The following is a 72,089-nucleotide window of genomic DNA, read 5'->3' on the forward strand; positions in this document are numbered from 1 at the left end:
GAAGGAATGGCCACTGTACGTACCGGGGAAGGAACGGCCACCGTACGTCCTTCTGCTACTACCCTTAGAGACTGTGGAACTGCCACAACGGCCACCGTACTTGTGGGGGAAGGAGCAGCCACCATACGCCCTTCGTCTGCAGTCTCTAGGGTTCTCCCGGAGGGGAAGGTCCCTTGCGCGGCCGGCTCACTACCTCTCGGCTGAGTGGGACACCCTTTACTCTCTCCCTCCAGGTGTGGTTCCCCGGAGGTGCTGCCGTTCCAGGAGTGGTGGCGAGGTCCTGTTCCTGCCCTGCAGCCGGCCCCTGGATGATGCCGGTCCCTAACGGACGCCCGACAGAAGAGGTGCCGCAGTCTGTTCCTGACGGCGCCCAGCTCTGTAGGCAACCGCAGCACCCGGCCTCCCAGGGCCAGCCAGCAGACCCCAAAGCGGGAACGCTCAGGCCCCACTCCCTGTTGGCCCTCCGCCTGGAGTAAAAGGCGGCAGGCCTGCCTCCTGATGTTGTTTGGCCCCAGTCCCGAGGGCCACCTATCAGGTCGAGGCCCCCAGACGGAAGGGCTTCCCTGCACCTCAGCTACGAAACAGTAACGCCCCCGAGAGCTGTGTATTGTCTCCTGCGGGAGAGCTCTCACGAAGGGCCCCCTTACACGCCCGGGCTCCACCTCCGCTAACCCCAGGAACAAGTGGCCTAGTGACGACATCCCTCACCTCTCAAGTCGTGTCAGAAACTAAGTGAATGTGACAGTAGTGAAAGTGACAGTAAAACGGTAACAATATAAAGTGACGATCAGTACATATAAACACAAGGGCAGAAACCAAGGGTCAATGAACACGAATAGCGAGGCAAATGTGATATACCAAAGCACTGTGTCTATACCCAAGCCCTACGGAACCAGGGAAACATATCAGTGGCGCCCCGAGATAAACTAAGACCAGCCAGTAACGACAGAACCAGTCAATAGTGTCGCCGCGGCGAAGTGACATTCCCGTGTGCCGCGACTCGGGTACAGCCATTGTGCCCATGTAATATGTATAGTAATACCGACCAATCTGACCCTTCACTTCATCCACATATAGCATATCCTGTCGAGTATATTGAATGACAATTGTGCCTTAGCTCCAACACTTACACTGTGCCCTAGTGACTTGTAATATCTGTGTGTGTTGATATGGTTGTATTTTGCCCCCGACATCATTACTGTGCTTGTGGACACTTTATACTTGTAATAACAACTCTGTCACCCTGTCCATTCTGTATCCAGTGTATCTTTGATCTTGTATTGTAAGGAGTTCGAATTAAGACAATAGATGTATTAAGGTATACTGCCGAGTTTTTATGCCCTGTTCCTTTGTGAGTGCTTTACTTCCGGTCTAGAAAGAGGACCCCGCTCAGTCGCGGGCGTTTTTAGGACGAGAGGTCGGCCTAAAAACACCCAGCATAACAAAACTTATTATAACATATTATAAGTGCTGTGTAGAACTTCTGTTAAAACTGCCAGCAAGAAAGTTTAATACCTTCTTAAGTACCCTACTCATGGTGACTTGGACTAACATAATCATTCATTTAGTGTAGATTACTGATAAATCTAACTACAATGAAATTTTGACCCAGCATCAAGTACTGCTAGAATTGACCAAACCATGCCAGATTTTGACCTAATTAACATAGAATGGCAAGCGCTTGGCCTTACTCGACCAAACAAGGTTTTGATTTTAAGTTGTTGTTGTTGAGTAACCCTGATCTGTCTGGCCACGCAGACTCATCAACTGCAAGCAAACACCTGCCTCTACAAGGCCATCCCATACAGTGAAACGATGTTCCCTTGCGCAGACAATGCCACACCACAGCAAGGTGTTGGAAAGAGTGGGAGATTTGGCTCCTGGATGGATGCCACGTTTGTGTCTCTCAACCCAGTTAACAGGGGCACCATAGTAGGATCCACATCACTGCTATTTGGTTGTATGGTTACCAGCATTATTATGGGTGTCCTGGGTTATAGGAAACCAAAAGGCTTGTCATATAATATAAAGCCACCATAAGAGGAAGAAAGATTAATAAAAAGTGACAGAAAAGATGTGAGAAATGGGCGGATACAAAAAAGAATGACAAAAGTGAAGGAAGAAGTTGGCAGCACTACACGAAGTGAGTTGGTGATGGTCGCCACCACTTACCACCTTACCTTAAGTATTTACTGTAAGTACTGGTCAATAGACACCTATCTATCTGTTGCCAGACATCTTAATCCTGTAAGGGGTGGCCACAAACAGGTCACCTCCATGTCACGCGATCCCCCGCCATTTTACTGCCATGCTCTCAGCTCACCCCCTCCCCCCTCTATCATATACCTCTCCACCTCACTCACATACATTCTCATCAGTCTCTCACTCTCCATCCTTTCCACATGGCCAAACCACCTCAGTGTATTTCTCCAAATCATATTAACCCAATTGCTCTTCCACTTTTATATTTTGCATTTTTTCCATCCTCTTGCAACCATTCTACCCTCCTTGTATGGACTATACTTCTTCCTGTCCTTCCATCCTTCTACTCCTCCATTGCATTTGAACCTTGACTTTTACCACCACCATATGGTGGCCAGAAAGTCCACTCCCCCAACCTATACCTATTAAAAGGAAATGAGACCATATACCAAGGTGATGAATTTGAATCTCCCTCTGCTCAGTGGGAGAATATGTTGTCTGACATGTCAGGATGGTTGTACCATTCATGAACCAGGCACTGCCTGAAACTGTTGATGATGAAGCTGTTGAGTTCCTGTAGACAGTTTGCTTTAATCTTCAGTTCCTCCTGTAGGGAAGAATCTGATTCTTGGTCCTTGTGAACTCTGGATATCATATCCATATTGGTGACCTCAAGTACTGTTTGACCAAATTGGCCTGAATATTGACCTGCTGCCACTGTGACAATGGTTGATGACTTGCACTTGATCAGTATTCTGTGTGATTTTGTGTAGCTGGATAATGCCTACCCTTTGTCTTCTCAACAGGAGGGTGGGAAAGCCAAGTGCTAGTAGTGTGAAAGAGTAAGGTAAATGCGTGATTTCTGGGACCAACTTGGTTGCTTGACACTGAACACTATCAGTTGTGTCTTAGTCCTTTTTGGCTTTGGGAGACCAGATGACTGATGTGTATGCAAGATGTAGATGAACAAGGCTTTTTTATATGTGCAAAATATGCATTTGTTCATATACCTGAAGGTGTGCTTGACTGCACCTAGTGCCCTTTTGGCTTTATTGACTTGGTTGTAAGCAACGTTGGGTCTGGTTAGTACTTGGATGGGTGACCGCCTGGGAACACCAGATGCTGTTGGCATCCCTATGTGTCAAGTGGGGTTGGTGGAGGATTAGTGCCCCTCCCTGTAAAACAATTAACTCTAAGCCCTTGGCCACCCCGTTTGGGATACATGGCGTCTGGCAATGATGATGATGATGACTTGGTTGTTGACATGGTTAGAAAATCTCTTAGGTGGTGGTATTAATAGCATGAAGTATGCCATCAAGTTTCTTCACTGTTTTTATTTAAGGTATGGGTTGTTTTTCCAAGGTGCATGACTTTACACTTGTCTGGTTGTAATTTCAGTTGCATCTTGGTTGTTCATTCATGTAAGGAGTTTAAATCAGCGTGAAGGCATGTACTGTGATTCTTATTATCAGTCTAGTGTTGTTGGGTAAATTTTTGTATCATTGGCAGTGACACAGAATTGGATATCTTGTCTGGTACTGGAATATCACTGATAAAGATAGTGAAAAACAGGGGTCCAAGTAGCTACTTATCTTTGTACGACCCCTCTAGTTAATAGTAGCCATTCTGAAGCATTTTGCTTTATATTACATGCTGGCATCACTGAGTCAGGAAGAAGTGGATTCATTCAAGAAAATTGTCCTTGAAGCCAAATGACTGTGTTTCGTAGAGGTCTCACATGTGGTGCAGTGTCTTAGGCTTTATCATCATATCAATATCATCCAGACCTCCTTTCCCACCCTAGGGCAGAGTGAGAAGTGGCGATGTCCAGACAGCCCAAATTTTCCCAGTCCAATGGGACACTCTTCCATTCACTCATCATTTAAGCCCCCGGAATCCTGGCTGTATCTGATATGCCAAAACTCTTTCACCACATTCTTTAGCTTCACATAAACGCATCCGATAGAGTCAATCCAAACGCTGTCACATTAAAAAGGGGTGCCAAATCCCTGATCATACACTTCTTCTCACAACATTCATCCAACCAGCTCAGTCTCTTGTCAGTCCCCTAGCCTTACTGACTTGCATACCTCTCTTCCTCACACACTCATGCACTATATCCCTTCACCTTCTCGTTGGTCAACCTCACCTCCTCCCTCCTTCACATTCACTCAGATATACCTTTTTCACCACACTATTCTCATCCATTCTCACCACATGACCATACCATCTCAGTACACTCTCTTCGATTCTGGTGTCCACAGACTTCCTTACTCCGCATCTTTCATGAATCACATTACAGGGTATTTCATATCCTATCCACTGTCTGTACTCCACATACATTCCTCAGCAGTTCCATCTCCACTGCTGTCACTCTTGACTTTTCAATTTTATGCCACACCATAGTCTCACACCCATAAGTTAAAGTTGGCACTAACGCTTCATCATGTAAACCTTGTGTAGCTGCAACACTCGAGCCTGTTTCTTATCGAGGCCTTCATAGCAACAGCTACTTTCCTTCCATGTATCACTTTACTTTCCACTTCTTTTGCACATTTTCCTCTCTTTTCTATCACTCTACCAAGGTATTTGAACTCTCACCAATTCCAATCTCTCTCTATTCACTGTAACATCATACTGGGAGTCATCTCTCTCGACGACCATCACTTTACTCTTTTCTGCATTTACTCTCAAGGCACGATGCTCACAGACATCAGCAAAACTCAGCACTAATCTACCAAGTTCTTGTCCGGTAATTGTAAGTAGCACTGCATTATGAGCATACAACAAATTTGAGATATTCCATCCATCGCCATTCATTACCAACGCCATCCCTCTCTCAGTTATTCGTGTGTTTACTTCTCTTATCACTCCATCCATATATATTGTATATTGAACAACCATGGGGACATCACACAGCCTTGTTGCATGCCCACACTGATCATCAACCATTCACTTAGATGCCCAATTACCCTAACACATGCCACACTACGATCATAAAAACTCTTGACGGCACCAAGCAGCTTACCATCTACACCGTACATATGCAAAACCTTCCACAAGCCTTCTCTGTCTACTTTGTCATATGCTTTTTCCAGATCTGTGAATGCCATGAACACCTTATTGTCCTTCTCACAGTCCTTTTCCATTATCCGTCTCACTGCAAATGTTTGATCCACACATTCTCTGCCACTCCTACAGCCACCCTGCTCATTTCTCACTAGGACTTCTGATATCTCTCCTACTTTCTCAATAATAGTTCTTCCATATACCCTCCCTACAACACTCAATAAATTTATGCCATGATGATTCTTGCAATCACTTCGCTCACCTTATTTTTGTGCAGAGGTATAATCACAGCCATTTTCCATTCTGTTTTCACAGGTTCACTCATCCATGCCTCCTTACATACCGTATCTCCAGCAAGCACTTCATTGCACTCTCTCCACTGCACTTAAACATCTCTGCATGCACTTCATCAACCCCAGCTGCTTTCCCATTTGTCAGTTGCTTCACAGTGTTCTTCACCTGTGCGAGTGTCACGTTTTCTGGCACTGCATTCCTTCTCTGTACACCCCCAAAACCAATCATGTTTACAGCGGCTCTTCTCTCTGCTCCCATTCAATAGGCTTTCAAAATATTCTTTCCATATGGTCCTTACTTCATCCTTCACACTTTCACATTTCTTTCTGCTGTCGCTTCTACATTTCCGCACCTCTTGTCAGGATAACTTTGTATTTTCAGAGTAATTTGCATTCATTTTCTTCCTAGATCATTATTTACCCTCTTCTTTTTCTTCTCCACTAGTCTCTTTACGTGCATCTTGCTTTCAGTCTATTCAGTTATTTCAGTTGAACCACTGTACTGTAACCACCCTAGCCACTTCCTATTTTCCTCCATTGCTCTCTTAACTTCCTCATCCCACCATGCTGTACCTTTCTTCTTTGGTGTTACTCTTGCCACACCACACACTGCTTTAGCATTCCTAACTAAGTCTCCCATATGCATTCCACAGGCTGTCCAGATCCATTTAATTCCAATTCACTGCTTCCAACTACTCCCCTACTTTGGTCCTGTATTCATCTGCCATTTCTTTGATCCTCAGCTTCTCGACTTTCAGTCTTTCTCCCTGACTGCTCATGTCTCTCCTGGTCCACCTCACTCCTCTCAGCTTGATCTTGCACACCACAATCATAAGTTCTGACAAACCTCCACATCGTCCTCTCACAGCCCTCGTATTAGCAACCATTCCCAACATCGACCTCTCTGCAAGCACGTAGTCAGTCAGGCTCCTTTCAACACCATCGCTGTTTCCTCTATACCATGTATATTTATGTGCATCTTTGTGTTTGAAATATGAGTTGCAAATGCACAACCTCCTTTCCTGAGACATATGCTTCAGTCGCTTCCCATTATAATTTTTTTCGGGTACTCCAATACAACCCATTATGTCATCCTCAGGAGCAGTGCCTACTCTTCCATTCGTATCGCCCATTATGATCACTTTATAGCTCCTAGGCATTTCTCCCACTGCTTCACCCAGCTCACCTCAAAACCAAAATATATGTCGACTGGAAAGTATGACTGAATGCCTTTGTCCATATGTCAAGTGCCTCTGATAGGTTTGTGATATTGTAGTTGATTTACCCTTGGCAAAACCATGCTGCTGCTTACAATGAAGTATGTTGTTTTTTTTATATGGAGCTAGTCATTTAATTTTCCTAAAATAGTCCTCTCAGACTGTAAATGACAGATGTTAGGGATATGGGACAATAGTTTGCAGGGTCAGATTTATCTCCTTTCTTAATGGGGGTGTGATGTTGGCCATTCTCCACTGTTCTGGTAATTTTTTATTACTGATACTAGGGGCACTCACCATCCTCTCATTCAGTGTAGTGCTGAACTCGGGTGCCTGCCCTTTCCTCTCCTTCCTTCCTCTTCTGTCTTTCTGGGGGACGCGGTAGCACAGCAGTAGCGTGCTGAGCTTGTGATTGGGAGGTCGCAAGTTCGAGTCTCGCCCGGGCTACCGTTGCCGGGAGGGGTAGTGCCCTCCTGTAACCCCAGCAGGGCTATATGGCCTTAGTTGCCTAGCTCAGGGAATTCATTTCTCCATTTTTTATTCTGTCTTTCTTTACTTCATTCTTTCCTCATCTTTCTGCCTACAGATGACTAAGCTCCCTCTTTTGTCTTTCCTTCATTCTTTCCCATTCCTTCTGCCTGTGTGTAACTACACTGAGTGACAAACCAAATGGTACAGGAATCCATTTACTTCACTGGATGGTAACCAAATAAGCAAATTATGGCGCCTGGTGGTTTAGTGGGTAATTGCGGTGCTCCAATCGGATTGAGCCGGTGAAGGTTTATATCCAAGAGATGGTTGGGGTTATTGTTCACATAATGCCACTTAGGGATGAGTGAGGCCGGTGAATATCATCTTAAATGTCAGGACCAATTGCCTAGCCCTGGGCTCCTACGCTCCTTGTGGGGCAACGTAGGATTGGATGATGGATGGATGGATACTAGACTTGAATATTGTTGATGGGCTGGCTCTTTCATTTACAAGTTTCTTTAGTATTTGCAGATGCATTTGGTCAGAGCCTGGAGATATGTTTGTCCTTAGTGCCTTAAGCATATCTCTAAATTCTTGTTATTCCTTCCAGTGAAAAAAGTTGATCCGTTACTAGTGTCTTCGGTAAAAACCTTAGAATACTGTTAGTGTCTTCCTTGGTAACTGTCATCTGGTTTAGTATTTCAGCCTTTTCCTTGTCCTTGCTTTACAATGTTCACTTAGGTCTTCCTCTGGCCATTTACATACATCCAGAAAGCCATGGTATTTGACCTGGATTCATTGGTCATATTTTTTTATGCTTTCCATGTTGAGTGAGTTGCAGAGTTTCTGGTTTCTTGTGGGTCATCGAATCTTATCCATCTTTAGTGTTCAGGTATCTGATCCACACGTGATGTTTGTTCCTTGTTGCATGTAATGCAGTTTTGTTCATCCACAATGGTTTCACTCTGTTTTTGCAAAGATCTAATGTTTTTGTTAGAACACATAATTCTGCTGCATTTGAGATATCAGTTAACTGATTGTATGCTTCCAGAGTATTCATTGCTTCAAACTTTTCACCCAGTCTTGTTTCATTTTGCATTTCTTATTGTTGTAGTGTGCCTTATCATATTTTTTTATCTTCTTGACTGCCATTGGTCGTTCAGTGCCAAAAATAAAGTTAAGTGCAAGACCAGTGGGGTCACTCGCACCAAGTGGGTCTTTGTAAGACTGCTGTTGTATCATTTAAGTTTCAGTAGTGAATATCAGATCCTCCACTATTAAGGACTGACTGAGTCTTTATCTTGAGGGCTGAGTGACATGCTGAAGCAGAAATGAGTCTCTGGTACACCCTGAAAACATATTTTCAGGGTTGGTATTTGCTGATGTGTCTTGTGTTTGTGGTGATGAGGCCCATCATATACAAGGATGGTTAACCCCTTAACCGCGGGGCGTCACTTTCGTGACGCTTGGGAGCAAGGGATCATACCGTGGGGTGTCGCTTTTGTGATTCTGTGTCCAACACTAGTCAGCACTCCTAATCTCATCTGTACTCCCATCCATTGTTGACAATTTAGCCATTTTTCCCCATTCTTGACTCCCCTCCCTACCCCCCCTCCATTGCCCTATCCTCTTGCCTGCCTGGCCGTGCTACGCTAAGTAAATCTTCCCTGGAATTTTTCACTGATTTCATCCATTGAAATAAGCCCTATGCCCTATTCTTATACCAAAAAATATATACAAGAAAGAAATAAGGTAAGTGAGAGTGCCATACACCTGGAATTGGCTAATTATCACCTGACAACACCTCACGTGCACTCGTTCGCTAATTTTCGCTGTTTATTTCCCCTTGAAATATGCTGTATAATCTATTTTCATAATAAATATACATATAAGGAGGGAAGGGAGAAGCCTAAGTGATATTTACATTCACCTAGAAGTACCTAATTTATAATGTATTGTCTAGATTTCCTGCCAATCATTTCACTGCTATATATTAGCTGCTGTCAAGAGGCTAACGTTGGCAGTAATGCATTGCCCTAGGTAGGCCACCACCCCGGCCCACCCTTATCAGTTTACTCTCATCTTCCAATGTGGAGGTACGTCTGTTTGCTCTTGCTAACTTCAGGGACTTTTCACCCCCATGCAAAGGGCCCTGTGACCTTTACCCCCTACTAAACCTCGTGTGGAAAGAGGTAAAGGGCTGACAATTGATAAAAGAGTGACTACGATCTTTCTATTGAGTATAACAGTGCAAGTGGAATTGTAATACAAATAATGTGTTAATAATGTGTAAACAGCAAGTGAAAGTAATGAACGTAAATATATGTGATCAGTGGAAAATAGTTTTATAAGTTACTTCAAGTGACAGTGCATAACACAGTGTAAATAAAATAGAAATATAAATAACGTAAATAAAATAGAGAACGTATAGAAATGTAAATGAGTAGTATTATAAGAATACGAGTATATACCCTACGAGTAATGAAAGTGAAAGTTTCACTCTAGTATGTCTGAATACTATGAGTTATGAGAGTGAAGGTGAAAGTGACATTCACTCTCAATGCTAGCATACAGGACGAGAAAGTGAATGCTACGTATTTTACTGAAAGAAATTGAATCCCTACAGTGACAATAAACTAATACAGTACTGCTGAAGGAAACTTATGGATAAAGACTGTAGATATATATAAGTGTTATATAGTAATAGAAATATAAAGTGTGAGGGGTTTTATGAATAATAAATGACAGAATACCAACGGCGAACTAGCGCAAGTGGGAAGGTCATACGCGCTCGTAATTTTCATTGCTTTCACAGTGGTTTTTATTTGGAGTATGGATCCCAAACTACTTGATAATCATAGGGTAGTGTTTATAATGTTAATATCTGGCTGTGGTAATCATATTACGGGTTGTCGGGAAGTGTAAAGTGGAGACTTCGTTACCCAACTTCAGAGGTCTCCACAAGTCCTGTGGTAATCGACGAAGGGTCAACAAACATCCCAGGAGAAAGCTGAAGGTATGTGCCATATGCATATGTAATTTTAATATTCTAGGACTAATAACTGATTTTTGGCAAATATTTTTTGAGAGTCTGTCGGAGCCCGAATAACCCCGCTGGAGACGCAAAACATTGGGAAACATGCCCGCGGTGTAAGGGTTAAGCAAATGAACTGTGTATATATTACACACATACACAAAGAAAATGACTCAGTCACAACTTCTACACCTTTGGCACTGCAAAAATAAGCAACTCTTGTACCGTATGTACTGTACATGCATGCAGTCAAACTTTTACCCCTCCTTCCATCAAAATCCATAATAATCTCACACATATGCTTAGGCTGCAGAGGACTCTAGCTAGTAGAATGCTAAACAACAGCTACACCTTTAGTACTAATAAAATAAGCAACTCCTGTACATGCATGCAGTCTAACCATTACCTCTCCTTCCATCACAAGCCATAATAGTCTCACACATATGCTTAGGCTGCAGAGGATTCATTAACTAGTAGAATGCTAACATCATTGTTAATATGGTAACCCTATTTTTCATCAGTGAATGAGATGGGTATTGCTAACACTTCTGTCAGAGAACCTCTGACAGTCAGCCACCCCTATGGCCTTGAGGTAGTGGGCCTGAAATGCAGGAATATTGGAACCATGTTTATTACTGGACAGAATGGTGTGACCCATAGATAGCTTGTATAGAAGTGCCTCTTGAAATGACCATCAAATTACAGTTATTCTTACATTTATAAAAATGGTAAGTCAGTCCCACATCACTCACTGTGGGACATAAGACTAAGTTGCCTAATCCAGAATTTCTAAAGGCAGGAGACTGACCTACACTCAAGTAGTATTTTAAATGACAGAGAAATCTCCAGTCACCAATGGATGTTTCTTTATCATGCTAAATGCTGGCAATGGCATAGGTCTGTCTTCTGCGCATGAATATCCTTATTAAATTGTATTATAGTACTTTGAACGCATTTCATGAAAGCCATACCTATATTACGCAACTGCTTTCATAACACCTAAATTATAAGTCATGCATCAAGTCAAGCTTAAACTAATTGGTTTAGTGGGCAATTAACACACTGCAATCTGATTGAGGCGGTCAGGATTATATTCAGGGGGTGGTTGGGGTTTATTGCTCATGTAAAGCCACTCAGGGATGAGTGAGGCTGGTCACTCTCATCTTAAATGTCAGGACCACCTTGCCTAGCCCGGGACTTCTATGCTTCTCGTGGGGCAGCACTGGATTAGATGATGATAGGAAAAAATAAATAATGAAAAACTGATATGGAGGGCCCAGAATGCTGTGTTAGTAAGAGGTGTACTGTACTTTTTTTTTTTTTTTTTCCCATTTATTTACAGCCACTTGTGAACCCTAGAGAATAATGTTTTCTAGTATTCTTAATATCTGGCATTATATTGTACCAACAGCTAATAATTTCAGCCTAGTATCCTTGATACCAGGTTTTTTACCTCTGCCAAGGAGGTTATATATTCACCTATGTTTGTTTGTCTGTCTGTCTGTTTGTTCAGACGATATCTCCAAAAGTTTTCAATGAAATTTTATGGAAGGGTGGGCCATAGGCCTTAGAAGAAGTGATTCAATTTTGGGCCAGATTCAGAGTATCCTGCACAATATCTCCAAAAGTTCTCAATGAATTTCAGTGAAATTTTGTGGAAGACTGGGCCATGGGTCAAGAAAGAATTGATTAAATTTTGGGTTGGATCCAGCTCCAGATCCCATCTCCACAGATCCAGCTCTGGATCCTTTTTAATGGCAATGGCATTGGCGGAGGTGTGCGCTTTCCAAGTGCTTTTTAGTACTGTACCTACAACTAATTATAATTTCAGTTGATTATGGCTGTACATAGCAATCCGTCATTACTGTAGTGCATGGTTGATGAGTTGTCACAACTCCTTCACTACAGTGCTGATTTTTGCATTATTGTATATTACTGCTACCTTCAGACAACTTTTTAAAACCAGAAAGAGTTAATGAAGGCTATATTGAACCCCTCCTGTTAAAAAAAAATCTTCCATAGTCCAAATAAAATTACCCAGGTTTGCAAGATTAATTTTAACAGATGTCAGTGTACTGAATAGGGTTAATACACGAGCTATAAATTATAAATAACTGGTAATTAAAATCTGGTTGCCACACAGTGAATAACAGGTCATTAATTGTCATTTTATTAGGCATAGCATATAATTTGCAAACACAATTTTAGTGTTCAACAACACAGCTGATTCCTCAAGAAGCTGTACAAAAAATAACACAATATTTCATAAGATCCTGGCAGTTTGCATATTGTCACCACTACAAATAATCATACAATCATTGAGCAAACCAAATAACTTTCATACGATATTTCAATAACTTAGATATGATGTAACTACATGTATATACATACAATCTGTTTTCCTGCTCATCACTCCCTCATTGTGATAACGTAAGTCAAGGTACAGTAATTTACAAGCTTTGAAATGCATGAAACTATGAAAGTAAACTGTACTGTACATTATGCTAATATTACTGCTCTCTGTTATCTCCTAATAGCCAAAGACAGGAGTCATACATCTCCCAGCACTGCTTATATACAGTTATGGTCAACAATCCCTCATGACTAAACCTGGCTAGAAAATTCACTACAGTACACCATCAGTGTTTCACACACACAGTTACTTCTCATTCACATCACTGCTGATTAACAAAATGAAATTTCACTCCAGTTGCTCAATATATCCATGTGGAAAAAAAAAAACTACTGAAGTCACTTCTCAGACAGATCAAGCCTGACAGTATACCATTCAAGAGTCTAGGATGACTGGGATGACTACCAACGCAGTGGTACTGATTTGATATTAGCTTTGACTGAACCTTTTTAACTCTGACATCCGGAACACCAGACAAAAGTCTGGCACTGTGTCCAAAACAAAAATATACAGTACTGGTAACTCATTCATTCTGCTTCACACAATCACATTTAACAGCTCAAATCTTTTCCTTTCTCTACATACTCTTGGGGGATGAAGATGGTCAATATTAATCTTGGTTAGCTTATTAGTACACTTATGTTATGGCTACCAGTGTGGAAGGATACTGGATGAGTCTGGGAAGTGGGTGTGATGGGAAGAGGTGGGGTGGAGTAGCTGAGTTATCGTGTTGGTGGAGGAGGCATGAGACCAGGGCTGGAGGGGGGACCAGACATGGCTGAACCAGGACCCAACACCAACTGAAAAAGGAAAATGAAAATGTTGATCATTTAAAACCTAATATTATTTTATCATCATCATCATCCAGACTTCCTTTCCCACCCAAGGGCAGGGTGAGGAGTAGCAATGTCCAGACAGCACAAATTTGCCCAATCCAAATAGGCCACACCTCCATTCACTCATCATTCAAGTCCCCCGAATCCTGGCTCTACCGGATATACCAAAACACATTCACCACATTCTGCAGCTTCACACAAACGTATCCAGTTAAGTCAATCCGGACGCAGCCATGCTCACAAGGGGTGCCAAAATCCCTGATCATGCATTTCTCCTCACAACATTCATCCAGCCAGCTCGATCTCTTGTCAGTTCCCTAGCCTCACCAACTTCCAAACCTCTCTTCCTCAAACACTCATCCATCATGTCTCTCCACCTTCTCCTTGGCCTACCTTGTCTCCTCCCTCCTTCAAATTCGCTCAGCTAAACCTTTTTCACCACTCTATTGATATCCATTCTTTCCACATGACCATACCATCTCATGACACTCTCTTCAATTCTGGTGTCCACTGACTTCCTCACTCCACACCTTTCACGAATCACACTATTTCATATCCTATCCACCCTCTGTACTCCACATCCATTCCTCAACAGTCCCATCTCCACTGCTCTTACTTTTAACTTTTCATTTTCATGCCACACCATAGTCTCACACCCATAAGTTAGAGTCGGCACTAACACTGCCTCACGTAAGCCTCATGCAGTTGCAACACTCAAGCCTCTGTTTCTTATCAAGGCCTTCATTGCACCAGGTACTTTTCTTCCTTATGTCACTACTTTCAACTTCTTTTGCACATTTTCCTCTCTTTTCTATCACTGTACCCAAGTAATTGAACTCTCTCACCAATTCCAGTCTTTCTCCATTCACTGGGAGTCACCTTCTCTCTCAATAACCATCACTTTACTCTTCTCTACATTTACTCTCAAGGCACGATGCTCACAGACATCGACAAAACTCTGCACCAGCCTACAAAGTTCCTGTCCAGTACTTGCAAGCAGTATTGCATCATCAGCATACAACAAATTTGAGATATTCCACCCATCACCATTCATTACCAACGACATCCCTCTCTCCATTACTCGTGTTTTCACTTCTCTCATCACCCCATCCATATATATATTGAACAACCATGGGGACATCACACAACCTTGTCGCATGCCCACACAGATTGTGAACCATTCACTTAGATGCCCATTAACCCTTACACATGCTTTGCTACCATCATAAAAACTCTTGACAGCACCTAGCAGCTTACCATCTACACCATACATGCGCAAAATTTTCCACAATCCCTCTCTGTCTAGTTTGTCATATGCTTTTTCCAGATCCATGAATGCCATAAACATCTTATGGTCCTTCTCATGAGCCTTCTCTGCTATCTGTCTCTGCAAATTCTTGATCCACACATCCTCTGCCACTTCTAAAGCCACCCTGTTCATCACTCACTGGGACTTCTGATATCTCTCTTATTTTCTCTATAATAATCCTTCCATATACCTCCCCTACCACACTCAATAAACATATGCCACAATAATTCTTGCACTCACTTCGCTCATCTTTATTTTTGTACAGGGGTACAATCACAGCCTTTTTCCACTCTGCAGGCACAGCTTCACTCATCCATGCCTTCTTACGTATCTCCAACAAGCACTTCATTCCACTCTCTCCACTGCACCTAAGTATCTCTGCATACACCTCATCAACCCCAGCTGCTTTCCCATTTTTCAGCCATTTCACAGCGCTCTTCACCAGTGTGAGCGTCACGTCTCCTGGCACTGCATTCCTTCTCTGCACACCCCCAAAACCAATCATGTTTACAGCTGCTCTGCTCTCTCTATTCCCACTCATCAGGCTTTCAAAATATTCTTCCCATTTGGTCCTTACTTCATCTCCATGGGTAAGTAACGTACCTCCTCCATCCTTCACACTATTACATTTCTTTCCGCTTTCACTTCTACATTTCCACAAGTCTTTCCAGAATAACCTCCTATTTTCAGAGTAGTTCGCATTCATTTTTCTTCCAGATCATCATTTACCTCCTTTTTCCTCTTCACTAGTCTCTTTACGCGCTTGTTGCTCTCGATATACTCAGTTCTTATTTCAACTGAACCCCTATCCTGTAACCACTTTAGCCACTTCTTCCACTTTTCCTCCACCGCTGTCTTAACGTCCTCATCCCACCATGCCGTACTCTTCTTTTTTGTTGATACTCTTGCCACATGACACACCTCTTTAGCATTCCTAACTAAGCAATCCCTATATGCATTCCACAGGCTGTCCAGATCCAATTCATTCCAGTTCACTGAATCTAACTCGTCCTCTACTTTGGTCCTGTAATCATCTGCCACTTCTTTGATCCTCATCTTCTCAACTTTCAGTCTTTCACCATGACTGCTCTTCTCTCTCTTGATCCACCTCACTCCTCTCAGCTTGAGAGATAGTGAGGATGGCTTACTCTCTCTCTTCTGTCTTTTTTTCCTTCATTCTTTCCTTTTCCTTCTGCCTATGGGTGACTACAGTGAGTGACAAGCCCGGGGTTAGACAAGTTGGTTCTGACATCGAAGATGAGAGTGACCAGCCTCACTCATCCCTGTGTGGCATTATGTGAGCAATAAATCCCAACCATCCCTTGTATATAAACCTACACAGGCTCAGTCTGATTGGAGAACCTTAATTACCCACTAAACCACCATTCGGTTCCCGCAACGCCCATCTCAACAGTTATTTCAAGAAACGAGGGATGAGGCTATGGCACACCTAATGTCTGACTTGGCTCATATCTCTGACTGGGGTAAAAATAATATGGTTGTCTTTAATGCATCTAAGACTCAGTTCTTACACCTATCAACCCGACAAAATCTTCCACAGGTATACCCACTAATGTTTAATAATATTCAGATTAATCCTGCATCATCCTTGAACATGCTTGGGGTTTCATTTACTCGGGACTTATCTTGGAAAGATCATATTACATCTCTTGTAAAATCTGCTTCCAAGAGATTGGGTGTGCTAAGCCGACTCCGCTCTTTCTTTACCCCTGCACAATTGTTGACTCTATACAGGGGTTTTATCCGCCCCTGTGTGGAGTACAACTCTCATGTGTGGGGAGGCTCCCCACATACAGCTCTTCTCAATAGGGTGGAGTCAAAGGCTTTTCGTCTCATTAACTCTCCTCCTCTAACTGACTCCCTTCAACCTCTGTCTCTTCGCCGCACTGTTGCATCTTTATCTCTTTTCTATCGCTACTTTAATGGTCACTGCTCCTCTGAACTGTCTGCTTGCATTCCTCCACCTCTACGACGGGCGCGTAGCACCCGTCTGGCAGCAAACTCTCATCCCTTTTCTGTCCAACTCTCTAATGCAAGAGTTAACCGTTACTCCCAGTCTTTCATTTATGCAACAGGTCAGCTCTGGAACTGTCTCCCTCTGTCTGTATTTCCTTCTGCCTATGATCTCCAGTCTTTCAAACGTAGTGTGTCCAGGCATCTCAAAATGATCGGATCTTGAATTTGGCTCTCTATTGTATTTTGTTTTTCTCTTGGAGGGAACTGTAATACTGCGGGCTCATGCCTTTGGTTCCTTCTTCCTCGCATTAAAAAAAAAAAAAAAAAAAGGCACCATAATTTGGTTATAAGGTTACCACCCAGCAGTACCGGTTTAAAAAGAAAATCAAAATATTGATCTCCACTATTACCTGAAATTATGTTTTCAATACCAATCCATCCATCCGTCATCCAATCCTATGTTAACCCATGAGGAGCAGAGGAGTCTGGGGTTAGGCAAGTTGGTTCTGACATTTAAGATGAGAGTGACCAGCCTCACTCATCCCTGAGTGGTATTATGTGAGCAATAAACCCCAACCACCCCTTGCATATAAACCTATGCAAGCTCAGTCTGATTGGAGCACCTTAATTACCCACTAAACCACCAGGCACCATAATTTGGTTATATGGTTACCACCCAGCATGGTAAATGGTTTCCTTGTGTACAGGAAACCATTTGGCTTGTCACTCGGTGTAGAATCACCCATAGGCAGATGGAAGGGGAAAGAATGAAGGAAAGAAAGAAAGAAGAAGGAGTACAAAGTCACCCATAGGCAGAAGGAAGTGGAAAGAATGAAGGAAAGAAAGACAGAAGAGGAAGGAAGGACGAGAAGAAAGGGCAGACACCCAAAGCAGCACTACATCAAGTGAGTGGATGGTGAGTGCCTCTACCTACCACCTAGCAATTGAAAACGGAAATGAAAGTGTAGATCTCTTATTCACACGGTACCTGCCACCAAGTTTGCAATTGCAGCTGAAAAATGAATGGAAAATGTAGATTTCTATTTACTGCCTGACACCATATTCTCAACACCCTCCTTCCAACCTAAAGATGAGGTAATAAAGGATCTAGCAATATGAAAAGGGAATGTACACAAGTGTAAGAAAAAATATAATCTTGATCAATCTATTCATCCAACTTACTCATTATCCTTCAAAATGCATCATTAAAGGTCCCTACAAGATGAAAGAAGACCTTTCAGCCTTATTCTGTTTGAAAGCATAAATCCTCATGTCAAGAGCAAAATGAAATATAAATCCGATATTCTACAAATGCTAAAATGACACGTGCAACAGGGTGGCTTTAAGAGTGATAGCAGCAGTGTCTATCAAATATTTGTATTGAGACAGATAGTGAGGAACGTTTACTCTCTCTTCTGTCTTTTTTTTCCTTCATTCTTTCCTTTTCCTTCTGCCTATGGGTGACTACACTGAGTGACAAGCCAAATGGTTTCCTGTACACCAGGAAACCATATACTATGTTGGATGGTAACCATATAACCAAATTATGGCAACTGGTGGTTTTGTGGGTAATTAAGGCACTCCAGTCGGATTGAGCCTGTGCAGGTTTCCATCCATATCCAAGGGGTGGTTGGGGTTTATTGCTTGCGTAATGCCACTCAGGGATGAGTGAGGCTAGTCACTCATCTTAAATGTCAGGACCAACTTGCCTAGCTCCTTCGCTCCTCATGGGGCAACACAGGATTAGATTTAGATTTAGATTCAGATTTAGATGATGACAACGACGATATATCTATGGCATCGATTCGTTTTCGTTTTTGAAGGCTCCAACATGCTTGCATGCGTCAGCCTTAGTCACCTAATGACGGCTCTCCATGCAGCTCAATCTATGGCAGCCTCCCTGTTCTGTCCCTTAACCTGAGGTCACACTTAATGACCTGGACCCATGTTTTTTTTGGTCTATCCCTGGCAACCCCACTGCTACTATTAATGCTTCTCACTTTCTTCACCCAATTATCATCCCCTATCCTCTCCATATGCCCAAACCACCTCAATCTACCTCTCCTTATCACAACACCAATACACTCCAGTCCCACCCTACTTCTCAACTCTTCCATCATTAACCTAGCCCCCCCTGGCCTTGCACGCAGGGACGCACCGCAGGTCTACCTAATCATTGTCATTTCTGTATGTTTGAGCCTGCAAATATCCTCTTCCTTTACTGCCCAGGTCTTACTACCATACAGTATCACACTCCTACCACATGCTGCATACAAAGATCCCTTAGCACATACGGAGAGCCCTCTCAATGTCAGGAGAGAGAGCAGCTCCCTGAGTTTCTTCCAATCACTTTTCACCCTAGCCACAGAGCTAGCTCCAGCCCCACTTCCAGCACATAACAAGTTTCCCAAATGGCAAAACTCTTCCACACACTCAAGAGTCTCACCGGCAAGTTCAATCCTTTCATGCCTGACAATTTCCACCTGCTCTCCTCGACACATCGCACACATAAAATCAGCATTATCTCGCAGGCTACCTCTAATACCACTACATCTCTTATGCACCCACTTATCACAATTACTTCCCATACCCTTGTGGCAAATTGCACATGGGCACTCTCCCTCTTCTTTGACAGTACCGCCACCAACCCTAGATATCATCGCTTTTGTTTTAACTGCATTTACTCTTAAGCCTTTGTGCCCCATGCCATCTCTCCACTTCCTAAATCTTTCCTCTGCCTCCCTTTCATTCTCTGCAAGCAACCTCAAATCATCAGCATACAACATCTCGCAGAGCAGTTCATTTATGGATTTGGAAATAGCATATGAGTGAATATGGAGTCTTGCATATTTAGGGTTGTTGTTGTGCTACCCTAGTCTATCTGATCAAGCAGACCCATACACTGCAGGCAAGCAACCTCCCCTGCACGTCCATCCCGTGCAGTGAACCAATGTTCCCATTCGACTGATTGTGCCTCACACAGCGTGGAGCTGGGATTAATCTGGAGGTTTGGTTCCTGGGTGGACACTGCAGTTGTGTCTCTCCACCCAGTTAACAGAGGCAACATGGGAGCTTCAACCCATTATTTGGCTACATGGTTACCACCTAGCACTGTAAATGATTTTCAGGGTTACAGGGAACCATTTGTCTTGTCTCTAAATGTAGAGCCACCTGAAGTGGAAAGAAGAGCAATAAACAGTGACACAAAGGATGGGAGAAATAGGAGGCGGGAGGACAGAAACAGAAAGAGAATGACAGACATGAAAGTGGAAATAAGCAGTACTACATTAAGTGGGTGGATGATGGGACCCCTGTCTACCAGCAGCATGTGTATAGTCTGGATGGTATGCTGCTGAATGAATCTGGAAAGGAACTAAGTCGAGTCAAAGTGTTGTATCTTACAAATAAACATTTTCATATGTAGGTATACTCCTTTTAATTTAACAGTTCACAGTAAAATGCAATCAAGATATGTACTCACTCTATTTCTGTCCTGTTTCATCATCTCCTCCACATTGAGTCGTTCCAGCTCAAACATGACCGGTGCAAAGAGAATGACTGAGGAACTGACTGCAATCCACACCACCTGCCTTGATAAGTCATATGCCCCTGGGGATGGAAAGGTGCTTGGTTATGAGTAAGGAAACAGAGCAGGAATAACCATAAAACTCACTCATGCATCCATTTACACTACTCTAAATCTCTTTCTCTAACCCATTTACACTTCTTTTAATGTCTCTCTCTAACCCACTTACACTTCCTTTACTATCAACCTCTCCCTCATGCATACCATTCTCTGCTTGAGCTCTTTTATTTTCATGTCCATAATTTTCTTGTACACTGCTATACATTTCTCTTTAGTTTAATTTACAATACATAATCTCTCTCTCTAACCCATTCACTCTTTTTTAGTATCATCCTCTCCCTCCTCCCCTTTCTCTCAACCATATCAATCTGTTTATGTTCTTTTACTTTCTCTTCCATAGTTTTCTTGTATGTTCACTGCTATACATTTCTCTTTAATTTACAATACACAATCTCTCTCTCTCTCTCTCCCCCACCCCCAACACTTGAACTTCCTGTTTTTTTAACCCTATTATTATGACAACTTTCATCAGACAATCATCAAATGTTTATATTCAGCCTAACTTCAGTTTTTTTCTCAACTCACCCTTGACCAGCTTAACAGTTGATGTGGCGGCATTAACTGTCGATGAGCGAAGGCGGTCAGGAAACATCTCTGTCAGACCCCAGAGTCGCTCCATTACACTTTCATCCAAGTCCTATCAGGGAGAGGGAGTTGTCTCTGGGACTGTGATCCATATACCAAAGTACAATAGCAAGCTACTATAAGGCTGGTAAGGTAAGAAAAGGAAAGCTCCAATGAAGAGGAAAGGCTTGAGAACTGAAAATTAACCTTGAGGGGTAACTAGCTGCACTGGAGCCAAACAAAAGCTCCAAAGCCTATACAGTCATCCCTTGGTTATCATGCATAATTGGTTGTGAACATGGTGCGTGATAACAAAAACTCATGATGAGGAAGACCCGGAACCCATGGGACTTATCCTAATTAGTCTCAGGCACCCAAGATGCAATCCCAATTTTCTTTTTTATGACAATTTAGACCCACATAGGTACGGTTAAATTAATAGGTGATGAAAAGGGCACAATAAGAGAGCATATTTAATCTGTTACTGGGTACACAAACCTCATCGAACCCTCAACCAACCATCTGCCTTGCCCTTGACTGAGGTAAATGTACAGTTTAGTTTAACCCGCCCCGTCCCGACCGATTTTCCACCACTGACTCCCCCCAGGCTCGACCAATTTTGGAAAAAAATTTGTTTTGGTTCAAACCTCCACTTTTGGTGAGAAACATTGAAATTCATAGAGAGATCACTCACCTGAGGTTTAAAATACTTGATACAGGTAGCAGTACCCCTTACCTTACTGGGTTTTCTATCAGGCTGGCTCCAAAGAAACTGAGTTCTATGGGGGGGTAACTATTCCAAACTACTCATAAACGGCATTTATTTATTTATTTGGTACGAATTTATATGTAGTACGGGAGTATATTGGTTTCCACACAGTAATATAAGCAATATGAGCATTATTTCACTCACCAAACACATCAACATACCTGACCTTTTTTGGCGACATTACCTGATCATCATTTCTGACTGTTTCTTCCTCTAAAGCTACATAAACTTTGTCCTCCACATTGTCATCAACTGGGGAATCACTCTGGCCCTGAATTTCGTACCGTGACACGACATGTCTCTACTGGCCAGGTCACTGGTAACAGGTGAATTGCCGAGACAATGGCGTGCAGGGGGGGGGGGTCATGCAGGGTAAGGCATTGTCCCTGCCTGGCATCTTGTAGAGGACGGTGTCCCATGTATATGTACCAAAAATCACGTGCGAAAATTGAAAATTGTGCAAATTAGGGACCTTGCAATGCATGCGCATTTATGTATGTCAACGGGACTGACAGTGACAAAACGTGTGGACATATATACTGTGTACATCAACGGGACGCGGCGGGTTAAGCAGCAGAGAAGACCTTGTCAGTTCACTTCTTGTTCTTACAGTTAGTTTTCAATATTTTCCTGATTACTCTTATGGTGTTAAATGATTGCTTCATGGTGGTTTTGTTTCCCTATTGTTTTTATCCATGTTTTGTTTTCCTGACGTGTGTTGCTGCTTAAGCGTAATGGCGGACACTTACTGAAAGCTACTCAACTGTACCGAAATTCATTTGGGATTCTATTTCAGCATGTTTGGTGAAGTTACTGTTGGAGAGATTAGGTTATGGTTACATAACGTTAGGTTTGGTGAAGTAAGGTTGAGCAAGGTAAGACAATTTAGGTTAAGCATGGTTAGGTTATGAACATGTTAAGTTAGATGTTAGTCTATCTATCTATAGCCAGAAGTCATAATCCCGTAAGGAGGGGCCGTTTGTCTCTGAGTTAGTGGTTTTATGAGGAAGGGCACTAACCCTCCGCCAACCCACTTGTTGTACCAACATGTGTACCCGGTGGTGGTGAACTGGATAAAGAAACTAGGAAACTAAAACTGTCAATTTAAGGTAAATGGCTATTGTAGTTTGAGCTGCTATCAAGGACAGGTTTATGGGCAGTCTGGTTAGCTAAATCCATGGGAGGTCTGGGGAGTTCAACCCTCTCAGTTAGGCTAGGCTCCCCTTCCCCCACAGCTGTGGTATGTGTTTTGCTTTACCATATTAGTTTTTTCATATCTAATTTTCTTCTTTTGGTGGGGTGGGGGGAGTAATCTTCAGGGAGACATGGAAGCACCTCTTAAAAAAAAAAAAAAAAAAAAAAAAAAAAAAAAAAAACTACCTTTGATCTGATCCAGTGACTCTGTAAAGGTGTACAGCAGTGTGTTTTTGAATATGATGAGGGTTCATCAACAAAACAAGGAAAACACACACTTGAATATGCACTCAGAAAAGTCAAAGAATCTCACGAAAGGATTTGGTAAAGAAAGCAAATTAATAACTTTTTTTTTTTTTTTCCCAGAAAGGATGTACTCTGATAAATTTTAATGAGTTTATTTTGTATTTGGCATCACTTCCCTAAAGGGGTAGTGATCAACCAAGAAAAAATTACTCAAATGTGATAAAAAAAAAAAAAAATCCCCCCCCCACTAAAAAGAACAATGTATGAAAAAAAAATACATATCTGGATAAATTTGTGTGCATGTACCAATGTGAGATGGCACGAAGTTCATGAATATATATATATATATATATATATATATATATAATACAGTAATCCCTCTAATATCCGGACGCCCAATAACCGAACATCCCCACTAACCGAACCTTATCGTCCTGGGATCAAACATTCCCAAAATGGTCCGAAAATCCAAAAAAATTGGAAAAAAAATCGATTTTTTGCCGTCCGTAATTTGAACTTGCCGCGCGCGCCGCGTGAGAGCATTGTTTTGGTTCGTCATTCCTCCGACGTCCGATAGAGCGCCGCTGCATCCTCCCCACTTCCCGCCTGTCTCTCACCGCGACAAGACCTACGCTCTTCGTCATGGCTGCCCACGTGCTCGCTTTTGTGGTGGTGCCGTACTTGCTGCAAGGCCTCCTGCTGCTCTCTGCCCTACTCTTAGTGTGTGTGATGATGGCCCCGCCTCCTGAGAAAAGGAAGAGAGTGGTGTTGACTCTGGAGAAGAAACGGGAGATATTGGAGAAGGTTGATGCGGGTTGGTCTTCCTCTCGCATTCTCCGCGAGTTCAACCTGGCCCGGTCGACTTTGTTTGATATCAAGCGTTCCCGAGACAAGCTCATGCAGTACACGGCTGACTTCTCGTCGAGAAGCAAACGCAACGTGGAGAGGAAGGTTATGTTTACTCCCAAGTATGCAGAGATCGACCGCTCCACGTTGATTTGGTATCGACAGCAACGTGCAGCTGGTGTGATGGTACGTGGAACGGAGCTGAAGGCTGCTGCTGAGAAGTTTGCAAGGCTTCACGACGCCCTAGACTTCAAGGCATCTGAGGGTTGGCTCTTCGCGTTCAAGTTGCGACATGGCCTTACTAACCGTAAAGCACATGGCGAAGCATTGGACGCTAACGAGGATGGAGTGGACGAGTTTCGGCACAAGGTGAAAGGCTTGATCGACAGGGAGGGCCTCACTCTTGGTCAAGTCTATAACGCTGACGAAACTGGCCTATTCTATCGCTCGGTGCCAACGAACACTCTCGCCGATGAGACGGAGAAGCGTGTACCTGGCCGCAAGCTTTCTAAGGAACGGATATCTGCTTTGTGTTGTGCCAATGCTAACGGCATGCACCGGCTTAAGCCCGTTATTGTTGGCCGTGCAAAGCAGCCTCGGTGCCTTCGTGGGGTGATGGATGTCCTTCCTGTCGTATGGTACCATTCTTTGAAAGCATGGTTCACAGCTGTGATTTTCAAAGACTGGTTTCACCATCACTTCGTCAAGGAGGTCATACATTACCAGACGAAGACACTGGGAATTCCTCGCGACCAGGTAAAGGCTCTCCTTCTCCTCGACAATGCACCTGCCCACCCGTGCGACAAGGACTTGGTTGCTGAGAATGGCCGTATTAGGTGCATGTTTCTGCCACCTAATACGACTGCTCTCATTCAACCAATGGACCAAGGAGTGATCGTGGCAACAAAGCGCCTGTACCGTCGGAAGTTCCTGGACGAGGTGATGGTGGTTCTCGAGGACGAGGACGAGCGCAGGGAAGGACGTGACACTCGAGGCAAGCGGACTTTGGAAAACCTTCGCCGCTACAACATCAAGTCTGCGCTGTACAACTGGGCTAGTGCATGGAAGGAAGTCCCTGTGAAAACTCTTGAAAATGGTTGGTCTCGTCTGCTTCTCGGAACAGATGTGGAGTACGATTTCCTAGGGTTTGACGTGGATGACTTCCATGCACGGCTACGTACGCACGGCGACGATGTTGATGTGGACGATGTTCGTGAGTGGTTGGACGACGACGAGGGCGATCCTGGGTATCAGACGTTGTCTGATATCGAGATCGCGTCTTCGGTTGCTGGTGTCAGTCCCGAACTTGAAGATTCCGACGACGAAGGCGATGATGATGCAGACTCCGCCCAGCAGGACACTACTCCAGCCATCCCCAAGCTGAGCGCACTCCGGGAACATCTAGAGTTCGTCCTAGACTACCTGGAACACCCGGACTGCGACAGGGAGATGGGGCCCTTGGGACTCGTGGAGGAAGTGCGTGCTTTCCGGCAGCGCATCATCAATCGCCAGAATCGTCGGTCCTTGCGTCAGTCAACGATTGACAGTTTTTTCAGGCCCGTGACCCCGCTGTGCCAAGCCCTGGTTCCACTCCGTTGCCTCCCCAAGACAGGCCCTCATGCTCCGAGCCACAGCCCAGCACATCAGCTACAGTGGAGTCACCGCTCGACGTGAGTTTGCGGCTGTCTTCAGAGTCTTCTGTAGTCGGTACGCCATCACCACTACCCACCGATGCACCCCTTGGACGCCTGCCAGTGATACTCTCGGGCTCTGACAGTGAATAAACAGCAAGAACTTCTCCACTAGACCACACGGGAATTTTGAGTGTTGTGCAGTGAAAAAAACGGTGTGTTGTGTTAAGGTTTTCAAGTTGGGAGAAAAGACTAAGTAGAAAAGAAATTTAACGTAACTAACCTTCTTTGTTTTGGCTTTGGAAACTTAAAAAAACTTGGGAAAAGTTAATGTGCAACACTTAAATTTAATGGAACATTATTTGGACTAAAGTGAACACTGTGAAAAGAACGGACTTCTGTGTGTTAGTGACTAAGTTCAGTGCAAGACTTCAGGAAGAGTGTAGTGCAAGTGCTTCAGGAAATCGTTCTTACTGTCAGAGTCCGAGAGGAGGCGGTTATTCATCGAGGTGGCCAGGGACTTGCTGTAAGTAGCCAAAATGTTTCATGTTGTACTATTTTCCATACTATATTTACCAGAATGTTTCATACTGTATTTTTTCCCATACTATACTTACCAGAAAGTGTCATACTGTACTTCTTTCCATACTAAACTTACCTCATGCATGTGCAGTAGGAATGTGTTTTTCAGAGTTCGGTTAGGTTCGGTTAGGTTAGGTTCGGTTAGAGTCCATAAGTACCAGAATGTTTATTAATGTATGAACATACTTCTAAACCCACATTTTATGTGTCTATTGCATTTATTTCAGTCATTTATGTGCCTTATTGGTGTGATTTGGGTGTTAAATAGGTGCTATGCATGTCCGGAGGGAGTTGTATAGGTGTTTCTCTGTGTTAGGGTCCGTAAGTACAAGTCCATAAGCTGGGGCCCAATATCCGGACAAAACCAATATCCGAACCTACCGATGGCTCTATTGATCCGGATATTGGAGTGATTACTGTATATATATATATATAATGTATATATATATATATATATAATATATATATATATATATATATATATATATATATATATATATACTGCATATATATAAATATATACCAGTATCTGTCTATCTATCTATATGTACATAGTTTAATTTTTGTAGAATGCAACATGCTTGCATGTGTCAGCCTTGGTCACCTAATGGCGGCTCTCCATGCTGCTCAATCTATGGCAGCCTCCCTGTTCAGTCCCTTAACCCTGAGGTCACAATTAATGACCTCATCCCACGTCTTTCTCGGTCTACCCCTCGCAACCCCACCTCCAATATTAACACTTCTCACCTTCTGCACTCAATTATCATCCCCCATCCTTTCCACATGCCCAAACCAACTCAGTCTACCTCTCCTCATCACAACACCAATACACTCCAGTCCCATCTCCCATGTCTTTTGCAGTCTACCCCTCTCAACCCCACCACCAATAATAACACTTCTCACCTTCTGCACCCAGTTATCATCCCCCATCCTCTCCACATGCCCAAACCATCTCAATCTACCTCTGCTCATCACAACACTAATACCGGTACACTCCAGTCCCATCCTACCTCTCAACTCTTCCATCATAAAACCAGCCCCCCCAGGCCTTGCACACAGGGACGCACTGCACATCCACCTAATCATTGTCATTTCTGTACATTTGAGCCTGTGAATATTCTCTTCCTTTACTGCCCAGGTCTCACAACCATACAGCATCACACTCCTAACACATGCTACATACAAAGACCCCTCAGCACGTAGGGAGAGTCCTCTTAATGTCAGGAGAGGCAACAGCTCCCTGAACTTCTTCAAACCACTTCTCACCCTAGCCACAGAACTAGCTCTAGCCCCCACTTCCAGCACATAACATGTTTCCCAAATAACAATACTCTTCCACACACTCAAGAGACTCACCAAGAAGTTCAATCCTTTCACGCCTGACAATCTCCACCTGCTCTCCCCGACACGCCGCACACATAAAATCAGCATTATCTCACAGGCTACCTCCAATACCACTACATCTCATGTGCACCCATTTATCACAAACACTGATCAAGATGGAATTACTTCCCACGCCCTTGTGGCAAATTGCACATGGCCACTCTCCCTCTTCTTTGACTGTACCACCACCAACCCTAGATATCATCTTTTTTTTATCTGCATTTACACTTAAAATTAAGCCCTTGTTCCCCTTACCATCTTTCCACTTCCTAAATCTTTCCTCCGCCTCCCTTTCATTCTCTGCAATCAACACCAAATCATCAGCATACATCTCCCATGGGAGTCCATTTCCGAAGTCAACTGAGAGGGCTTCAAGTACCGTGATAAAAACCCAAAAGGAACTCAAAACTGACCCATGATGCACACCAACATTCATGGAAAACTCATCACTCAAATCTCCATGCACTCTCACCTGGGTGCGAGCACTCACATACATGGCCATAACCACCCTAACCAGCCACTCCTCCAAGCCAAGCTCTCTCATTGCCCACTTCACCACCTCTCTAGGGACTCTGTCAAAGGCCTTTTCTAAATCAACAAAAACACAATACAAATCCCTCTTCTTCCCACTACATTTACATTTTTCCTGAAGCTGTCGAACAATGAATATGGCATCAGTGGTCCCCCTGCCTGGCAAAAACCCATACTGCATCTCATCAATATTCACTCTTTCTCTAATCATACCTTCTAGAACTCTCTCCATTACCTTCATTATCTGATCTAAAAGCTTTATACCTCTATAATTTCGTCTTTCCAGGGCATCGCCCTTCCCTTTGTACACATTTACAATTATACTTTCAACTAATCATCTGGGACAACGCACTCATATATAATCATATTTATCAGGTCAGTGACTAACCTCACTCCTATATCTCCTGAAGCCTTCAACATTTCGGCAGCCAACTCAGACACACCTCCTGCCTTCCCCACCTGCATCCTCCCTATTGCCTCATTCACAGTAGCAGCGTCAATCAAAAGGCCACGGACCAAACACTGGATCTTCTGGCTTCAAACCTTTCCTGTCCCAGTCAAACTCCTCATTCAACAACTGGCTATAATGCTCTCTCCATGCATCTTTAATATCCCCACTGTTCACCACTACCCTTCCTTCATCATTCTTCCCACACTGCTCACTTATAATATCCCGATTATCCCTCTTCATCTGATTTGCCACCTCTATCTATCCATCTATTGCCAGACGCCATAATCCCGTAAAGGGTGGCCATTTGACTTTGAGTTATTTGTTTTACAGGGAGGGGCACTAACCCTCCACCAACCCACTTGTTGACACATAGGGAGCACGTATGGTTTGGTTATATGGTTACCACCCAGCACTGTAAATGGATTTGTGGCTTACAGGAAACTATTTGGCTTGTCACTCAATGTAAAGCCACCTGTAAAGGAAAGGAAAGCAATAAAAACTGACAGGAAAGATGAGAGAAATAGGAAGAGAGGAGCGCAGGCACAGAAAAAGAATGGTAAAAGCTAAGGAAGAAGTAGGCAACACTACATCAAGTGAGTGGATGATGGTCACCACCACCTACCATTATTTGTCACCTTAAATATCATATTTTTCCTTTCCACATGATTTAGGTTATCAAGTAAAAGTCTCTGTGACTCAGAGTTTGCCCTGTATAAATATAAATAAATACCGGTATCTCTCTCTCTCTCTCTCTCTCTAAAATGGGTTGTAATTGAGTACCAGGAGAAAATGGTAATGGGAAGCAAATGAATGATATGTGTCAGGAAAGGAGATTGTGGATATGTAGCTCATACTTCAAACACAAAGATGCACATAAATATACATGGTATAGAGGGAACAGCAATCGTGTTGAAAGGAGCCTGACTGACTACATGCTCATAGAGAGGTCGATGCTGGGAATTGTTGCTGATACGAGGGCAGTGAGGGGATGATGTGGCAGTCTGTCAGATCATATGACTGTGATGTGCAAGAACAACCTGAGAGGAGTGAGGTGGACCAGAAGAGAGAGGAGCAGTCAGGGAGAAAGAGTGTAAGTCAAGAAGCTGAAGATCAAAGAAATGGCAAATGAATACAGGACCAAAGTAGGGGAAGAGTTGGAATCAGTGAATTGGAATGAAATGGATCTGGATCACCTGTGGAATGCATATAAGGATTGCTTAGTTAGGAATGCTAAAGCGGTGTGTGGTGTGGCAAGAGTAACAACAAAGAAGAATGGTGCAGCATGGTGGGATGAAGAGGTTAAGAGAGCAAAGGAGGAAAAGAAGAAGAAGTGGCTAGGGTGGTTACAGGACAGGGGTTCAATTGCAATAAGAACTGAATATACTGAGAGCAAGAAGCATGTAAACAGACTTGTGAAGAGGAAAATGATGTTCTAGGAAGAAAAATGAATGCAAATTGCTCTGAAAATAGGAAGTTATTCTGGAAAGAGATGCAGAAATGTAAAAGTGACAGCAGAAAGAAATGTGAAAGTGTGAAGGATGTAAGTGGTAGGTTATTAACCCACAGGGATGAAGTAAGGACCAAATGGAAAGAATATTTTGAAAGTCTGATCAATGGGAATGGAGAAAGCAAAGTAACTGTTGACCTGATTGGTCATGGGAGTGTGCAGAAAAGGAATGCAGTGCCAGGAAATGTGACACTCGCACAGGTGAAAAATGCTGCGAAATGACTGAAAAATGGGAAAGCAGCTGGAGTTGATGAGGTGTATGCAGAGATGAAGTATAGTGGAGAGAGCAGAATGAAGTGCTTGTTGGAGATATGTAAGAAGGCATGGATGAGTGAAACTGTGCCAGCAGAGTGGAATAAGGCTGTAATTGTACCTCTGTACAAAAAATATGGTAAGCGAAGCGAGTGCAAGAATGATCATGGCATAAGTTTACTGAGTGTTGTAGGGATGGTATATGGAAGAATTACTATAGAGAAAGTAAGAAAGATATCAGAAGTCCTAGTAAGTGATGAACAGGATGGCTTTTGGAGTGGCAGAGGATGTGAGGATCAAATATTTGCAGTGAAACGGAGGGTGGAGAAGGCTTGAGAAAAGGACTATAAGGTGTTTATGGCATTCATGGATCTGGAAAAAGTATACAACAAAGTGGACTGAGAAGGCTTGCGGAAAATTTTGCGCATATACGGTGTAGATGGTAAGCTGCTAGGTGCCGTCAAAAGATTTTATGAAGGTAGTGAGACATGTGTAAGGGTAAATGGGCATCAAATTGAATGGTTCACGATCAGTGTGTGCGTGCAACAAGGTTGTGTGATGCCCCCATGGGTATCCAGTATATATATACAGTAAGGTCCCGGGTTACGTCAGAGTTCCGTTCCTGAGACATGACGTAAGCCGATTTTGAACGTAACTCGAGTTTTATACAGTACGTCGTATGATTATGCTTACCGCAATGCATCTTACAGATTTTTCAACCATACATTGCATACTATACATGTAATAATCTTATAACAGGTATGTATAAGAAACATAGTCTTTTGAACTGATGATATTTATTGAATAAAATATAAGTTGTACTAGCTAAGAGTCTTCGTCACAGTACCGCACTCGCTGCGGTAACAGCACTTCTCATCGTCATGGCAGCAGAGTTACGCCACCACTGCCTCACCCACAACTGAGTCTGGCTGCCGCTCCCTCACTCTCCCGTCCTTACACACGTGCACACTGCCGACACACATTTTATTCCTATATTCAAGCACTTTTCATACTTCATCATACAATAAAGTTTACTGTAAATTACTGCCGTAAAATATGAAATAACATCATTACCAGCACGATAATGTAAGCATTTCTAACATCAAGTTTGATGGCTTTTTTTTTTTTTCTCACTCGGACAGCAAAATTATTTCAGTGATAAAATGACCGATTACTGTATGGTACTGTAATAAAAGATGCATACTATGTGTTACTACATACCTTCTGACATCAACTTGACTCGTTACTGGGGTTGCGATGTGGAAGGCACTGCATCAGGGGAGTCAGGGACCGGAGCAGGGGAGTCCAGGGCTGAAGCAGGGGAGTCCGGGGCTGAAGCAGGGGAGTCAGGGGCTGAAGATAGGGAGTCAGGGGTTGACGATGAGGATGAGGTAGCAACTGGTGGTGAAGTTGTGGCTCGGTGTTCAGTTCGCTTGAAAAACTGGAGAATTGAAGACTGCTTGGCGGCATATTTCTTTTCGTCATAGATTTGACGATAACAGGACACTGCATCCTCAATTCCCCTGTACACTTTGGCAAACCTCTCTGCATTTGGGTCTTGATCTTCAAATGCAGCCATTGCTTTTTCTAGGAAGTCGAAAGCATTTGCCATTTCCTTAATCTTAAACTGTCTTAGCGGTTCTGCCTCATCACTTTTTTCATCATTTTCCATTTGCTTTCCTAGTATAGCAAGTCTTCATTACTCAGCTCTTGATCATGTGAATCAACAAGTTCATGTACATCACTCTCGTCTATGTCCAGATTTAAATCGTTTCCAATTTTCACACAGTTGCGCTTGACTTCGTTTATACTGTCTTCATCAAATCCTTTAAAGTCATTTACGAGGTTAGGGCACACTTTTTTCCACACTCTGTGCATATTTGTCTCAGTCACTTCAGCCCAACATTCTCCAATATTTTTAACTGCCTTATAGATGTTGAAATCTTTCCAGAATTCTTTGAGTGTTACTTTACCATTTTCTGTTGCTCGTATTGCCTGTCTGAATGTTTTTCTCAGGTAGTAAGCCTTGAAAGCTCTTATTACACCTTGGTCCATGGGTTGTAGGATTGATGTTGTGTTTGGTGGCATAAACACAACTTTTACATTAGGGTGCAACTCTGTCAGGCTCGAAGGATGACCAGGAGCATTATCAATAATGAGAAGAGCTTTGAATGGCAGATTCTTCATAGCACAATACCGTTCAACCTCTGGCACGAAACACTTTGAAAACCAGTCAATGAAAATTGCACTAGTCACCCAAGCCTTTAAATTACTTTTCCAATGAACTGGTAGGCTAGCTTTAAGGATCCCCTTAAGAGCTCTTGGATTTTCGGAGTGGTACACGAGTAGCGGTTTAAGCTTGAAATCGCCTGCACAGTTTCCCCCCAAAAGTAGCGTTAGGCGCTCTTTGGATGCTTTGTGACCTGGCATGGTTTTTTCTTCTTTAGCAATATAGGTTCTGTTAGGCATTCGTTTCCAGTTTAGTCCCGTTTCATCAACATTAAATATAAGTTCTGGAATGTAGCCTTCCTTCTCAATCAACTCCTCCAACTCTTTAACGAATGTTTTTGCTGCATCGTCATCTGCACTGGCTGCTTCTCCGAAAATTCTTTTGCTGGTTAGGTTTGCTCGAGCCCTGAAACGAGTAAACCAACCTTTTGATGCCACAAATGTCTCGTTGGTCTCACTTTCCTCACTTTTTTCTTTCTTAAGGTCTTGGTAGAGTGCGCGTGCTTTTTCACAGATTAACTGTTCACTCAGAGGCATGCACCGTTGATTATTGTCCTCAATCCACAGCATTAGCATCCGTTCCATCTCAATCAACAGTCCCGATCTTTGCTTGGTAATCACAGTTGATTGCATGGGAGTTGCACCTTTAACGTGAGTCAAGATACGTTCCTTGTCTTTGAGGATGGTAGCTACGGTAGTACGGCTCATCCCAAGCGCACGCCCGATTGCTGATGCCTTTTCTCCTTTCTCATTACGCTTAATAATATCGACTTTTTCACGTAATGTGATGGTCTTGCGTTTCTTGGAGTCGTTATGGTCACCAGGAAGCTGTCTCTTAGGCATCTTGGAATCAGGATGGCGAAAAACACAAGAAAATGACGGTATCACTGTATCAGGCGGTGGTAGCAGTGAGACTGAGAGCGATTGTTGGTAGTCAAGCGTGAGGCGGGAAAACGCCAGAGACATCTCGCGGTACTTAGCAACACTTCAAAACCCACGCTTTACGTATTTTTTCTTTATTTTCTTATATTTTAAAATTTCCACTCACGGACCGACTGTCGTAACCTTGAACTGACGTAAGTCGATACTGACGTAACCCAGGACCTTACTGTATATATATATATATATATATATATATATATATATATACAGTAATCCCTCCAATATCCGACATAATAGAGCCATAGGCAGGTCCGGATAGTGGTCCTGTCCGGATATTGGGCCCCAGCTTATGGACTTGTACTTATGGACCCTAACTCTGAAAAACACCTATACAACTCCCTCTGGACATGCATTGCACCTATTTAAGACCCAAATCACACCAGTAAGGGACATAAAAGACTGAAATAAATGCAAAAGAACCATAAAATGAGGTTTTAGAGGTGAGTTTATACAATATTAAACATTCTGGGTACTTACAAGTCCCTTGCTCCTGGACTGGTTTGAAACGCCAGTTTGCAGTCCACAGTTAATCCTCTGCACTCTAAATTCTAATTTCTTAACACTGCACAACACTGTAAATTCCTGTGTGTTCTAGTGGCAAGGTATTGCAGTTTATTCACAAAAAAACAAGCACCTGTGGCTTGCACTGTTATAAGTATCTGCTCTCCATCGGAGTTAAGCTGTGACTGTTGATGTTGGTGGGGTAACCGAGTTGCCAGATCGCAACAGCCACATTACCAATCTCCTCAACTTTCATTGTCAAATATAACTTTTCATTACCAAATTCGTAAAGCTAGCATATATTCTTCACTAATTATATATACAAGTGGAAATACATGTAATCACTCTCCTTATAACTAACACCATGTTGATTATTTTCACACTATGTAGGGTAGCAGATTAATCAGAGAGAGCAAACAATCCACCATCTCCATCCTGTGTATCCTCATACATGTGAAAAATCTATTTGGTAATGCAGTATTCTAATTCATTACCAAACGAATTTTTCATTACCAAATTGGCCCACACTTGGTAATGAAAAATACCAAATGGCAACCTGACAGGGGAGGGGGGAGGGGGAGGAAGGAAGGGATGAAGGGACCATGGTGTAACAGCTGTTTGGCGCCAGGCGGGAATTTCAAATTATGGGAGAGAAAAAAAAGTCAGATTTTTTTCGATTTTTTTGCGGTTTTTGGCCCATTTTGGGAATATTGGATCCCAGGAGGATTATGTCCACTTAGTGGGGATGTTCGGATATTGGGCGTTTGGATATTAGAGGGATTACTTATATATATATATATATATATATATATATATATATATATACAGTAATCCCGCATATTTCGCGGTAGTTACGTTCTTGTAACCCCCGCGAAAAGTCAATTCCGCGAATACTCTATTAACAATTGAATCTTACACTTGTGTCCACCATGCTGCCCATCACACAGTCCATGTCCATACTGATTGCGAGACAATTCGCCGTCAGACAATTCCCCGTCAAAACATGGACGATTCCCCTTCATAACAATTCGCACCCTGGACGATTCCTCGCCATTCTATAAATATACTAATCAATACTTTTATCAATATACTTATTAATTAATCAATACTTTAATAACTATATTTCAGGGGGATCCAGCAAAGTCTATGTTCAGTAGCGTAGGTTCTGGATATTATTTATTAGTTGCACCTTTAGTCAATAATTAACTTGTTTCTTCCTCGCTGTAGTTGCCTTTGAATTATATTCTAGAGTCACCCATAGCTATCTTCATTAATGAAGGCGAATTGTTTTGTGTTTGTTGTGACTGCGAATTGTCCCGAAACCTCCATACTCATCCCGAAATGCCTTCTTACAAGATTGAAAGCACATACTCCATTATGAAGGAAAAACGTAAACACCGTACTGTAATACACAATTATCTACACATTTATTCACAAAACAGTACAAAATAAAAAGATGCATTAACTGGTGATAGCAAACACTCGCACGGTCGTTTCTTAGCTTGTCCAGTAACAATTTTCTCTAAGGTCATAACTTTTCTTGATCGTTTTGTCACTTTGGAGTTCTTATTAATTGTATTATTAGCCTTTGGTGAGGCTGGCTTACGTCCTGGGGCCATGTGGAAAGCAAGTGGGAGGCAAGAGGCTCGTATCTTACTGCGGTTACAAGTACAACAGACACGTGATGCAGTCAGGCGTGGACTGAGGACTGCGGGGCAGAGAGCAGTGTTACCATATCCAAACAACGAAATTATGCTAGGGCAATGAAAAAATTATGCTAGATTGAGCAAATTTGTTCCAAGTAAAAAAAGAATTTGCTAACTTGAAGCTAAATGATAAAATTCTATACATATTCGTGCAACATATTAATTATGTATTGCTTACTATGAAAATATTAAAGTGAACATATATACAGTAAGAGGATAGATATCGGTATCTACCTATACTGCTTTTTCCCACGAAACTTACGTTTTTCTGATGGATTTTGATGTGATTCGTTCGATTTTGAGCATCATTTCCGTCGGAAATAACCAGATTCTGAGATATGACCCCCCCATCCCCCTGCAATAATGGGGGATCTTTGGGGAATCGGAGGTTATAGGGAGGGGGGGAAACACAGAAAATGGTCATTTCCGACTGAAATGAAGCTGAAAATCGAATGAATCATACCAAAATCCATCGGAAAAACCTAGGTTTCATGGGTAAAGTACAAAGCTCAAACTTATCCTAACCTAACCTAACTGAACTAAACCGAACCGAACCTAAAACCTAACCTAACCTAATCCAACCTAACCTAATCATACCCAACCAAGCCCAAACTGAAAGTAACCAACTATTCAAACATCTTCTTACCTTATTCGTCTCTCCCTCTCTCTCTCTCTCTCTCTCTCTTTCTCTCTATCTCTGATTTGTAGCTTTTATAAAATTATTCCAAAAATATTCCATTCCATTCTATATTATGCTAGAATGATTCTAAAACTTCTAATATGCTAAAAAATATTCCAGACTCGAATATTTGATCAAAATTATGCTAAAAGAATAAAATTATGCTAGATATGGTAACACTGGCAGAGGGGCCGCGGGAAAGGGACAGACTACAGAGGGTGGCGTGAGTTTACCGCGCTACAATTGGAAGCTGCGGGAATTTCAAATTTTTTGTTTTCTGTATATTCAAGGATATTTTAGTTGAACTTATTAATGCTAAGAAAATCCGCGAGAGGGCAAAACCGTAGACAAAAAATCCGCAAAAAATGCGGGAGTACTGTATAATCTCTCCAATATCTGACGTAATAGAGCCATAGGCAGGTCCGGATAGTGGCCCTGTCCGGATATTGGGCCCCAGCTTATGGACTTGTACTTATGGACCCTAACTCAGAGAAACACCTATACAACTCCCTCTGGACATGCATAGCACCTATTTAAGACCCAAATCACACCAATAAGGCACATAAAAGACTGAAATAAATGCAAAAGAAGCATAAAATGAGGTTTTTGAGGTAGTTTCATACAATATTCAACATTCTGGGTACTTACAAGTCCCTGGCTTCTGGACTGGTACTTATGGACCCTAACCTAGCCTGCCTCAGAAAAACACCTTCCTACTGCACATACATAGCACCTAAGACACAGCATATTCACACCAATAAGGGACATAAAGAGTGAAATGAGGTGTTTGAGGTAAGTATAGTATGGAAAATACAGTAAAGTACAGTATGAAACATTCTGCCTACTTACACCAAGTCCATGGCCATCTAGATGAATAACCGCCTCCTCTCAGACTCTGACAGTAAGAAGGATTTCCTGAAGCACTTGCAGTACACTGTTCATGAAGTCTTGCACTGAACTTAGTCATTCGCACACAGAAGTCCGTTCTCTTCACAGTGCGCACTCTTGTCTAACTTATGCTCCATTGTAACTTACTAAGTGTTGCACTCTGCACTTAACTTTTCCCACTCTTCTAACCATTTTCTAAAGCAAAAACACACGTCTATTTACGTTAAATTTAGTTCAAAAATTGTCTTTTCACTCACAACTGTAAATCCTTAACACAACGCACTGTTTTTTTTTCACTGCACAACACTGTAAATTCCCGTGTGGTCTAGTGAAGAAGTTCTTGGCGTCAATTCACTGTCAGAGTCCGAGAGTATCATTGGCAGGTGACCTAGGGGTGCGTCGCTGGGTCGTGGTGATGGCGTACCCACTGCAGACGACTCTGAAGATAGACGCAAACTCACGTCGAGCGGTGACTCCACCATGGCTGATGTGCTGGGCTGTGGCTCGGAGCATGAGGGCCTCTCTTGGGGAGGCAACGGAGTGGAGCCAGGGCTGGGCACAGCAGGGGTCACGGGCCTGAAAAAACTGTCAATAGTTGATTGATGCAAGGAACAACGATTCTGACGACTGATGATGCCTGAAAGCACGCACTTCCTCCACAAGTCCCAAGGGCCCCATCTCCCTGTTGCAGTCCGGGTGTTCCAGGTAGTCAAGAACGAACTCTACGTGTTCCCGGAGTGCGCTCAGCTTGGGGATGGCTGGAGTTGTGTCATGCTGAGAGGAGTCTGCATCATCGTCACTGTCCTCGTCGGAATCTTCAAGCTGGGTACTGACACCTGCAACTGAAGATGCGATCTCGATATCAGACAAGGTCTGATACCCAGGATCGCCCTTGTCGTCATCCAACCACTCACGCACATTGTTCACATCAACATCGTCGCCATGCGTATGTAGACGTGCATGGAAGTCATCCACATCAAAACCTAGGAAATCGTACTCCACATCCATTCCGAGAAGCAGACAAGACCAACTATTTTCTAGAGTCTTGACAGGGACTTCCTTCCATGCGCTGGCCCAGTTGTAGATTGCAGACTTGATGTTGTTGCGGCGAAGGTTTTCCAAAGTCTCCTGGCCTCGCGTGTCCCGTCCCTCCCTGCGCTCGTCCTCGTCCTCAAGAACAACCATCACCTCGTCCAGGAACTTCCTTCGGTATAGGCGCTTTGTTGCCACAATCACTCCTTGGTCCATTGGTTGGATGAGAGCAGTCGTATTAGGTGGCAGAAACATGCACCTAATCCGGCCATTCTCAGCCACCAAGTCCTTGTCGCACGGGTGGGCAGGTGCATTGTCAAGGAGAAGGAGGGCCTTTACCCGGTCGCGTGGGATTCCCAGTTTCTCAGTCTGGTAATGTATGACCTCCTTGACGAAATGGCGGTGGAACCAGTCTTTGAAGATCACGGCTGTAAACCATGCCTTCAAAGAATGGTACCAGACAACAGGAAGGACATCCATCACCCCATGAAGACACTGAGACTGCTTTGCGCGGCCAACAATAACGGCCTTAAGCCGGTGCATGCCGTTAGCATGGGCGCAACACAAACCAGATATCCATTCCTTGGAAAGCTTGAGGCCAGGTACACGCTTCTCCGTCTCCTCGGCTAGAGTGTTCGTTGGCAAAGAGCGAGAGTATAAACCAGTTTCGTCAGCGTTGTAGACTTGACCGAGAGTGAGGCCTTCGCTGTCGATCAAGCCCTTCACCTTGTGTCGAAACTCGTCAACTCCATCCTCGTTAACGTCCAAAGCTTCGCCATGGGCTTTACGGTTGGTAAGGCCATGCTGTAACTTGAACGCAAAGAGCCAACCCTCGGATGCCTTGAAGTCTAGGTCGTCGTGAAGCCTGGCGAACTTCTCAGCAGCAGCCTTCAGCTCCGTACCATGTACCATCACACCAGCAGCACGTTGCTATCGATACCAAATCAACGTGGAGCGGTTGATTTCAGCTAACTTAGGAGTAAACATCACCTTCCTCTCCATGTTGTGTTTGCTTCTCGACGAGAAGTCAGCCGTGTACTGCATGAGGTTGTCTCGGGATCTCTTAATACTGAACAAAGTAGATCGGGCCAGGTTGAACTCGCGGAGGATGCAGGAAGAAGACCACCCCACATCTACTTTCTCCAATATCTCCTGTTCCTTCTCTAGCAGCAGGTAAGGCACCACCACAAAAGCGAGCACGTAGGCAGCCATGACGACGAGCGTGCACTTCTGATGAGAGACAGGTGGAAAGTGGGGAGGATGTAGGGGCGCTCTAGTGGACGTTGGAGGAATGACGCGCCACAACAAATTACGAGCAGGATTTTTTTTTTTTTCAATTTTTTTGCGGTTTTCGGACCATTTTGGGAATATTGGATCCCGGGATGATTATGTCCGGTTAGTGGGGATGTTCGGATATTGGGTGTTCGGATATTAGAGGGATTACTTATATATACTCATATACTGTATATATATATATATACATATATATATATATATATATATATATATATACAGTGGGCTCGCACAGTGCACGTCACCGCAGTGCGCGATTCGCCTTGTGCACGAGTGACCAAAAATCATAACCAAAAACCCTTTAATGCGCGAGTTTACCGCACAGAACGCGAGGCAGAGGCAAGGAGTGGCTCAAAAATGCCATTTTCTACTAGTGCACAACCACCCCTCACAGAGCGTGACACGTGTCGTCATGTTGATGCGCCAGACAGAGTCAAGTTGAGCAGCCTAGCATGATGGAAGGCAGGACTGAGCTGTGTGTGTCAAACATTAGCAAGATCCTTGCTGCCGTGGATAAGCTCAAGGAAGAGGTGAAGGAACAGGAAGTGAGCAACCTAAGGACGGAGGAACTTCTGGTTGGTATCGACAAACTCTTCCGTTTCTACACAGACAGGCACAGGGAAGAAATAAACAGGAGAAGACAGACGCTCATAACAAGCTACACACAGCGGGCTCAAGTTGGTGAAATAGCGGAACCATTGACATAGTCTGCTCCTGTTCCTGTTGAGGATGAAGAGGATGCAATGTCAGAAGTGTCAGCATTGAACCTTGAAGGGTTTATGGCCGAAGTGAGTGACTTTGATGCTCCTGGGGAAGGTGATTAAGAGGAGTCTGCGGAGGGAAGTGTTGGTGCAGTGGGGAGTGCGGCGCTGTAAGTGTTGCCGCGCCTCGGAACCCCTGTTATTTAAGGTCATCAGGCCTGCTGTCTACTGTTGTTAAGGTGACTACCCATATTTTTGTTATTGTAGCTATAGCTTTAGTACAATATCTGAAACATATGACCTTTATTATGTCTCTAAGGGCCAAAAAATGTCCAGGTATGAGGGGGTACCGCCCATATGTAATTATTCCCATAAGATTATGTATTCCTAGTACGTGAATTCCCAGTGTGCGAGCTCATGCACCGCCCAATCTCTCGCGCACTGTGCGAGCCCACTGTACTGTATATATATATATATATATACAGACAGGAAGAAATCAGTAGGATAGAAGTTGTGGAAGCAATGAAGAAAGTTAAATAGGGGAAAGCCACAGGAATTGATGGAGTGTGTGGTGAAATGCTGAAGCATGGGGGAGAGATAGTAGTAGAATGGTTGTGGAAGATGTGCAGATTGGCCTGGGAGGAAGGTAGAGTCCCAGAGGATTGGAAGTCAGGTATAATTATTCCCTTGTACAAAGGAAAAGGGGAAAAAGAAGTGTGTGGTAATCATAGGGGCATTTGTCTTCTTAGTATAATAGGAAAAGTGTATGGTAGGATACTTATTGACAGAGTTAGAGAAAGAACAGAGAAATTAGTTGGAGAAGAATAGGGAGGGTTTAGGAAGGGAAGAGGTTGTGTAGATCAGATATTCATTCTTAGATCTTTAGTGGAAAAGCTTCTGGAGAAGGGAAAGAAGTTGTATGCGGCTTTCATGGATTTGGAGAAAGCATACGACAGGGTGGATAGACAAGGATTGTGGAAAGTGTTAAGAATGTATGGAGTAGATGGGAAGCTGCTGAATGCTGTGAAGAGTATGTACGATGGTGCAAAGGCTGCAGTGCGTGTGGATGGTGAACTAAGTGAATTTTTCTCTTTGAAAGTTGGGTTGAAACAGGGATGTGTCATGTCTCCATGGTTGTTTAATCTGTACATGGATGGGGTAATAAAAGAGGTACAAGGTAGGGTAGTGGATGTTGGAGTGGCCCTGGTGAGAGAGGATAGTGTTTGAAAACTCCCTGTACTGTTGTTTGCAGATGATAATGTGTTGTTGAGTGAAGACGAAGGGGAGCTGCAAGGCTTGGTGGATGAGTTTGGGAGTGTGTGTAAGAAACGTAATCTAAAGGTGAATGTAGGGAAGAGTAAAGTGATGGTCTTTGAGAGAGGTGAAGTCAGTGAATGTACAGCGAGGCTGGATGGTGAGGAACTGGAAAATGTGAGTACGTTTAAGTACTTGGGTAGTGTGATGAGTAAGGATGGAGGTTTGGAGGGTGAAGTGCTTGAAAGGGTACAGCAGGGAAGAAAGGTTGCTGGTTCTTTGAAAGCAGTGATAAGAAACAGGGAAGTGAGCATGGAAGTGAAAAAGTTACTATATGACAGTATTGTGATACCAACTCTAACGTATGGAAGTGAAGCTTGGACGTTGTTGGAAGGACACAAGTCAAGAGTGAAAGCAGTGGAAATGAGTTATTTAAGAGGAGCCTGTGGAGTCATATGGAGACAGGCTGATGAATGAGGATATAAAGAAGCATTGTGGTGTGAATGTGATAGGAAGCGTTATGAGGAACACACTGAGGTGGTTTGGCCATGTGGAGAGGATGGAGGGTGAAAGACTGATGAAGAGAGTGTATGTGAGTGAGGTGGAGGGGGAAAGAGGGAGGGGGAGGCCAAGGATGAGATGGAGGGATGGGGTGGAGAGGTATATGAGAGAGGAGGGTGTGAGTTAGGAGCAGGGCAGTGAAATGGCGGGGGACAGGGCGACTTGGTGGCAATTTGTTTGTGGCCACCCCAAATGGGATTGAGGCATCTGGCAATAGATAGATATATATATATACACAATAAGTCCTCATATTTGGACACATTTTACTTTGACGCCTCGTTTTTCGCGCAAGAAAAAAGTTTCCAAGTTGTCTCACAATTCGCAAATTTGCCCACAGTTTGATGATCCCAGCCAGCAGCCGACGACACATACCGATGCTCATTTATTGGCAGCCATCTTGCGACCACCCTGTCCACCTTAACTGACATGGCAACCACCGTCAATGCATACATCAGGACTATGCCTGAGGCTACCAACATCCTATCGACCTTGAGTGATCTGAAGTCTCAGGTGATGGCTGTCTACAACTGAAACATAAAGGAGCAGAGACAAGCCCGGATCACACGATATTTTCATAAGAGACAGAATGTGCCTGCTATTCTGCAAGACTTGGACGTGCCAGCAGGGGTGTGGATGAAGGAGGAGAAGTGGACAGAGAGGAAGTGGAGGTGCTGGGGCCTGAGTTCAACTTCGAGGGCTTTGGCATAGGTGATGGGGCTTCCCCAGAAAGGCCCATGTCACCTAGTAACTAACCCATTTACCCTCAACACACCTTCACTTGACACTCAAGCCAGTCTTCACTTTATTTCTGGTAAGGATTTTTGGTGTTGTAGCTCTTTATAACAGCTTTAATGTCTTTTCAGGTACATGTTTATTGTGCTATGCTCTTTTAGCACTAGTAAACACTCTTCATTTAATTTTGGATAAGGCCTGTTTGGTGTTATAGTACTTTCTGATAATAGGGTAGGTACATGTCCCACCGGAACACTCCTCTATTTTTCCCACTGATTCTTAACCCTTTGAGATTCAAATGACTATTTCGATCGTCATTTCAAATCCAACCTTAGAGATTCGGATAACGCTTTTAATCGTCATTTTAAGAAACTTTTTATAAAATATTCACCACAAATCGCATTTACGCATCATAACAAAGAGGCTCGAGCATGTTGTCATGGAATGGTTGCTCTATGTGTGGCAGTACTGCATAGCTGGTCTGATTCATGGCTTTGTTTCTTTATAACTTTATTCTTGGTGAATATTTTTCTACAGCAAGGTATAAAATTTTTGGTTTTTGCCTACCTTCAACTCGTCACTTTGACTTTTTAATTTCTTTGCTTTCCTTTTATGAACATACTACGATAAAGTACAACTATTCAGCTTCAAAATAACACCACAACCAGCATCCTATCATAAAAAGTGTATTTACACTGACCGATCAAAGAAAAACATTGCAAAGCGAATATGCGACTGAGACTAAAACAAAATTGTTCATCTCTTTCCTTTCGCTTTAGTGCACAATGAAATGCAAAAATTACCATAATCTATATGTCATTGTAAAGGTACAGTAATTTATAGTATTTCTGCATGGTTTAAACCAAATTTACATATCTTTACTCATTATTTTTTGCCGAATATTTTTCTACAGCAAGGTATAAAATTTTTGCTTTTTGCTTAATTTCAACTCATCATTTTGAGATTTTATTTTCTTTGTTCTCCTTTTCTGAACATACTACGATAAAGTACAACTATTGAGCTTTAAGATGACACCAAAACCAACATTCTATCATGAAGAGTGTATTTACACAGAGTGATCAAAGTAAAATATCGGACCACGAAGATGTGGGTCAGCGTGAGTGGCTGACTCTGGCACAGACATAATTTGCCCGACCCAAAAACCTGATAGGGTTAACTTCACAATTTGACATTTCACGTTTTGTGTGGTCTTGGCGGAACATTCACGCCATGAAGAACAAGGATTTACTGTATGTATACTGTACATATATACTGTATATTAATGGATGGGATGATGAGAGAAGTAAAAACGTGAGTAACAGAGAGAGGGATGGCATTGGTAATGAATGGTGATGGTGCTGTATGCTGATGATAACAGTGCTCCTTGCAAATACCAGACAAGAGCTTGGTAGAAGAGTGCTGAGTTTTGCTGATGTCTGTGAGCATCCTGCCTTACGAGTAAATGCAGAAAAGATAAAGTGATGGTAATTGAGAGAGAAGGTGACTCCCAGTGTGATGTTACAGCGAGCAGAGACTCTGGAATTAGTGTGAGTTCATATACCTGTGTATGGTGATAGAAAAGAGAGGAAAATGTGCATAAGAAGTCAAAAGTAGAGTGACACAAGGAAGGAAAGTAGCTGGTGCTATGAAGGCCTTGATAAGAAACAGAGGCCTGAGTGTTGCAGCTCCGTGAGGCGTACATGGCGTGTTAATGCCAACTTTAACATATGAATGTGAGACTACAGCATGGCATGAAAATGAAAATTCACGAGTAAGAGCAGTGGAGATGAGACTGTTGAAGAATGTACATGGAGTACAGAGAGTGGATATGATTCGAAATACAGTGGAGTTTCTTTTATCCGAAATTCTTTTAACCGTAATATGCCATTAACCGTAAGTTTTATTAAAATGTTCTCATATGCCATTAACCGTAAGTTTTACTAAAACGTTCTCATTTCGATTAATCGCAAAAATCTGAAATCTATCTGAAAATTCAAACACAGCAGGCTTGCTAACAGTGAATTACGTACAGTACTCTGATAGTCCTCATAACCATGTCTAAACTTCCTTCCCCTCTCTCCCCCTTTCTCCTCCTGATGTCCCCCCACCCCTCCTTCCGCCTCCTACTCCCCACTCATGTTCATGCCTCTCCGCTTTCTCCTCTCCTCACTCTCTCTACCTTCATTCATTTATCCACTGCACTAACCCGGCTGGTGCATCACACTTCTCTCTTGACTGTTTACTAAACCAATATTGTCCTGTTCTCAACTGCTTGAAAAGCTTTAATAAAATGTATCCAAGGCTAATTACCAATATTCCTTCCTGTTCTAATCCCATTCTCACCCTCCCCGTCTGATTCCCACTCTTTTTTTTCCAGTTGTCATTCTTTTCTCCACCCCTTGTCACTACCAACAGCCGCTAGATACAGACACGTTTGAGGTCTCGTTCTTGTGATGTATTATTCCTTACTGTGTGTGTGTGTGTGTGTGTGTGTGTGTGTGTGTGTGTGTGTGTGTGTGTGTGTGTGTTTAGTGAGCCTGGCAGTTGGTGGCTATTATTTCAGCAGGCAGAATTAAACAAACATTTGTGCCCATTCCTCCTATTTCCTCTCTCTCTCTCTCTGTCTGTCTGTCTGTCTCAGTCTCTCTCTCGTTGCACGGAAAATGTTCCCATCCTCCTCATACTGTTCACTGATTCATGAAGCAGGATCAGAACCCATCATGTTTCGAACTACTATATCATGTTTGGAGTAAAGAGTGGGTGAAAAAGACTGAGGCATGGCAAGATACTCTCAAATGTAAGGAGCTAAAAGGTTACAGGAACAGACAAGAAATGGAGACGAGTGCAGTTCATTACATAGATCTGCCCCATGGTTAAGGTAGACAGGGTGCAGAGAGAGGGGAGTGGAAATGAAGAAGCATGGGGGGGGGGGGAGTTGAGAGGTAGGGTGGGGAGGGAAAGAGCAGAAGTTTCATCGCTCTACAACATTTTTCTGTCGTCTTTTGCTCACAATTATGCTAATCAGATATAAAGACCATTGCATTCTGGGCGATTTATAGCACTAATTCTTACAAACACGTCTTTAAAGCGTATAAAAGCCTGTGTGGCGGCTAGTTCCTATACACTGTTGCCAGACAAAACAACCACATCACATGAGCAGGCTTGCAGCGATTTGAGCTGATGACTGTACAAATAAAGGGCACATTTCAAACACATACAGTTCAGATATATAAAACATAAAACACATGGATATTTACCTTAAATGAAGCAAATGGATGCCCTGATTGGCTTGAATACAGTTGGTTCCGAGGCAGGGAGATACACTTAGGTTATCCCCGCCACATCACCTTCCACTCCCTTATTCCCATCACCAGTCTTGCCCTCATAACCTGACTGAACCACTTCCCCACATGCCTCTACCTCATTCACCTCTCCCATAAAACCTTCAAAGTCCAATGATGACACCACTGACATCACATCATCATTGTTTTTCCCAGGAAGTGTAGCAGATGATGTAGAAGCAACTGGTTCCTGTTGTTCTTGAGTTCAGTAGCAGCATGTGATGAGTGTTTTTCTTCTGTTGACTTTCATATTGTGCCTTTCAGTGTAATGATGAAAAGTGGTTTCTACCCCACTGAGCACTTCCTGTGTCCTAAGGTAGCTGGTTTCAGTTGCCCTGACTTGTTCTCTAAGAGCATACATTGCCCCTGGAATTTTACTGATCTCAGGCAAATAGACATAGGCAAATCTTCATCTTCCATTGGATTCTGATCAAAAGGTTGTGCAGCGTCTACTAGGGGGTAGGGGGAGGGGGGTCGTTCAATATGGGAGATAGCGGTTATGGCCTACTCTTTCCCCTGATTTCCTTCACCCGGGGTTCAACTCGTTCATTATGGTTTTGTGGACCTAATTACCCTCTGCTCGTTCACTAGGCGAATCATTTATTCTGAATACGTTTACTGTGTGGGGGCGCTATGTGTATATGTATATACAGTGGGGCACCAATTTTCGCGCCTAATTGGGTCCAAAAATAATGCGCGAAAGTGGAAGTAGCGAAAGTTGGGGCATTGTCTTTATGGCAAAAAGGCTAATTGGTTCCCGGTTATCCTAGAGTAACATCAGATTTTCATCTTCACTTGCAATACAGTACATCAAATCACTATTGTACATTGCATTGTGAGATACAAACAACTATCTTCCTTTTCATTTCATTATTATACTGCCGTTTCTTCACTCCAACACGATACTCTCTTTTAGCCTTGGCCTTTCCTCCCGACTTTGAATGTCCCGGCAACTTTTTATCACCACCACTGCCTCCCGGCCCTCCTCCCACACGACCAGGCTCTCCCCCCACACCACCAGGCCCTTTCCCCACACTACCAGGTATAGTAGAGGCCATTGAACCATGAGAATCCAACACAATGGAGCTAGCACGCTCGTACACAATGGCGGGAACGGGTGGACAGAGTGTTGACATGACGTCATTCAAGATGGCGGTGGGTTGCGGGCGGGCGGTGCAGGAAATTCAAAGTTCAAAATATTGTCCCAAACCCAAAATTTGTGTGCGAAAATCGATTTTTTTCAAGCGAAAGTGGAAGTTAGGGAATATTTGGTGCATGCTGCGAAAGTGGATTCCGCGAATCCTGCTGTAGCGAAAGTTGGTGCACTACTGTATGTATATATATATATATATATATATATATATATATATATATATATACTGTATGTGTATATATATATATATATATATATATATATATATATATATATATACTGTATATATATATAATATATATATATACATATACAGTGGGTTCTCGAATTTCTATGGGCATGGGTACCTAAAAATCACCGCGAAATTCAAATCATCGAAATTTAAACTGAACTTCTTATGGGAAAAATTAGTTTAGGTCCAGGGCCTCTGAACCCAACTACGTCAAATCGTGATTTTTTGCCCACACACCCTGTAAACTTTATGAACAATAATTGTGGTTATGTAACTGTAGTTCTGCATTGTATTGCCATACTGTCAGCAAGTGTATACTTGGTGTATTTCTGCCCTTTCCTGTATTGCCATTTCTCCTTTGGCTGCGAAGATTTAGAGGTGCCAGGCTGCTCTTGTCCATTACCACTGCCACCCGAAGAACTACCCTTGCTTGCCATCTTGAAACAAGTAAGTTGCGATGAAAATACAAAGAAAATACATACAACTAAATTGCAGTGAAATGCATGTCCACACATGGAAGGTGCAGACTGAAAGTGCGGCACTTGGCTGTAGAGGGCTGGCTGCTGGCAAGACAGTCGCAAGATGGCCGCCGACAACTGAACATCACCTTGCCCATGGCTTGTTGTTGTTGGTGCCCACTCCCATCTGGGAGCTCTTGTCCTTACGCAACATGATTTTTTTTTTCTCTCTCAGTCTCTGTTGTTCATTTCTATGTTGCTCCTTATATTCATAATTATTGTACTTCTCTTCATTTCAGTATTCTGCCTACTGTATTTGCTACCACCTGTAATTCATTTTGTTTAGTATTTCTATTATTGATTCTTTTCCTTTAATTTCTCTTGTTATATCTTCAAGTTATTAAAGTACTGATTTATTAATAATACTGTAAATATATTTATAGAATGAGGAGGAATAGTCCAGGATGTGAATTGTCCTGACGGGAAAGCGTCCATGTTTTGACGGGGATTATCTGACAGCAAATTGTCTCAGAACCCTATCATCATGTGCTCCACATGTGATGTTGATTTTCATTCTCTTCTTGACACGTCACATACGATATTAGGTTAGGCTCATACTTTTTCTTCTAATTTTCCTTCACTTCTAGCATTTGGGTTCACATCAAAAATATTATCTGTGCTTGTTTTGGTTGGAGTTTGGCCCTGAGAACATGTCACAAACGATATTAGGTTAGGCTCATACTTTTTCTTATAATTTTCCTTCATTTCTAGCATTTTTGTTCGCATCAAAAATATTATCTTTGCTTGTTTTGGTTGGAGTCTGGCCCAGAGTGCATCGAAATAAGTGAGGTAGGCAGACCACTCCAAAATGCATTGAAATTTGATTAATCGATTTCTAAACTGTCGAAATTTGAGAAACCACTGTATATACATATACAGTATACATATACAGTATATATATATATATATATATATATATATATATATATATATATACATTGTTACGGAACAGAAAAAGATAATGTACACTTTAAGTGAGAATACGAAGAGTCACTACTGTCCCGTAAAGTTCCAGGTTCAAAACAAAAGAGTTAGGTAAAATTACAGGTTAAAGTTTAATGCACAAACTAACAACAAAACATTCAGGACTCATAAAGATAATGTAATGGCAAATAAACAGGTTAAATATATGGTTAACTGCAATAGCCTCTATTAACACGAAATTAGCAAGAGTAAATTTATCTAAGTCAGCCCTGATAAAATGAGATACCAGATAATACTCAGTGAATGCCAGATAAATAATTACAGATACAAACTATTATCAAAAATAACTGACAAAGAACCCTACATAAATTACAAACTTCACTAGGCCTACAAATTAAACTTATGCTATACAGTACAAGAAAAATACAACAGTTATACTCAAATTACACACAGCTGCTAGATGGTTGGAGACTCCTTGAGCACTCACAATAATAATATCTGTACAGGGGAGGACAGAGATGTGAACAAAATGAGGAGCAGATCTAAGTGGCAACGATGCAGAGACTGAGCTCATTATATAGGGGCCGGCAGAGCCTGATACAACTTGTAAGAGGACGCGCAAATGAAAGCCATGGGGAAATAGAGTTCACAATCCCGCTCTGGACAACAGAGAGAACGACTTACTCTACTATAACGGTAGAAGGGGGGGACTGAGGCAGAACACGCTCGTGATCAAACATGCAGCAACTGTGCGTTAAAATTACACAAAGGATGATGAAATCATAGGCTATGTAACACCTCCCCCCTAAGAAAAAGAAATTTACAAAGGAAATTTCTTATTACTCTAAAACAATCTGTATATGGCATTACAGACCATGCAAAGGTCTTTCCTAATGTTACAAAAAAATGAGATCTCCCTAGCACGTTCAGTCATAGGTACTTGCCAGTATCCCTTTAACAAATCAAACTTACTTATGTACCTAGCCTTTCCGATCTTGTCTATGCAATCTTCTACACGAGGGAGAGGGTAAGTGTCTGTTTTAGTTATCTGATTAACACGTCTGTAGTCGATGAAAAGCCTATGTGACCCACCTGGCTTAGGGACTAGAGTGACAGGAGAACTCCACCGCGCTCTGACAGGGCTCAATCATCTTGTGGTCCAACAGGTAGCCAAGCTCCTTCTGGATGAGAGGAACTTTCACTGGGTTCACACGGTAAGGAGGCAATTTAATTGGCTTTGCGTCTCCAACATCGACATCATGCATCAACACAGTAGTTCTTCCTGGAGTGGCACGGAACACTTGCGGGTACTCCTGCAGTAATGCCGAAAACTCCTGCCTTTCCTTGGGAGGTAGATGAGAAAGCTTAGTCTGGAGATCATTCATGATATCAGGATTCTTCCCAAACTATCACTCAGGCTCATACTGCATGGGAGAGCTTCACTTGCAGACTCGGGTGGAACAGCTACAGTGCAGACTGGATTATTTTCATCCCGCTTGTGATATAACTTTAGCATGTTGATGTGACATAGTTGCTTGCTCTTTCTACGATCTGGTGTGGCGATGACATAGCTGACATCACTGAGTTTCTTCTCCACGAAATAAGGGCCACTAAACTTGGCTTGAAGAGGTTGCCCATGAACTGGTAGCAGAATCAAAACCTGATCTCCTGGCTGAAAGTGGCGTAACCTGGACTTCTTATCATACCAAGTCTTCATCTTCTCCTGAGCAGCTCCTAAATTCTCTCTCGCCAGCTGTAAAGCAGTGGACAGCCGTTCTTTGAACTTCATCACATACTCCAGCAGGTTGACGTCATCTTCCTCCGACAGCCAGCATTCCTTGAGTAACTTAAGGGGTCCTCTTACTTCATGGCCAAACAGTAGTTCAAAAGGTGAGAAGCCCAGTGATTCATTTGGAGATTCTCTTGCAGCAAACACAACGAATGGAAGACCTTTATCCCAGTCTTTCTGATGTTCCAAACAGTATTTCTTGAGCATCGATTTGAGTGTTTGATGATATCTCTCCAACGCTCCTTGGGTCTGGGGATGGTAAGCTGAAGACGTGATCTGGGTGATGCCCAACTCTTTCAGAGACTGCTTGAAAACGTTTGACATGAAATTACTTCCCCGGTCCGACTGCACCTCCCTGGGAAGACCAAACTTTGTGAAGAACCCCAGCATTTCCTTAACCACGTTCTTTGCTGAGATGTTTCTAAGTGGAATGGCTTCAGGATAACGAGTAGCCATATCAATCATGGTCAACACATAAGAAAATCCTGAAGAAGTCTTAGGAAGAGGGCCCACAATATCCACCAACACACGGGTGAAAGGCGCCTCAAAAGGAGGAATGGGAACTAGAGGTGCAACCTTTTCGGTCTGATTACACTTCCCCACAACTTGACAAGTGTGACAAGACTTACAATACCAGGAAACATCCCTGAAGATACCTGGCCAGTAGAAGTGTTCCAAAATGCGTGCCACAGTCTTCCTCACTCCAAGGTGTCCTGCCAAACTGGAATCATGAGCCACTCTAATGATATCCTGCCTACAAACACGAGGGATGACAACTTGATGTACAACCTCCCATTCACAGTCGGCTGATGCTGTTGGGGGTCTCCACTTCCTCATAAGTACTCCTGACTTTACATAATAACAAGTAGAAGCACCGGCTGACTCTTCTTCACTGTAAGCAGAGTTAGCTAGACCTTTCAACTCAGGGTCAGCAACCTGCAACTCAACCAACTCTTGACGAGACAAATTATCAACACTACGGGGTACTGCCTCATCTGGTGAGTGGTCCAAATTAGCAAGAAAAGTGTCAGCTAGGATAACATCATCATCATCATTATCCTCTAAATCACCAGTAACTTTAGACTTAGCCCTAGTGACAGCACATGCAGGGAACACATCAGGGACATCACAATCCTGGGACGCAGCCACTGGCTCACTAGACAACTGAGGAGCTGGACACACTTGACTTCCACCAATATCATTTCCAAGTAAGAAAGTTACACCTGACATTGGGAGTGTCTCAACCAACCCAACCATAACGGAACCATTAACAAAACCAGACTCTAAATTCACTCTGCACAGAGGGACAGAGAAGTAATTATTCCCTACACCTTGTAAGATTGCAGTTTCATCAGAGGAATTAACATTAGAGCCTAGAACACTGGTCAGCATAAGGGATTGGCAAGCACCTGTATCACGATATATTTGAACTGATTTCCTGTCATTACTGTCCAGAGGACTGACAAAACCATCAGACAGGAAATTAGTACATGAACTCTTGAGAGTGTCACCCACGTTACTGCTCAAAAGAGGAGCTCCATCATGAGAATTTAAGTTACCCCTCAAAGCAGGTTCAGTTAACTCAGTTAAAGAATTCTGGGAACTCTCAAGAGTGGACACTAGACCAATTGACTGAATATTTAAAGACTCCTTTTTGTTCACATCACGCTGTCTCCTGAAACATCTCTCCGTAGTATGACCAAGCTTACTACAATAAGTACATTTACTTTTCTGAAATCTAGAGGTGAAGCTGGTATTTACTTCCTGAGGAACATCATCCTTATTCTCTTTCCTGTTACCTGTACTCTGAGTAGAGGCAACGTACTGACTCTCAGCTTTCCTTTTTCCTCTAAAATATCTCTTGTGAGTGAGAACATATTCATCAGCTAAAACTGCAGCATCAGACAAATTATCTATTCTTTTCTCTTCAAGATATAGGCTTACATCTTTATAAATACACCTTTTGAAGTCCTCCAGCAAAATCATCTGCTTAAATTTACCAAAATCAGAATCCACATTCTTAGAATTTAACCACTGCTCTAACAGATCTTCTTTGATTTTTGCATACTCAACATGGGATTGCTTATCTTGCTTGTAAGTTGTCCTAAATTTTACTCTATAGGCTTCAGGAACAAGCTCATAGGCCTTAAGAATCAAGCTCTTAACTACATCATAATTATCAGACTGATCCTGAGGCAAAGATGCATAAGTTACTTGAGCTTTACCGGTGAGAACAGTTTGAAGGAGTACTGGCCAATACTCCTTAGGCCAATTAAAACCTGTAGCTACCCTCTCAAACAACTGAAAATACTTTGTTAAATCAGATTCATTAAAAGGAGGGACAAGTTTAACATTTTTAGCCACATCAAAATCATCAGAGCTAGATGATCCAGTTCCACCTTGTTTCATGCGATACTCATGGTCTGCCTGAATCCTAGCAAGTTCAACTTGTGCCTGTATCTGTGCCTCCTGAATCCGAGCCTGAGATTCCGCCTCCTTAGCATTTGCCTGAAATTCAGCTTCTTTAGCACGAGCCTCCTGCAGGGCTAGCTGTAACTTAGCTAATTCAATCTGCGTTTGCTCATTTGGAGGAGTTACATTAAACAAGCTTTTATTAATCATGCCAACAATTTGATCTTTAGAATGATGAGAGTGAACTGCAATTCCCAATTGTTGAGCAACAAGCTTAAGTTCATTCTTTGTTCTGTTTTCTATATCACACACTGTTTGCACATTTGACAAAAAATCTTTGGCTTCATCAAGTGTAGAAATAGTAGCCATCATGAATATATCACAGTCACAAAATATCAAACAATATCCTTATGATAATATCCTGAATATCCTGATATGAGGTCGCCAAATTTATGTTACGGAACAGAAAAAGATAATGTACACTTTAAGTGAGAATACGAAGAGTCACTACTGTCCCGTAAAGTTCCAGGTTCAAAACAAAAGAGTTAGGTAAAATTACAGGTTAAAGTTTAATGCACAAACTAACAACAAAACATTCAGGACTCATAAAGATAATGTAATGGCAAATAAACAGGTTAAATATATGGTTAACTGCAATAGCCTCTATTAACACGAAATTAGCAAGAGTAAATTTATCTAAGTCAGCCCTGATAAAATGAGATACCAGATAATACTCAGTGAATGCCAGATAAATAATTACAGATACAAACTATTATCAAAAATAACTGACAAAGAACCCTACATAAATTACAAACTTCACTAGGCCTACAAATTAAACTTATGCTATACAGTACAAGAAAAATACAACAGTTATACTCAAATTACACACAGCTGCTAGATGGTTGGAGACTCCTTGAGCACTCACAATAATAATATCTGTACAGGGGAGGACAGAGATGTGAACAAAATGAGGAGCAGATCTAAGTGGCAACGATGCAGAGACTGAGCTCATTATATAGGGGCCGGCAGAGCCTGATACAACTTGTAAGAGGACGCGCAAATGAAAGCCATGGGGAAATAGAGTTCACAATCCCGCTCTGGACAACAGAGAGAACGACTTACTCTACTATAACGGTAGAAGGGGGGGACTGAGGCAGAACACGCTCGTGATCAAACATGCAGCAACTGTGCGTTAAAATTACACAAAGGATGATGAAATCATAGGCTATGTAACAACATACATAAAGTATACATACAGGACCCTCGTGTCCAGTATGCATTTGTCCAGTAGGATCGACAAATTAAATAATTTATTACTGTAGTACGGATTATTTTATTGTAAGGCATCTAATGCAACAAGCTAATGAGATGAAAATGCCACTTAGTATGTGTTTTGTGGATTTTGAAAAGGCGTTTGATAGTGTTTCACGTGGAGCTATGTTGAAAATTATGAGATTCTATGCTATACCAGAAAAGTTTGTAAATATTATTAGAAGCCTGCATGAAGGTACTTTCTGTAAGGTAATGGTGGGTGGTTCTTTGAGTGATCCATTTCAAGTTAGGTCAGAAGTGATTCAAGGAGGAGTTCTTTCGCCATTGCTGTTTGTTTTGGTTATGGATTATTTTATGAAAAAGGTTGTAAGGAGAACAGGTGCAGGAATTAACTGGAAAGAAAATAAGAAGCTGATGGATTTGGACTATGCTGATGATATTGTACTGATTTGCAGAAGTATTTACGAGATGCAGAGGGTGCTTGATTGTCTGGTGGAGGAAGGAGAAAAACTGGGATTGGTAATAAATTGTGGAAAGACTGAAATTATTAATATGAACGTGGAGAACCAAATCGATTGTGTAATTGGGAATAATGTGAAGAATGTAGAAAACTTTAAATATCTGGGAACGATTGTATCATCTACTGGATCATTAAACAATGAAACTGAGGACAGGATTAGGCAGGCTGGCGAGCAGTTGGAATGTTGAAATCTGTTTGGAATAATAATATGCTTTCGGTACATACTAAAGTGAAAATTTACAAGTCCATGGTTAGACCAATTTTAATTTATGGGCATGAGTCATGGTACAGTACAATTGCAACAGATCAGAAAGTATTAGGATTTGAGAATAAAATACTGAGAAGGATTCTTGGGGTAAAATGGCAAGTCAGAGTTACAAATGCAAGAGTAAAGGATATTACGAGAGTGGAACCAATTAATGAATATGTGAGACTGTCTCGCTGGAAGTGGCTGGGGCACATATACAGAAAAGAAGGTAGTTTATTACAGGATGTGCCAGAGTGGACTGCTAGAGGAAGAAGAGGTAGAGATAGGCCGAGGGAAACCTGGTTGAGGACAATGAAAAAAGAAGCAGGAGGAGTGTTGGTGGGACCTGAAGGAGATGGCAAGAGACAAATATTGGTGGAGAGAGTTCATTGAGGCCCTATGCATCCCATGGGGTGCCACAGGAAATGACTGATTGATTGATTGTAGTACGGATTTGTTGGGCTAGTACAGGTCGGCCAAGTCCGAGTTCTTTGGTAGTATATGTACTATGTGTGTATGTATATATATATATATATATATATTTCATGTAAGACTGCTTCCTGACAGTCTTTCATGAAATACCTGACATGACACAACCTGTGATACTTCAGGTGGCACGCACTTTGAACTGACCCATGATGGCCCTTAATCAACCTGACCCAACAGATGCTGAGATGACCTAGGGCTAGCCCTGTTGAAAAGCAGCAGGCAATTTCAAGATGTCCTTGTGCTGTGACTGTTTTCTTACCCCATTCAAAGTTATCCACTCTGCATATGAAAATAATGCTGCCAGCCTTAACTTTTTCTGTCAACACAGTGTTTTATCAAGTGAGGTGAAGTGCCAGAATTGTGGTAATCAGTGTTGGTATAAAGAATACAATTGTGTTTGGAGTAATCGCACGTGATTCAAAAAAAAAAAAAAAAAAAAAAAAGTGTGGTTATCAAACACATGCCTTTGAAGGTACAGTACTGTGTTAGAAAAGTCATTTAAGTTGTAGCAAATCTTGCTTTACATAAACACATGGCTGGATGAGGCATGGAGGCACATTTCAGTGATCAGAAGCTTGAGTATTGGACCACATGCCAGTGTTGAATGGAGAAACTACTGTAGCAAAGTGATAGAGAACTGGTCCCCTAAGTATGAGGTAATTGGTGGGCTAGGCATGGATGTAGAGATAGATGAAACTCATTGTGCACCAGAAATATAACTCAGATTTGGTTGTTCTGGGGGACTGAGCGTACATCTGGGTGACGGTTCATCGTGCCACTGATGGACTCCAAAGAAGAGCGACAGAACCGCAAGACACTCATTCCCCTCACAAAATGTTTTCTTCACCCAGGAAGCATTACCGTATATCTTCAAAAAGTTGGAAAGCTTATAGAACCCTGTACAGGGAGAGATACGTACAGATGGTACAGTAATAAATCACGAGGTAAATTTTTTCGATCATGAAAATTAAGGCTTACACACCCAGACAATAGAGCATATTTTGTGGTACAACATAAAGGAGTGGGTGAAGCACCTTGATATTCAGGCAAGGTACCTGAGACAATACCTTTCAAGGTATCTGACTGTGAAAGGTCATAAGGGACACAAACTTCACCCCTTCCTGGTTCAAACTGCAAACTGCTTTCCTTAGACATGGTCACCATGTTGGGACAGCTCCCATCCCCAGCAGTGCCAAGGTGGCTGAAAAGGCCTAAACTACACCTTCTCTCTCAGGTAAGCTGCTTTTCAAGGTATGAGTGGCTTTCATGGTTAGGTTAAATGGTGGTCTGGGTTGGTTAATGACACCAGGAGAGTGGGGGGGGGGGCTTTCCTCTCCTGTTGACAAAATTAAGTTTAGTTTGATTATGAAAGATTAGATAGGACAGCTGGGGTTCAATTCAGGTAGGTTTTTAATGTATTTCAATTTTTTTTTTTTATTTCACATCTGACTTAAACCCCTACCTGGTGGGTGTCGATCGGGACCAACGCAAAATTGGTGGATAGATGCCACTGGGTGTCAGTAGGAACCACAATTGTTTTTGCGCCATAGTTTGAAGTGGCCACCACTTGTTCTCATCACCAAAAGATAGGGAGAGTCTTTCACACAAACGTACCTCAGTCTTCTCTGTGACTTAGGCAGGTGCTGAAACATGTTTTCTGAGACTTAAGAGATTCCATTCCCCCCTTACACAGACCCCTTGCCTCATCCACACCTTCCAAGGCTCTTTCTAAGGATACTAAGAAAGGGCTCAGTGATAGTGCCACAGGGCATGCCTTGGACACCAAAGGGCCTAATTTATCTAGTTGTGGAAGAGTTATCATGTTGAGGGCAAAGCCAGAGTTGGGGCCATGCGCACATGCATGAATACATCCTGCCTTGAGCGCCAAAAGTTAATCATCTGCTTCACATCCTTACTCATCGACGTGTCCACCTGCACACCTGGGGATGCTTTCATTCGCAAGATGAAGAGTTGGTGAGTAATGCCGGTACAGTTTTTGCGTCCCTAACTGCTATGCTTTCCCAGATACGAGGGTTTGAAATAAGGCTATTTTGGGAAATATTGCCATACTGAGTGGGCAGCCGTGCCTAAAATATGCCCGCTTGTAGGGGTTAAGCAACATATCAAAATTTTTAAATTTTGACATAGTTCTCACAAATGACTGAAATGCATTAAAAAAATAAAAAAAAAAGGGCATGCAACAAATTCCTATAACTCTAACCAATACAAAAAATACAAGAGAAACAAGAAATGGGAATGACTGCCACTGAACACTGGTAACAAGGTAAATACAGAATCTTGAGCATAAGTTTAATCTGCAAACGAATTGCATTGCACAAGGATGTCATACATTATGGAGCGTGGGGAACTAATTACTTAGAGCCTAGTACTCATATATTAATTTGTCTTTGCCACTATTAAGGCATACAGAAGTTAAATGGCAATTAGGATACGCGAATGTGACTCACTTTACCAGCCAGTGCGTGCTGTACCAACAGCTTCTGCCATTTGAAAGTTGACTACAGTTAACAGGCCAAAACCACACCTCATCATCCTCGTCGTCGTCTTCCAAGTCGTTCCTGGTGGCATGTGAGGAGGAGTCTGCAGGTGCATGGGTAGTAGAGTCCGCCGTATTCGCAGCAGACGACGCCCCAACACCACTCTTAACTGCCTCATCTTGGGTCGATGGGCTGAGATTTTGGCTTTCTGGAGTGGCCTCACTACTTGCTACGCCACTGTCCTGGTCAGTAAGGTCTGTCAGAGTCGCCATAGTTCGTCAATATGGAAAAATTGAGTGCGTTTTATATCTCAACCCTGCTTCCCAGGACTCTTCTCGTCGTCGACTCGTCGCCCGGCGTGGAAAATGTTTACTTCAAGTTTATGAACGGGAGAACTTAGTAATATATGCAGATTTTATAGAGTTTTTAAAGTAGATTTCCTTTGTATGATAACATCATATGATGTTTATTTATTATATTTTTTAACTTTTGAGTATTCTTCCTAAATTAAAAGTGGAAAAATTCGCCAGATAAGTTGTTGGTATTTCCTAGCGTTTATCAGCTCTAAGCATATTATTTTATAATAAGTTTATTTTCTCAATGAAGCATTTTAGCATACGTTTTAGTTGCTGTTGTCTCATATGGGTTGCCCCAAGGTGGGTATAGGAGAGGTGTCTCCACTCCCACTGAGCTCTGTAGTAACACATTTTGAAAATGACTTTTTTGCTAGGGACTTTTTAAGGCTTAATGGTAGACTAAGCACTTCGTTAAAGTAAATAAAGGGAATTTTTGTTTTATTCCTGATACTTTTATGAACACCGAATAAATAACAACAAGAATTCTCTATATAGAAGTACGTGGCAGCCCATGTGTCCTGATTGGCTAGCTATTATGACGTCACTAGCTCCGCCCCCTTTCCACATCACTTGGCGGGAAGTCGTATTGTTTGTGCTTACGGTGTATATTTGTAGCAGTTTTGTGTCGTGCTGTTGCTACATGCAAAGTTAATTCGAGAAATTTTTTCATGTATTTCCCTGAAACCAACACGAAAGTGGCTATAGATGCCTGCAAATGAAAAGATCTATCCCACGTCAAACAAGTAAAACCATGGCATTTCATTTGCTCTATGCATGTTCCTTCCAAGTGTTTTAACTTTCACCTGTCATGTGACAATGTCAAGCTCTCTTTAAAGCACAGCTCGTGTCCTGCCTTAAATCTACCAAGACTAGGAAACAATATTCTCAATCCTGTTTCGTATGAGGATCACATAGAGTGTTTTACCAACGCCGACATATTACTTTCGGAACATTAGATTTTTATTGGAAATAAAAGATTTAAGCTTTCGGTACCTTTTCAGTTATCCATTAAGTGACGCTATGATAATACTTCTGTCAGTTTCAGCATTACTTGATAGTTCTCTAGATTTTGTTGTCATTGCTGTGGAAGTACAGTATTTTCATCAGAGTAGATTATTGTTTTCATTGCACAGAATGGGCTACTGAATGTGCAGGTTGTTTGGCAAGTTTTGTCATTAACATTATGTATGAAATAATGTAGCCTACGAGTATATACGGAATATTGCACTAGTTTTCCAATATAGGCTATTTAAGTTTTCTTTGTTTACACGATGGACAGTTTTCTATGAATAACAATACCGAACAATTGTGTATAACTATTGCAAAAAAAAAAAAAAAAATGTTATTGGATTTTCTTGTCTTTGAAAGTCTTGAATGCTCATGACCAGTTGCTAATGACAAACTCACTGGACACCCTGTATAGTAACACGGATTTGCTTCTATGTTATTAACAGCATTTGGTTCTGTCGTTTAAATTCTTATATAATCAAGGTTCTTATCAGTAACGCCTTAGCGTATGCCTTCCTTGTCGCAAAGTTTGACAAGATAAAGTCTTTCAGATTACACTTCGTATTTATTGAATTAAGGCATGACCACTGTGAATGACTGAGTGAGGATTAGTTAGGACGTTTTTCTCCCCTTAGTTTCGGTTGGTTTTGTTTTCAAGCTTACTAGGTTACAACATGTAATGCTGAGTAGAATTTGGCTCGACTTCTCGTTCCAAATCAACTCAATACTGAGCGGGGTCCTCTTTCGAGACCGGAGCTAGTGCAATGAAGAGAGGCAGGACATAAAAACTTTCGGCAACACCATACACGTATATTATTTCAGTTAGACACAAGACATTTCAGTAGACATTACATCACAATATAGAGCAATACAAAACCTTATCTAAAATATTGTGTATCTCGCAGGATACTAGCTTCCTAGATATTAATGACAATACAACAAATCTTAGTACTAGGAGTACAGTAAATACCCGTGCGCGCGGAGCGCGTGAGGGGAGAGAGGGGGGGGGGTTTGTGATTTACCAGGAAGGGGAGGGGGAGGTAGGGAGACACGGAGAGTGACTTAGAACAGCGAGGGAGAAGTTATGATAATATTTAATGAGGCCCGATATTAACAAGGGAGTTTAGGTGTTTTCTATTGGCAAGAATTCTTTGATAATTAACTCTGGTTCTTATTTGGACTTTAAGAGCGGGGGTGGGGAGTGGGGAGGGTTTTCAGGGATAGCGTGCGGAACAAGGGAGTACAATTATCACTCGCGGTCCTCGTAGTTTTGGTAACACTAGATTTCCGTCAGCACAACTTATATACTACACATCTCCCGGGTAGGTTATGTAGACTCGCACTTCCCAACGCGTAACAAAGTCGGAACCCTCGTAAATTCTATTCCACTGTATTACTCAGAGTTTAACCAATAGCACTCCAATAATGTATTATCCTTTCTTTGGGCTCTAGGGAGAAGTCCTTAGTAAACTCGGGATGACACTCGCACGTATCTTCACTTGGAGTCTCTACCCATATTCTCGCCCGTTAATGTAGCATTATGTCCTGGGTTACCCCAATGGAAATTACATGAAATCACTGCACTAGTCTTATTCTAAGAGAAAAGGAGTCACACTTAACCTACTTCACAATTGCAGGATCCTCGTATCTCTCGTGGAGAGAAACACGGTTACCTCAGTGATGATCCGGTCGGACTGAGGGCGTCGCCAGGGTAGGGCGAGCCGGGAGGGCACGGGGCGACTCACTAGGGCGTCCTCTCACGTCCGGGGGCTTCCGGACTGGGCTCCGGACTGGGGCCGAAGAGGGCTAGGAACCTCTGGGTCAGGTCCCGGCGTCGCGGGGGCGTGGTGAGGTCTCGCCCGGGTGTCCTGGGGCGGGCCGGAAGAGGCGACGGACTGCGGTCTCCTATGGGCAGGGGCGCCGGCAGGGAAGGACTGCGGCAGCGGCTGTCACGGGGGCCCGACAGGTGGGTCTTCTCAAGGGCCTCGCGCAGGGAACAGAGGCCGGGGGAGACAGGGAGGTCTTTCCTCCTCACTATACCCTGGGAGCGACCATCGATCGTCTCCACCGGGGTGCTGAGGGAGCGACCGTTGATCGTCTCTACCCGAGCTTTCAGGGAGCGACCATTGATCGTCTCTACCTGATTTTGTTGTGAGCGACCATAGATCGTCTCTGTCTTTTTTTATGGGAGCGACCATTGATCGTCTCTACCAGTGTGCTGAGGGAGCGACCGTTGATCGTCTCTACCTTAGCTTTCAGGGAGCGACCATTGATCGTCTCTACCTGATTTTGTTGTGAGCGACCATAGATCGTCTCTGTCTTTTTTTATGGGAGCGACCATTGATCGTCTCTACCAGTGTGCTGAGGGAGCGACCGTTGATCGTCTCTACCTTAGCTTTCAGGGAGCGACCATTGATCGTCTCTACCTGATTTTGTTGTGAGCGACCATAGATCGTCTCTACCTGATTTTGTTGTGAGCGACCATAGATCGTCTCTGTCTTTTTTTATGGGAGCGACCATTGATCGTCTCTACCAGTGTGCTGAGGGAGCGACCGTTGATCGTCTCTACCTTAGCTTTCAGGGAGCGACCATTGATCGTCTCTACCTGATTTTGTTGTGAGCGACCATAGATCGTCTCTGTCTTTTTTTATGGGAGCGACCATTGATCGTCTCTACCAGTGTGCTGAGGGAGCGACCGTTGATCGTCTCTACCTTAGCTTTCAGGGAGCGACCATTGATCGTCTCTACCTGATTTTGTTGTGAGCGACCATAGATCGTCTCTACCTGATTTTGTTGTGAGCGACCATAGATCGTCTCTGTCTTTTTTTTATGGGAGCGACCATTGATCGTCTCTACCTGGTTGTGGAGGGAGCGACCGTTGATCGTCTCTACCTTGCCACTATTAGAGCGACCATAGATCGTCTCTATCTTATGGGTGCTGTCTGGAGTACAGTTTCTGACTCCACCCCTAGCTAACTCGGTGATTCCGCCACACGAAGGTAGTGTCTTTTGCCTACGGTGGCGGCGGCGCGGTGGTTGCGTCTCACAAGGGCGCATGGCCCGGGCTGACGTACGCCGCTGTTGCCCGGAGTGGTGGTGGCTGGCGGCGGCTACCCCGGGGAGTCCGAGTGGGGGTGTCGGCATTTTTGAGGGCAGACTCCACTGCTCCTGGTCCGCCTTGATGTCGGGGAGACTGCGGTATTCTCCGGAATATTCCGGAGAATCGATGCGGTCAAAACCACGCATTTCACAACAGGTTCCCAAACTGGGTATTGTTTTTGCTAATATAAGTGCAGTATCAGTTTTATGCCAGTTTTTTTTTTTTTTTTTTTTTCCAGGAAGCTACTGGCATTATATAGGCCCTCTCCCACTTCGGCGAAAGTGTGGAAGATAAAGTCACGATGTGTCAAAAATCCTTAATCGTGGGTATTCGTGATCAAAATCTTGTCCATTCGTGGCATGTCGCCGATACGTCGCACGAGGTGGAAATTTGTCGTGGGGGACCACGACGTTTTCATGCTGCATGAAAGCGTCGTGGCCCTCCACGATTTTGTAAAATTTCGCAGATTAGTCATAAACAACAAGGCGAAGCCTCGGCGACGTCGGCTATTACCCTGCGTATAAACCGCGTATGATCGCCGACATCGGCGAGGCATCGGCGGTGAAAAAAAACGTTGAGATGTCATACGGTCATACGGCGAAGCGACGGCAGTGTATCGGCGATGCATCGGTGAGGTTAATACGACATAGCCTACGTAAACCGTACGATATGTACCGGGTTGTGCGACAGTAATTTTTCATCTTATGAATGTCGGTGATATATCGCCGACATTTCGCGGATGAACCGTCGATTAATCGCCTTAAATACGCCGATGACGGCGAGGCACCTGCGATGGCCTCGGCGTTTTGTCTGCGAGATGCGTGCATTGCATTCGCCGACACATCGACGATTCATCGTCGACAGCACGCCGCCGTTGTACCTTTATCGCCATTGAGTCGCCATAAAAAAAAAACGTTAAAATTTGAATTTAGAATAATGCTTGTGCATTACGCCGACTTATCAGCGATATGTCGGCTACTAGTCGCCAGTTATATCGTATACTCCGCCGAGGTTTCGGCGTTTTGTCGTACTGGTGTCGCCGGTATTACGCCGACACCACGATTCTTGGTCAGAATCGTCGACACATCACCGACTTCAGCCACGATTTTCATCGTGGCTTCATCGTGCCTATTTACGCCGAAGTGGGAGAAGGCCTTATATCTCTGTGCGTGTACAGATAGGCTGTGTTAAGGGGGCGTGGCCAGGGCAGGCCTGGGTAAAAGTTGCCAACTAGTCAATTTCCTTCAGCCCCTAGCGGACTCGTGAGCGGGCACCAAAACATGCCAGACGTATGATTCATTTGCGCCCGACAGAGTCTCTCAATGATCTACGTAATATATTAATAAGCATATACATTAATAAATGAAATATAAATCTAAATTATAAATATAAATCTAATACTATTAAGTTAGAGCCGGTGATGACGTCACATTACCATGACAACTGCAGTTCTAAAACATTCGAGATTACGTCTTGTACAGTATCGTCTACTGTTTCTTAGGGAGTAAGGAAATCAGTACAAAATCAAAGTGCGAAAGTCGCTATGTGTTCATATATCTGTCTTCTCTAACTCTAGTGGTGTAATAACAGATAAAGTTGAGGCTATCATCAAAGAAAGTCTATAAAAAAAAAAGGTGTCTCGAATGTGTCAGGTTTGGTTGAACTTTTTCTATGTGTACACCACAACACTTTAATGTAAGTTTCTTTGTGTCGCTATTGTGAACACTGAGCAGATAAATAACGGTGTGTTTGAACGGAATGTTTGATATATCATAATTCTAAATAATTCAAATCTCTTCGTTATCCTAACGTATATTTCAGTGTGCCACTGTTGAATGAGTACGAATTGCCTACTTGGTAGAGTTAAAAAAAAAAAAATGGTCGTTTGGCAACTATTAATAATGCGTCTGGCAATGGGATGCTTCTGAAAAGCCTAGTATTCAGGTAGATGTCACCACCAGTGGGACAAACACATTCCCGCGCTGTTTAAAAACATTTTTTCTTTCTATAATATCTACACTGTTGTGTGAAACTGTGAATCATGGTAATGTCATATACTGTAGTATAAATAATACAAATTGAACACGTATTTATAATGTAGCGTGAATTGTTTATATTTATCATAAACGGAAATTAAAATATCATTGATGGCGTGTGATGGCAACCCGCCATTTCAGTGGTCCTATATTACTTAATTTCTGCTACATTTAGTGCAAGTTAGGTTCTTAGTACATAGTTTGTTCAGACAGTAAATTACGCCTAGTGGGTAGCTTGACTCAGTCTCTATGTGGGCAGAAATTTAATGTTCAGTAAATACAGGGACTCAACATTTTACGAGTTCTATTTGTATTATTTATATTACGGTATATGACATTACTACGATTCACAGTTTCACACAAAAGTGTAGATATTTAAGAAAGAAAAATATGCTTTTTAAACAGCGCGGGGATATGTCTGCCCCATTGGTGGTGACATCTATCGGAATACTAGCTTTGACAGCACCCCATTGGAAGGTACATTTTCGTATGGTACAAGGTAGCTGTCTTCATTATATTGCGATGCTGAATGAGCAGTAAATTATTTATCTGATAACTTTTATCCGCAATAACACAAATACGGTATATTTTAACAAATAACAGTCGTAGGTCTGGCATTGGGTGTTGTTGAGAGGGGGGTTCATCGCCGAAGAGACCTCTCTACATGGCACGCAGTAGGCAACTTCATGGCATCCTTCGCTTCAGATCGGCGAGATTTGTTTCTCATTTGCAATCAAATGACTTTAATTGGTATTTAGTATCATACTTTAAATGAATTTGGAAATTTCGTAAAACCTATTCGTAAGCGATTTATTAAGTTGGTGTATTCAAATGGAGATGGAATGGTGTCTAAATTATCAGAGATGAAAGATTATACCAGAGAAAAGGAACCACATATTATATGCCAAAATGAAGCAAAATTAACCCCAAAGATATCAAATGATACCCTAAACTTAGAGGAGCACAGTATATGGAGAAGAGACAGCAATTTAAGAAAAGGAGGAGGAATAATAATCTTAACAAAGAAAAATCTACAAGTCAAAAGAAGTAAAACTATGTATACCCTCACACACAGAACTGATTGCTTTCGAGATCAACACATCTGAAAGGAAAGTAATTGTGGCAAATTTATACATGCCACCCAAAACAAACACATGGGAAAGAGGCAAGTATGAAGACCTGGCAGAAAGTACAATTCAGAGTTTAACCCGCCCCATCCCGACGTTTTTGGACTTTTTTTTTTTTTTTTTTTTTTTTTTGGCTCAAACATCCGCTTTTGGTGAGAAACATCGAAAATTCATAGAGAAATCGCTCACCTGAGGTTTAAAATACCGGATTTAGGTGCGAGTACTTCCTTACCTGACTGGGTTTTCTAACAGGCTGGCACCAAAGAAAACGAGTTCTATGGGAGGGTAACTCTTTTATCCACTCATAAACAGTATTTATTTATTTACTTGGTACGAATTTATATGTAGTACAAGAGTATATTGGTTTTCAAACAGTAATATAGGCATTATAAGCATTGTTTCACTCACTAACTCATCACCATTCATGACCTTGTTTTCCCACATTACCTGATCATCATTTCTGACTGTTTCTTCCTCTAAACTTTGTCCTCCACATTGTCAACGATTAGGGAATCACTCTGGCCCTGAATGTCTTTACTGGCCAGGTCACTGGTAACAGGTGAATTGTCGAGACAATGGCGTGCAGGGGGGGGGGGAGAGGTTATGCGGTGTAAGGCATTGTTCCTGCTTGGCATCTTGTAGAGGAATAGAGGAAGGTGTCCCGTGTATACGTGTCAAAAATCACTCGCGAAATCACTCGCGAAAATTGAAAATTGTGCAAATTAGGGACCTTGCAATGTTACCGCGTTAATTCACGTCGCCGGGACGGCACAGGTTAAGAACATTACTACACAGAATGGAAGAGGAATCTAAAAGCATTATAATGACTGGATATTTCAATTCAAATATAAATTGAAATACTGTACTCAAGATGTAAGAAGCCATGAAAGCTGTTGGGATCAAAAGCTCCTGGATCTTGTGCAGGAGTTTTTCCTAACACAGCATGTACAGCCAAACTCCAGAAAAAGAGGACTTGATGATCCATTAGTACTAGATCTTATATTTACTAGGCAAGAAAATGATCTATCTATCTATTGCCAGACGCCTAAATCCCGTTCGGGGTGGCCACAAACAACTCGCCTCCATGTTGCCCGCCCTGTCCCCCACCATTTCACTGCCCCGCTCCCAGCTCACACCCCCCTCTCTGATATACCTCTCCACCCCATCCCTCCATCTCATCCTCGGCCTTCCCCTCCCTCTCCCCCCTCCACCTCACTCATATACACTCTCTTTGTCAGTCTTTCACCCTCCATCCTCTCCACATGGCCAAACCACCTCGGTGTATTCCTCCTAATGCTTCCTATCACATCCACATCCACACCACAATGCTCCTTTATATTCTCATTTGTCAGCCTGTCTCTCCATGTGACTCCACAGGCTCCTCATAAATAACTCATTTCCACTGCTGTCACTCTTGACTTGTGCCCTTCCAACAACATCCAAGCTTCACTTCCGTACGTTAGAGTTGGTATCACAATCCTGTCATGTAGTAACTTTTTCACTTCCCTGTTACTAATCACTGCTTTCAAGGAACCAGCAACCTTTCTTCCCTGCTGTACCCTTTCAAGCACTTCACCCTCCAAACCTCCATCCTTACTTATCACATTAGCCAAGTACTTCGTTCTCACATTTTCCAATTCCTCACCATCCAACCTCGCTGTACATTCACTGACTTCATCTCTCTCAAAGACCATCACTTTGCTCTTCCCTACATTCATCTTTAGATTCTGTTTCTTATACTCTCTCCCAAACTCATCCACCAAGCCTTGCAGCTCCCCTTCATTTTCACTCAACAACATAGTATCATCTGCAAACAGTACAGGGAGTTTCCGAACACTACCCTCTCTCACCAGGGCCACTCCAACATACACTACCCTACCTTGTACCTCTTTTATTACCCCATCCATGTACAGATTGAACAACCATGGAGACATAACACATCTCTGTTTCAACCCAACCCACAAAAAGAAAAATTCAATCAGTTCACCATCCACATGCACTGCAGCCTTAGCACCACCATACATACTCTTCACAGCATTCAACAACTTCCCATCTACTCCATATATTCTTAATACTTTCCACAATCCATGTCTATCCACCCTGTCATATGCTTTCTCCAAATCCATGAAAGCCGCATACAACTTCTTTCCCTTCTCTAGAAACTTTTCCACTAAAGATCTAAGAATGAATATCTGATCTACACAACCTTTTCCCTTCCTAAAGCCTCCCTGTTCTTCTCCAACTAATTCCTCTGTTATTTCCCTAACTCTGTCAGTAAGTATCCTACCATACACTTTTCCTATTATACTAAGAAGACATATGCCCCTATGATTACCACACACTACTTTTTCCCCTTTTCCTTTGTACAAGGGAATAATTATACCTGACTGTCAATCCTCTGGGACTCTGTCTTCCTCCCAGGCCAATCTGCACATCTTCCACATCCATTCTACTACTATCTCTCCCCCATGCTTCAACATTTCACCACACACTCCATCAATTCCTGTGGCTTTCCCCAATTTAACTTTCTTCATTGCTTCCACAACTTCTATCCTACTGATTTCTTCCTGTCTTCTCACCTCCCTCCTTCTCCCAGATATTCCCCAGCCACTTATACTCGCATCACTTCCATCCTCTATGTTCATCAATTCCTTAAAGTGTTCTCTCCATTTGCTTACTTTTTCTCCCTTCTCCACAAGTAGTCTACCATTTTTTTATTTCACTCCCCTGCTAACTTCACTTCCACCCTGTCTTACTCTCTTCACCTCTTTCCAGAATATTTTCTTACAGTCCCTCCACTTTACATTCAAATTCTTCCAAATTCCTCCTGCACTCTCTTCTTACTCTCTCTTATTAATCTTTTCACCTCTCTCTTTCTTTCTACATATAACTCTCTCTTCCGCCTCTCAACTTCTTCCACGCCTCTGTTTCTTATCCATACATTGTATTTCTATCTATCGATTGCCAGACGCCTCAATCCCGGTTGGGGTGGCCACAAACAAATCGCCTCCACGTCGCCCTGTCCCCCGCCATTTCACTGTCCTACTCTCAACTCACACCCCCCTCTCTCATACACCTCTCCACCCCATCCTTCCATCTCATCCTCGGCCTCCCCCTCCCTCTTCCCCCCTCCACCTCACTCACATACACTCTCTTCGTCAGTTTTTCACCCTCCATCCTCTCCACATGGCCAAACCGCCTCAGTGTGTTCCTCATATCGCTTCCTATCACATCCACATCCACACCACAACGCTCCTTTATATCCTCATTCGTCAGCCTATCTCTCCATGTGACTCCACAGGCTCCTCTTAAATAACTCATTTCCACTGCTGTCACTCTTGACTTGTGTCCTTCCAACAACGTCCAAGCTTCACTTCCATACGTTAGAGTTGGTATCACAATACTGTCATGTAGTAACTTTTTCACTTCCATGCTCACTTCCCTGTTTCTTATCACTGCTTTCAAAGAACCAGCAACCTTTCTTCCCTGCAGTACCCTTTTGTGCCACAGCCTGTCTCACCTCTTCATTCCACCACGCTGTTCCTTGCACCCCCCTCCGTCTTCTCTTCATTCCACACACCACATCACATGCTGCACATATTTCTTCTGTGAGTATCCTGCACACACCTTCCACGTCCCCCATCTGCTCCAATTCATATTTGCCCAATCGTTCCTCCACCTCTTTCTTATATTCTGCCTTTTTCTCATCCTCTTGTAACCTTTCCACTCTCCTTGCAAATACTCCTCCTTCCCATCCTTCCCTTCTTCTATTTCTCTGTCTCTTGATTCTGGCCACCACCAAGAAGTGGTCAGAAAGTCCACTCCCCCAACCTCTATAAGCTTTTGCATCCATTACACATCTTCGCATCCTTTCATCCACACACACATAATCAATCATTGGCTTCCTTTCATTCAGTTCACCACCCACCCTTCTCATCACTCGCCACGTATACCTGTGGATCATTTTATGCCTGAAGAGGGTATTGGCTATCACCAACCCCCTCCCAGCACAAATGTCCACTAACACACTGCCATTCTCATCTATCTCAGCAGGCACACCCCATTCACCAACTATTCCATCCACCTTCACTTTCCCTACTTTATCATTCATATCACCGATCAAAAACACTCTCTCATTCCTTCCAGACTTTTCCATGCACACTTCCACATTTGTCCAGAACTCTTCTCTCACTCTGCTTGCATGATCTTGCGTTGGCGCATACACGCACACAATCACCCACATTTGTATTCCAACTTTCAGTCTTACCCACACAATCCTTGATCCAACTGATCCATACACTCTTATGTTCTTCCATCGTTTACTCACAACTGTACACACTCCTTCTTTTGCCCTCTCATTCTCACCTACTCCTGCACATATACCCCATCCATTCAGCAAAGGCAGCCATGGAGTATTAAATTGCAGCTTCAAGATTACGTACGGCATGACATAGTTACCAGTAATGAGAGTTACAAAAAAAGAGTCTAAACTGCAAAAAAGGCAACTACCATGACCTGAAGAAGTACTTCTTAGAAATAGATTGGGTAAAGGAGCTCAGAGGACAAGATTTAAATGTTATATATAAAAAATTCTGTGATTTTTACGAAATAGAAGTCCAAAATGACATCCCTCAGTACAAAGAAAGAGAAATAAAAATAAAGAAATGGTTTGTTACAGAATGTTAAAAATAAAGAAAAGAGACTTGGTGTGGAATAGATAAAAAACACACAATAGTGAGAGGGTATACTTCGTATAACAACTACAAACAGGCAAGAAATTATTATACAAGGATAAGGAGGGAAGCCCAAAGACAGTTTGAGGAAGATGTTATAAATAAAAGTAGTGATCAACCTAAGCTAATTTACAGCTACATCCGAAGCAAAACCAAAGTTAAAGATAAAATACAGCCCATTACGGACAAGGGGATCATCTGTACATAAGAGAAAGATATTTGTGAAGCAATAAATAAAAATTTCCAATCAGTTTTTACAGAGGAAGATAATTTTGAAAAGAGATGATATGGAACATGCATGCCCACAGATATTACCAGATGCACAATTATCAGAAAAAGAAGTACAGGAAGAGTTAAGTAAATCAGACAAAGGAAAAGCATTTGGTCCTAACGAAATTTCAGGTTGGGTCCTACATGAATGTGCAGAAGAGTTAAGTAGACCAATATATTTAATATTCAAGGATTCTGTAAGTCAGGGTAAACTACCAGATACTTGGATGAAAGCAAACATTGTTCCTCTGTTCAAGAAAGGGAATAGACAAAATCCACTTGACTGCTGACTAGTATCACTGACCAGTGTTGTAAGTAATAAACTAGAAAAGCTGATAAGAAAAGTTTGGGTAAACTATCTACAAGAACACAGTATGATAACAGAAAGGCAGTTTGATTTTAGAAAGGGAAAATCATGTGTTACTAATCTATTAAGCTGCTATGATAGAATTACAGAAACAATACAGAAAAGGGAAGGATGGGTGGACAGTATCTACTTAGATTTCAGGAAAGCATTTGACAGAGTACCGGACCAAAGACTTTTATGGAAGATGTACCATCAAGGAGGAATCCAAGGCAACCTGTACTGTTGGATGCAGGATTTTCTCACAAAAAGGGAAATGAGAACAGTACTAGGGGTAATTACTTATCATGGAAGGAAGCGACTAACAGAGTTCCACAGGGCCCACTGCTGGCACCAATTATGTTTTCAGTATATGTAAATGACATAGAAACATTGGAAATGGAAGCCATCTAAATATGTTACTTGATGATGCAAAAATACAGAGGAAAATTACTAACAGATTCTTGCAGAGCTACAAGAAAAATTAAATAAGCTTCATGAATGGAGCAATAAATGGCAAATCGAATTTAATGTGGACAAGTGTCATGTAATTAAGTTTGGTAAAAGTGAAAAAAGACCAGATTGGAATTGTAAGTTAGGAAGTTCAACCCTACACACATCAGAAAAGAGAGAAGGATCTAGGAGTGATTATCAGCAGCAGACTATATCCGGCTGACCACATCAGTGAGAAGGTACATAACATGTATACACTGCTTGCTAATATGAGAATAGCATTTACATATATAAATGAAGACATGCTAAGAGAGATAGCATCATTCA

The 72,089-nt window shown here is 42.6% G+C and overlaps 1 protein-coding gene across 1 annotated transcript; it reads right to left on the reverse strand.

The window, feature by feature from the left end:
• Positions 1-12,442: 12,442 nt before the first annotated feature.
• Positions 12,443-58,696, reverse strand: mge (translocase of outer mitochondrial membrane 22 homolog mge). The gene is made up of 4 exons (XM_080274250.1): positions 58,384-58,696; positions 20,993-21,104; positions 20,303-20,430; positions 12,443-13,499 (listed from the first exon to the last, which is right to left on the reverse strand). Exons 1-4 carry the CDS (start codon positions 58,606-58,608, stop codon positions 13,422-13,424), a joined length of 543 nt encoding a protein of 180 aa, XP_080130376.1. The 5' UTR covers positions 58,609-58,696; the 3' UTR covers positions 12,443-13,421.
• Between the last annotated feature and the right edge of the window lie 13,393 nt (positions 58,697-72,089).

This window comes from Coenobita brevimanus, chromosome 57, assembly GCF_032717465.1.
Source record: "Coenobita brevimanus isolate Jiangsu-jjx chromosome 57, ASM3271746v2, whole genome shotgun sequence".
NCBI lineage: Eukaryota > Metazoa > Arthropoda > Malacostraca > Decapoda > Coenobitidae > Coenobita > Coenobita brevimanus.

What these genes read in the sequence shown, in the direction of transcription:
- mge (XM_080274250.1), bottom strand. Translation starts at nt 58,608, where the DNA reads ATGGCGACTCTGACAGACCTTACTGACCAGGACAGTGGCGTAGCAAGT. An exon ending in ACGACGACGAGGATGATGAG is followed by an intron (nt 21,105 to 58,383) that starts GTGTGGTTTTGG and finishes TCTCCCTGATAG; the next exon opens with GACTTGGATGAAAGTGTAAT. An exon ending in AACTGTTAAGCTGGTCAAGG is followed by an intron (nt 20,431 to 20,992) that starts GTGAGTTGAGAA and finishes TTCCATCCCCAG; the next exon opens with GGGCATATGACTTATCAAGG.